Below are 72,089 nucleotides of genomic sequence, written 5' to 3'. Positions count from 1 at the left end.
ATGTTAATCTGAGTGTCATAGAAGTCCAGAACTTGCAATTGGCATTATCTGTCAGAGAAACCTAGAATCTGTCTCCAACAATGGGTTAGAATATAGAAGAAGTAGAAGAAACCATCCTCTTGAAACATGTGTGTATGTGTATATATGCATGTGTGTGTATCTGTGTACATGAGATTATTTCAGAAATTATTGAATTTTTGAATAATTGAGGAGCAAATTACCTTGAAAAACCTAATACTATTAAAATTACCAGGCAATGTTGAGGGTCAGGACAAATTCATGTCACTGATTAACTGTAGTATTTTTCTCCAATCATGTGATGAACTTTAATTACACTCATTAATTAGGACATAGACACACAGAAGAAAAGGAAAGTTTCATCTGTTTTTTCTGATTTTTTTTGGTCAGTGCATGTGTTATGAAGACAGTAGCTAAGAAAGTTGAAAAAGTTTTAAGAAAAGCTTTGAGGTGACATAACATTGCCTATAAACTGAAAAGGGGAAATTGAATTTGGTTGGTTTTAAATTTTAGAAGAGATAAATGTGGTGGAATATCCAAACAACAATGACCAACATAGGTATATAAAGGAAGAATTTTCAGAGAGTAGTATGCCTCAATTAGTGATTTTGGAGGTGACACTGTAAGTTTATTTGTGATGTACCTATGGTATAGGTGAGGTAGAGAAATTATGTAATGAATTATTTAGTGTATTAACATTGTAGAAGGTGGAGTTTCAGAGAAATACCAAGAGCAAAGTGAAAACACCTTATTCAATGAAAACAGACATAACAACAATGAGAAGTGCTTATGAAATAGCTTATACAAATTGTGTAAGCCTCTAAAGCAGAGTTTTTCACCAGAAGGTGAGTGAATAAAAATTTATATATGGCATGAAGGATGATGATTGAGAGTATGGATTGCAGCCAATGATTTACATGCATATGGGTCTGAGAAAATAAGCACCCTGTAGATAAAAAAGGTGTCAGGGAAAGAGTTCACACTAAACCCAAGGAGGTAAGGGAATGCTTATTGAAATGGTTGTGGCCTGTTGAGCAGAGCACTCATGTACCCATGGAGAGGAATATTCATTAAAATAACGAGTCTGGCTACTTCCCCAATTGCAGTTACTCTTTTCTAGGTAGCAGATTGATGTTGTTGTGTGCTGAGTTCAGGAATGAACTGTGCGTGTGAAGCTCAGACAGACCCTCCTGACTCTGGTGTTGGGAATCTTCCTGGGTGCACAGAATATATGCAATGGCCTTCTTTGTTCTTCTGCTTGGTAAGTTTCAGGAGGTAGGTTCTTGGAGAGAAAAGCATGCCAGTTCAACGTGTGACTGGGATATGTGAGGTTAATTCTCAGGGGCAAGCTCTCTTGCATGAAGATGTAAGTCCCATAGTTTCTAACTTTGCTCTCATAAACATTAGAGCTAATAACTTTAACTCATATGTTTGTCTTGCAATTTTTCAAAAATTTGGAGATGAGGAGAATTATACAAATTATAACAAAGAACAAATAAACCAATTAAAAAACTTAAGAAGTATGAGAGAGACTAGATTTGTTTTCAAAGAAATGCAGTGAAGTGTATTGTCAGGACATAGTCATAAGAGATGAGAGTCAGTTAAAGGAGAGAATTTTTTGTTGTTGTTGTTCTAGAAGAGAGTGGCCACTTAGGCTTCATAGAATTCAACCAAGTCTTAGAAGACATAGGCAGCAGTCTAGCTGAGGAGTCAGGTCTTTCTTTTCTTTTAACCTTCACTCATGGTGGCATTTCCCGGTGAACAACCCTCTTGCATACTCTGAGAGTAGACAGCAGAGAGCACTGAGAATACAGCGCCTGCCCCTCCACATGCAGGGAGCTAAGGGGCCAGAAAGTGATCCTCAGTTTCAGCACACTTCATTCTCATGTTCTGTTGGCATTCAGACTTAAATCAGTATTCCTATGGGCCAGCATGACACGTTTAGAACGAAGATCCCTTTAATATAGTTGTTCTAACCTCTCTACTTATGTTTTTACTCACCATTTCTGCTACCCAGCCACAGTTCCTTTTACTGTGTATGAAGAAATAATCTTTATCTGCCAGAGACTTTTCTAGTGTACACTACACAGATTCGACATGTGCAGATGGGGCCATTCATTACTACTATGTTACCTCTCTGTTACTGAAGACTTGCATTTTGGGGGAAGGGGAAAACAAATTGTTTTTTGAAGATTTTCCAGCAAACCTCAAGATTCTTTGCATTCATTTTCTTGGTGTTCCTGTTTTCTCTGCCTAGAAATCAGTTATTTTATCAAGCAGATTGCTCTCATTTGTTTACTCAATGAATGTTATTACACATTTGTAGCTGGGTGCCAGTGGCTCAGGTCTGTAATCCTAGCTACTCAGGAAGCAGAGATTGGAGGATCGCAGTTCAAAGCCCGTCTTGGCAAACAGATCACAAGATCCATTTTGAAAATACCGAACACAAAAGAGGACTGATGGAGTGGATCAAGTGGTAGAACACCTACTTAGCAAGCATGAGGCCCAGTACTGCAAAAAATAATGTTTTTTGTTATGTTCCAAGCATCTTAAAAGATACTGAAGATGTAACAGTACATGAGAAACCCTTCTAGTATAAACACCTCTGTGTGTCTCACTCTGGCTCTTTTAAAATGCATTTCCTCTCTGGGATTTAATCTAGACCCAAGGAATCTATATCCTTGAAATATCTTGAAATAAGTCTGAAATTTGCAGTTAAGCGTTCTATGTGATTCCTCTTATCCTAAAATATAATAATCATAGAGCAAACGTGAAAGACAATTAAAATTAATTGGCATGGAATAAGATAAGGGTGAGTTTTATTCACCGAGGTAGTCTATAGGAGAGACATCTAATCGAGATGAAAAGAGACTTAAAATGATATAACAAGAGTGAACAGAATTTAATAGGACAAAGCTTGTGAGGAAAGGAGAGAATGTTCTAAGTAAAATTGAATGGATATGCAAAGGCTTTGTGAGGTGAAAAGTCATGACCCCTATTAGAAGATCTAAAAATAGTTGATCAAGGGCAAGATGTATATTTACAGGGGGACAGGAGAAGAGCAGGTTGGGAATAGGAAGACCTAAACTAGAGGACAAGAAGTAAACAGCCAGCTCATAAGGGAGCTTTGTAATGCACCATGGGGAGTTCTCCTTATTCCCTGGGAAAAGGAATGTGTACAAGTGTTTTAATTAGGGAAGGCCATACATACATTTACAGTTGAAAAATAGCATTGCATTTGTAAGACTCAAGTCTATTTAACCAGGGAAATGGTTGTTGCAGAAATCTAGACTAGTAGTCTTCCAAGTATAGCACATGCTCCCTAGGGGATAAACAAAGCCTATATCACCTATGTAGAAAGACAGTATTTGAACTCTCTATTTTCAACTTAACCTTTCGTGCTTTGTGTTTTATTGTTTTCTGTTTTTCAAAAATAGAATAGTACAGGTTGCTTGCATAATTTAGAGACTAAATATACACATTTTAGAAGTCACTGCTGAATATTTTTGTTGATACAGATTCATGATCAATGACAGCTTGGTGTACACTGCTCTAGGCAAGAGGTGGTATCTACCTGACCTAGAATAAAAGCAGAAGAACAAGATGTGTATGAAATTGAGTGATGTTTACAAAGTATGTTTGGCAAGATACAGTAATTTTCTGCAAGTATGAACTGCATGATTTATTCTTGAAGAGTCAAGGATAAATCTAGATAGCTAGATAGTTAACACAATTGAGTGAATTATTGGAGGGGCTCATTTATGGCATGGAAAAAGCACAAAGCAGAAGTAGAAAAACTATTGCAGACATGTACCATGTGTCTATACAGGAAATGTAAGAAAATGAAGGTGTGTTGCTGGAATAAGATGGCAAACTCATTGATCTTTGTTTTGTGATATTTTAATGCACTCAGTATAAATGCTTCAAAATTACTTTCTAAGAATCTCCAGGATCTTTGGAGAGTTGTTCCAGATTAACTATTATGGAACCCTACTATGCTTTGATGATTAATTGAATTCTTATTAGAATGGAATAATAACTCCCTACCTCTACCAACACAACATTTCTTTTGCATATAATGAAATTAAATTTTCATTTAAAATGACACATGCCAATTATTTGTAGATATGTGTAAAAAGTGGGAACAAAATTATGACACTTCATTATTTGGAAGCAATAGTAAATCAAATCATAATGAGGGAGTATAAATGCATTTATTGATACAATATGCATATTCATAAAACAATAATTTCTTGACTGCCTATTTTTTTTACTTCAATTAATAGAGATTACACATCTAACATGTGAGAAAATTATTTATTCCAAACCAACGCACCATAAGGTTGTGGATCATCTTTCCAATTTTCTTTACCTGCCTATGGCATGATTTCTCTTAGGCTCTGCACTGTGCTAATTTGCATGCTGAATTAAACCATTTTATCATTTTGATTTTCTGTCTATAGGAGCCGAGCTGCAAAGGTCTGAAAGAGATGGACAGTGCATCCAGGAGCTGGAGGCATTCGTGACTCCTTGCACTGAGGTATGATGGTTTGTAGTGAATCATGAAATTATAGAATGTTAATAGTGGCATCAACTTGAGAAATCATCTAGGCCCAAATTTTTCTTTACACGAAGATAACCTTTGATATACAATGCACCACATTGCCTTTGGATGGCTTACACTATCAGAAGAAGAAGCAAATACATACAAATTACAAGAATTCAAAAGAATATGTGAAATGTGTTATAAGAAAATTGCTTTTTAGGTATTTAAAGGTTTATAGAACACTGTGGGTATTCATTGAAAAGGTAACATTTAAGGGTGCCTTATGTAATGGCTAGGATGTCAAGAGGAATAATAAATGTTATGAATAAAAATTAAAAGGTAGGGAAGAAAATAGCATGTTTTTGGAAAAGTTAGAATGTTTTCTAGGTCATATGGGAATAGTGAATGTAAATCTGAGAAAGCTTGGGCAGGCTTTGGGAAGACTTGACAGCCAGAGTGAGGGAGAAAAGTAGTGTATAAATGATAATAATATATGAAAGTAAGACTCATTTAATTTCAAAGTAGAGAGATTTGAGAGAGGGATACCAACTCTTGTCAGACTATGCAAGAATTAAAATTTGAGAAAAAGAACTCTTGTTTTGGGATATTGGCAAGAAAGACCAAGTGAGGCCAAAAGGGATGACATGATGACCTACGTAGTTGGATGGGACTGATATCTTACATATAAACAGGAAAGCAAAAGAATATTCAGTATTACTCCAAGATTTTGCTCTGGAGACTGTAGAAATAGAAGTACAGATTTATCAGAAGAGGAAGAAGGTCATTGAGTTATTTCTAGATTAGTTAAATTTGAAAAATAGATGAGCATTCGTTTCTTGGGTTCAACAGGTAGATGAAAATGTAAGACTTATGTCTGAGTCTGGAATTACACATGTAAGTTGGAAGTCATAGAGGTGTGCTGACTAGAATAAGAAAAGAAAGAAAGATGCCATACAGAATAGCAATGGATACATTCAGATTTTGGGGCAGTAGAAGAAATGAGAAAGAAAAACAAGGAGACCTAGACAATTTCCTAAAGGAGAGCTGCAGAAAAAGATTAATTACCAAGGGCATTGGTAATTTGAAAGCCATCATTAATCTCTAAATGAGCACTTTCAGCTCTTTGTTTGAGGTAGAATTCATCTCTCTCTCTCTCTCTCTCTCTCTCTCTCTCTCTCTCTCTCTCTCTCTGTCTCTATCTATTTTCTATCTAATCTATCTATGCAAATTTATATACACTTATGTATAAGTACACATTTAACAAGAAATATATATGTATAATATGTATATACATTTACCAGGAAAAAGAACACATAAAATAAGCATTTTTGGAGCATCAGATTCCTCAGATGTATTTTTATCATAAGAGCTACAAACATGCTTATTGTCACATTTGCCAACCAAATGTCAGGGAAAAGGTTTAGAGTTTTGGCAATCATAAACCTCTAAACCTAGCTTCAAATTATCCTTTTAAGGTATATCCATCTCTAATAAGCATTTATTTAGTAACAATTGTATGCTGACTACATACAATGTATAGATACTATTCTAAGTGCTAGGACTGCAGGAATGTATAAGACAGTCTAAATTCCTATGCTTTTCTTTGTTGAGGGGATGAAAAAGATAATCAACAAGAAATACTTTAATGTAAGGTGGTGGACTGTGTTAAAGAGAAAAGTAAAACATTTAGTAAATAGGGAGTCAGAGTATTTCATTTCAGTAGAACTCTGTATTTAAACATACATTCATTTTTCAATGGATTCTGGCCTGAACATTTTTTTTTTTTTGGTGGCACTGGGATTTGACCTCAGGACTTCATACTTGCTAGGCAGGCACTCTTACTGCTTGAGTCACTCAACCAATCCTTTTTGTACTGAGTGTTTTCAAGATAGGGTCTCATGAATTATTTGCCCCAGTTGGCTTCAAACCTCAATCCTCCTGATCTCTGCTTCTTGAGTAGCTAGGATTACAGGCGTGAGCCACCAATGTGTGGCTGAGCATATTAATAATAGTAAATCAATTAATAATGCTAGTGATTATGATATTTTAGTTATGACATTTTAACTGAGAAGTGACAGAGGGTCTGGACATTCCTTACATCCCTGTAATTAAACTATGGGAATGGCATTAATTTTAGCCTTAACTTGCAAAGAATATTTTGATGATTACAAATTCAACTATTCTTGCATCAAACACTGTCATAGACATCATCAATTTATTCATGACTTTTCTTACATACAATGGTCAAGGATTTTGAGGAAGTGACTTATTTTGGTAACATTCTATCAGTGCTATATCTAAAACATCCAATGTATAATTTGTTCTTTCTTTTGCTAATTAGTAATTGCGAATCTATTTCTCTTTAATAAAAATAATACTTTCCCTTTCTAAAGATAAGTATGTATCTAAATAGCACAATGTACACTATTTGGAATAGGTAATGAATGGATTAATGATTTCTTTATTATAATTATTGACAGCACAATCATACTGCTGTCATTTTTATTAGAATGCAATCATCCTTATATACCTTATTTATATTTCTTGAAATGATGTGTTTCTGTTGAAAGATGTGTATCCTATTATCTAGTTGCTTTCTGGGTTTTTGGGGGACGAAGTCTCACTATGTAGCCTAGATTGGCCTCAAATTGGTTATCTTGCAGACTCAGCCTCCTGGGATCTGGGATTACAGAAACATATCACCATGCCTATCTAACAAAAGACATTTAATAGAAAGACAAGCTGGTTAGAATATAGGGTATTTGTCTTTGGTAATTAGATATGAAGCAGGTCTCTATAATGATAGAATCTAATATTTGAGCTTCATTACCAATGACTAACACTGATGTTTACACAAAAGGCTACTCATAATAATGCCAGCTTTGGTGTATTCTTCCTGCTATTTAATGTACAGCAGATTTGATGTATTCCTACTGTTATTTAAGATCCCTATTGGTTATTTTGCAATATTCTGTTTTAGGATTAAGTAGACTTTAAGCAAGTTATTTCACTGTTGACCTATTGGTTAGTATGATACACAGACATATATAACATTATATATGTATTATAAATATGTATATATACACATATATGTATGTATACATACAAATGTATATATGTATAAATTTTCCTAGGGGAGTATTCTTTCAATGACCATGTAAAATAACCTGCAAACTTTATTGATTGGTTTGGCCTTTTCTCCATGGATAGGAATGAGTATTGTGCCCAACAATATATAGGTTATATAAACTGACGATTCTAAAATATTAGTTTGATGGAGACAATTATATATATCATATTGAATGTTGAGCATAAGTTTATTGGGAAAGACTTCTTTCACATACCTTTTAAAATTGAAAACCTGTGAGAAACAATATCTTTGGTCTCATAAATAGGAAAATAGTGCACTTTCTATACAACTAGTTTCTTGTTTTTTTTAATGTGCATTTTTTTTTTTGCAATACTAGTGTTCGATCTCAGTGCCTACACCTTGGGCCACTCCACCAGACCATTTTTGTGATGGGGTTTTTCAAGATAGGGTTTCACCAACTATTGTCCAGGCTGGCTTCGAACTTTGGTACTCCAGATCTCTGCTTCTTGAGTTATTCAGATTACAGGCATGAGCAACCAGCACCCAGACTTTATGTGAATTCTTAACTACATATTATTGTTTCTCTGCAGGTAGGGCATGAAGTACACATGAGATAAACAAAACCACACATGATGCAATGATAATTTTAGCTTATTCGTCCAATGGAGAATTTGAATTATGTAAAACATTAAAACATAATTACATATATCATGAATTAGAAAACAAAATTTCTAAAAATTTAAGAGAAACTGATACTTGAAATGACTTTTTTCTTGATTCTGTTTCTTGGTATCACTGAAGTGGTGTAATTACTATACAGTGGAGAATTATAAGAATCAGTGATACAACTACATTGCTTCTTTCTTTAATTTGATAATTTTAAAGCCCAGAAGAAATGATATGCAATGGATTTTGATTACTAAATTTTACCCAAGCTTAGTCTTATATTTTCTTTCACTTTTAGCTTTCATATGATTCTCAGTTTATCTTGTAATAATGTATCTCTCTCTCTCTCTATACACACACACACACACACACACTTCAAATACACTTTTAAGATGATTCTATACATTGAATGTTTGTATCCTCTAAAATTTATAGGTAGAAAACCATTCCCCCATGTGATGATACTTGGGAGTGAGGCCTTGAGGAGGTGACTATGTCATAATGATGAATGGGATTAATGCCCATATAAGAGAGGTGCTAGGGAATCTCCATACTGCTTCCATCATGTGAAGGTACAACCAGAAAGTAGCCATCATGAACCAGAAAGCAGACTTCCAACAGACACTGAATATACTGATGCATCTGTCTTGGATCTCCCAGCTTCTAGAACTATGAAAAGCAGATTTCTGTTTTTTATAAGCTAACAATTCTAGGTTACTGTGTTACAGTAGCCCAAATAGATTAACACAGATGAGATACAAAGAAAAAAGTGAGACATTTAGTTTAGCAAAATATAGTCAAAAATAATATGCACAGTCAGAAAAAGTTACAAGATTAGTTCCTAGCCATTTTAACTGATGTCCACAATGTATAAGAGAAGGTGAAGATGGCTTGCAAACATATTTTCTTTACTAATGCAATTACCACAGCTGTTAAATGTAATGCTATGCTCTAGGGATTGCAGTTATATGGGTGTTGGCCAAAAGAATGTAGTTACCCTTTCACCCTTATGTTGTTAAACTCAATAAAATAAAATTAAAATTGAGGGAGTATAGTAGAATTGTTGTAGCATCATTGCTTCTTGCAGCCTTTTACAAACCTGACCTTTGCTGCACTTTATTATTACAAAATTGATAGATCATGTTCATAGAATCAAATAATCTTGACTATCTAAGGGGTACATTGTTGACTAAACAAATAATGGTATGTGTCCTGTTTTTAAAATGTTTTCATCCTTCTGTGACAATATCGTATGAAATTTTGTCCTTGACGTTAATTCTGTTTTGTGTAGTTGGGAAAATAAACTCTACAGAAGAGATTTAAGTGAACAAATTCTGTGCTTTAATCTGTTTTGTATGGGAATTTTCAGTGGGGTTTCAGAGTCACATTGGTATAAAGTATCATGATTAGTAATGACGGGGGTTATGAATATACCTCATTCCAGATGGGAAAATAAAAATAGCACCGTGCCATGAACAGCATAATTTATATTTTGCTTTTCTTATTTTTAAACTCTGTGAGAAAACTCATTTAGTATGGAAACATTTTTATCATAAGTGCTATCAAAGCTCAACCTATTGCTCAGGGAAAAGTCATTGCTATTGATATGGCTGAATAAATTTGGATTTTAGTTTGATTTCCTGTGTGAGAACCAAGGTGTCAGTGTAATCAAAACTGATGCTAGATTTATCATGGAAATGGTGGGAGCTAATAAAAATTAACCCACAGGACAGTTAACTAATATTTTCATTAATATCTTATTACAGAAGATACTTCAAATCAACTTTCCTCTTTTCATCTATGAAAATGGACTTCTACCACCATCTATAAACTTAAGCTTGAGCAGTGACATCCTACAGTTTGGTTCTTAATGCCAATCTAACTTTTTCTGGATTCACGTGACCCTTTTCTATCCCTCCTTCTTTGGCAAGTTAAATCCAATTCTTAACACACATTGTCATAAGCTTACTTATTGCACCCAAATGATTGTGGCCACTTTTGGTTCAGGTGAGCTTTGCAAGTTAGTAGATACTGGCAGGTTTGGAATGAATTTGGCTTTCCTTATTATTTTAGTTTTCATTATAAACTACTGGCTTAGTTGAGGTCTTTTGTTCCCTAGAAAGTTATTCTTGAACATACCAACCTTTGTTTATTCTCTCTGGAATTCTCTTCCTTATCCTTGTCCCAACCACAAAGTAGAAGAGGAGACTATCCAAGAAGGGAAAACCTTACTCCCTGACTAAAGTCTAAAGCAAACGAAAATAAAAGCCAATGTCTGAAATGCCAAGTACAATTGAATAGTGTCATCACTCTTTAGAGGAATAATATTTTCTAATAGTGTACATTTTCCTCCAGCTGTCAAATATGACTGATGCTGTAATTTGAAAATGAAAGGTGGACATTTTTGCATGTTTGTGTCTTGGTGATGAAATCCCTTAACTTTAATAAATATTGTTTATCATGCTTCCTTAATCTCTACCCCTCACACTACCAGGCTGTTCTTACCATTAAGTCCATAAAAATTTTAAAAATATTTATTTCTAGCCCTGGAATTTAAGGATGGAGTAGTAAAAACACAATCCTTGTCTTCAAGGAGCTACAATATTTTTATCATATATTTGTGGTCATAAAAATGATAGTGAATATATAGGTGAGAATACATAGAGTCTTGTAAGAGAGAAGAAAAATGTAAATATATCATTTAAATCCATGAACCAGTCCTCATTCATGATTAGGCCTTCATTTTGATTAAATGGAGTTTGTGAAACTTTGTCAGTCATCAGCAGAGGGTGTCCTCCATGAACCACCTTATAGGAATTTCTCAAAATTAGGTAGGTAATATAGTATAACCGCAATATAAACTTTTAATTAGATGGATAACATAAAAGTCTTTAGGCAGACAGAAAAACTACTTAAACAAAATGGTCACTCAGCTAATTCTAATTCTCATGTAGTTGAGGGGGCTTGTTTTTGTATGAATCAGAACCCAACAGTGGTTTTGAAACTCAGAAAATTAGCACCTCTATGAAGCAGATATCATTAAAAAAGTGTCCACACAGGAGCTTTTTAGAACTCTAAACAGAGTTCTCTCTGTTTAAATCTACCTCTCACCCAAAAAATCATGATCCCTTAATATGCTTCTTCACTTTCTAACTGTGAGTATACTGAATGAAGTGACTGACCTGACCTGCCCTCAAAAATGTTTATAGTTGTGTTATATATTGTAGTTTTATCTATGCAACATATGGAATTTTTCTAATAATATAAGTCTAACACTTTCTGTTTTTTTAAAGAAAAAAATTATTTTAAAGTGGATTATTTTTTGGTGCTATAGGGGTTTGAACTCAGGGACTTGTGGTTGTTAGGCAGGTGCTCTACCACTTGAGCCACTCCTCTAGCCCCATTTAAATGGATCCTTGACATGCTTTTGATCCAAGTTGTGGTACAGCTGCATTCTGTAATAGTTTGTTGGTTCTTTCCTAACTTTTTGGTAGTTAAGACCTTTGAGTTGTAAGTATTCTTTATTCATCTATAGAGTTGATTTTGTTTGTTTTTAATGCAACAGCCTGGTAGAGTGAGGGGAAGATATTAGGTAAGAATGATGGGACAATATTTGCTCAAAGTAAGGGATTTTTATCCCTGTGACATAAATATGGAACAGCATTAATGGAAAAACGCACATCTTCTGTCCCTAAATTATATCATTGGTAACATTTCACAGTTATTAAGTGTCTTCTATGGGCCAAACATGGTCCCACATACTGCAAATATAAAAGTGAATAAACATATGCTCTGTATCAATTAGTCTAGTAGTAAACTAGAAATCACATTAGGTTTTCAACAAAAGGAAAATTTCCTTTAGGGAGCAGGGAAATTAGAGTTTGGTGGATGAAAAAACAAAATGAGAAACCTCAGAAACACGTCAGAAACAGAAATAACAGAGAGGAGCAGTTTTAAATCATGTCGCTAAAGAAACAAAAGGGAAAAGTAGAGCCCTTTGGGAATGAGGCCCTGTGCTGCTGAAGTTCATCACTTTTTTTTTTTCACATTTCAGTTTTTTTTAAATTATTCATTTATTACATGTACATACATTGTTTGGGTCATTTCGTCCTCCTGTCCCCCCTCCCATCCTCTTCCCTGCTAAGTTCCAGGCAGGTCCTGTTTTGCCCTTATCACTAATTTTGTTGAAGAAAAGACACTAGCCTAATAAGGAAGAAAAAGCATTTTTGCTGGTTGAGTTAAGGAGAACTATACAGAAATATTCCTAGCATTGCTTTGGTGTACACATGTGTTACGACCCATGTTGATTCAACTCTAACTGATCTTTACACTGGTTCCCGATCTTTTTCTCATGTTAACCTCTGTCACTTTAAGGTTTTTGTATTAGTTCTTCTGGAGTGGGGACATCAAATGCTTTCATGTTTTGGGTTTTCTACCTATTCCTATATCTCCCGTATGTGCTCTCCCCTGTCATGTGACCCAAGTCCAACCACATTGCTGTATTTGCCTAGGTCTAAAGTCCACATATGAGGGAGAACATGTGATTTTTGGTTTTCTGAGCTAGGCTGACCTCACTCAGAATGATGTTCTCCAGTTCTATCCATTTACCTACAAATAATAAGGTTTCATTCTTTTTCATGGCTGAGTAAAATTCCACTGTGTACAAGTAACACTTTCTTGATCCATTCATCAGTAGTGGGGCATCTTGGTTGTTTCCATGACTTGGTATTGTGAATAGTGCTGCAATAAACATGGGTATACAGGTGCCTCTGGAGTAACCTGTGTTGCTTTCCTTTGGGTATATCCCCAGGAGTGGGATTGCTGGATCACATGGCAGGTCTATGTTTAGATTTTTAAGAGTCTCCAAATTTTTTCCAGAGTGGTTGCATTAGCTTGCATTCCCGCCAGCAGTGTATGAGGGTTCCTTTATCCCCACATCCTCACCAACACCTGTTGTTAGTGGTGTTGCTAATGATGGCTATTCTAACAGGGGTGAGTTGGAATCTTAGTGTGGTTTTGATTTGCATTTCCTTTATGGCTAGAGATGGTGAGAATTTTTTCATGTGCTTTTTTGCTATTTGAATTTATTCTTTTGAGAAAGTTCTGTTTAGTTCAGTTGCCCATTTTTTAATTGGTTCATTGATTTTAGGAGAGTTTAGTTTCTAAGTTCACTGTATATTCTGATTATTAGTCCCTTGTCTGATATATAGCTGGCAAATATTATCTTCCATTCTGTGGTTGGTCTCTTCAGTTTATAGAACATTTCTTTTGTTGTAAAGAAGCTTTATAATTTTATGAAGTCTCATTTGTCCATCCTATCTCTTAGTTGCTGGGCTGCTGGGGTTCTATTGAGGAAGTCCTTGTCTATACCTATTAGTTCCAGAGTGTTTCCTGCTCCTTCCTGTAGCAACTTCAGAGTTTCAGGTCTGATATTTAGGTCCTTGATCTATTTTGAGTTGATACTAGTACAGGGTAATGGACATGGATTTAGTTTCAGTTTCTTGCAGATGGATAGCCACTATTCCAAGCAACATTTGTTGAAGAGGCTCTTTTCTCCATCGTATGTTTTTGGCACCTTTGTCAAAAATGAGTTAGGTATAGTTGTGTGGGTTCATATCCGGGTCCTCTATTCTGTTCCACTGGCCTTCGTGTCTGTTTTTGTGCCAGTACCATGCTGTTTTTATTGCTATTGCTTTGTAATATAGTTTGAAATCAGTTATTGTGATACCTCCAGCATTGCTCTTTTTGCTGAGTAAATGAACTTTAAGGTAGATTTTTCAGTCTCTGTGATGAATGTCATTGGGATTTTGATGGGACTTGCATTAAACATATAGATTGCTTTTGGTAGTATAGCCATTTTTACTATGTTGATTCTACCGATCCATGAGCACGGGAGATGGTTCCATCTTCTGTAGTCTTCCTCAATCTCTTTCTTCAGAGGTTTGTAATTCTCCTTGTAGAGGTCATTCACATCCTTTGTTAAATTTACTCCTAGGTATTTGATTTTTTGGGGGGCTATTGTGAATGGAATTATTCCCATATATCCCTTCTTGTTTTGTTTGTTGTTGATGTATAGAAAAGCTAATGATTTCTGTAGGTTGATTTTGTATCCTGCCACCTTGCTGTAGCTTTTTATGGTGTCTAAGAGTTTTTGGGTAGAGTATTTTGGATCTTTAAGGTATAGGATTATATCATCTGCAAATAAGGATATTTTGATAGTTTCTTTACCTATTTGTATTCCTTTTATTGCTTCTTCTTGGCTAATTGCTTTGACTAGGAATTTCCTACTGTGTTGAATAGCAGTGGGGATAGTGGGAACCCTGTCTCGTTCCTGATTTTAGAGGGAATGGTTTCAGTTTTTCACCATTAAGTATGATGTTGGCTGTAGATTTGTCATAAATAGCCTTTACAATGTTGAGGTATATTCCTTCTATTCCTAGTTTTCTTAAAGCTTTTATCATGAAGTGGTGTTGGATCTTGTTGAAGGCTTTTCTGCATCTACTGAGATGATCAAGTGGTTTTTGTCTTTGCTTCTATTAATGTGCTGTATTACATTTATAGTTTTGCATATGTTGAACCACCCCTACATCCCTGGGATGAAGCCAACTGGGTCATGGTGTATGATCTCTCTGATGTGTTGTTGAATTCAGTTTGCCGTTATTTTATTAAGGATTTTTGCATCGATATTCATTGAGGAAATTGGCCTGTAGTTCTCCTTTTTGGAGGTGTCTTTGTCTGGTTTTGGGATGAGAGTTATATTGGCTTCATAAAACGAGTTAGGCAGTATATCTTCCTTTTCTATTTCATGGAACAGTTTAAGGAGAGTTGGTATTAGTTCTTCTTTAAGTGTCGATAGAATTCAGCAGTGAATCCATCATGTCCTGGACTTTTCTTTTTTGGGAGACTCTTGAGCAATGTGTTGTTCAGCTTCCAATTGTTTGCACATTTTTTACTGCTGTTTTTGTTGTTGAGTTCTAGTTTTAATGCATTGTGATCAGATAGAATGCATGGGATTATTTCTATTTTCTTATATTTGCTGAGGCTTGCTTTGTGTCCTAAGATATGATCAGTTTTGGAGAAGGTTCCATGGGCTGCTAAGAAGAATGTGTATTGTGCAGAAGTTGGATGAAATATTCTGTAGACATCAGCTAGGTCCACTTGATCTATGGAGTGATTTAGTTCTTGCATTTCTTTATTGATTTTTTTGTTTGGATGACCTATCTATTGGTTATAAGGGAGTATTAAGGACTCCCACTATCACTGTGTTGGAGTTTATATATGTTTTTAGGTCCTTCAGAGTATGTTTGATGAAATAGGGTGTATTGACATTGGGTACATATAGGTTGATAATTGTTATTTCCTTTTGTTGTATTTCCCCTTTTATTAGTATGGAGTGTCCTTCTTTATCTCATTTGATCAATGTAGGTTTGAAGTCTACTTTGTCTGAGTTAAGTATTGTTACCCCTGCCTGTTTTTGGGGACCATTGGCTTGGTATACCTTCCAGCCTTTCACTTTCAGCCAGTGCTTATTTCTGTTGATGAGGTGGGTCTCGTGTTGGACCTTACTTTTTATCCAGTTTGCCATTCTGTATCTTTTGATGGGGGAATTTAGTTCATTAACATTCAGTGTTAGTATTGATAAGTACATGGTGATCCCTGTCATGTTGTTTTCTTTGTGATTAGAGATTTGATTATGTGTAGCTGAATCAATGTTACTGTCTACTTTCTTGCCTTTTCTTCTCCTGTGGTTTGGTATTGCCTGCACTTCCATGGTTTTGTTTGCTTTCATTTTCTGTGTACAGAATTCCTTGGAGAATCTTTTGTATGGTGGCTTGGTGGTCATATATTGTTTTAGTTTCTGCTTATCATGGAAGACTTTTATTGTTCCATCTATTTTGAATGATAGTTTTGCTGGGTACAGTATCCTAGGGTTGAAGTTATTTTCATTCAGTGCTTGGAAGACCTCACTCCATGCCCTTCTTGCTTTTAATGTTTCTGTTGAGAAGTCTGCTGTGATTTTGATGGGTTTACCTTTGTATGGTGTTTTTTTTTTCTCTTACAGCCTTCAGTATTCTTTCTTTGGTCTCTATACTTCTTGTTGTAATGCTAATATGTCATAGGATAGTTCTATATTGGTCAGGTCTATTCAGTGTTCTGGAGGCTTCCTGTACCTGAATGGGCATAGTTTTCTCTAGATTTGGGAAATTTTCTGTTATTATTTTGTTGAATATATTATGCATTCCTTTTGGTTGCACCTCTTTTCCTTCTTCAATGCCTATGATTCTCAGGTTTGGTCTTTTGATGGAGTCAGTGAGTTCTTGAATTTTCTTTTCACAGGTCTTGAGTTGTTTAACAGTTCTTCAGTTTTTCCTAATTGCCATTTCACCTTCAGTTTCTGAGGTTCTGTCTTCTGTTTGTTCTATTCTGCTGGAATGGTCTTCCATTTTGTTTTGTATTTCTGTTTCATTCTTTTTTCTGAGGTTTTCCATATTGTGGGTCACTTCCTCTTTAATATTATCAATTTTTGTCCTTAATTTGTTTATCTCTCTGTTTGTGGTGGTCTCAGTTTCAGTTTGGTGTTTATTTAAGGCTTCTATTATTTATTTGTTTCTGGGTTTTCTCATATTCTTTGTTTTTGTTGTCTTGCAATTTCTTGAGTGCCTCCTGTACATTTTGTTTGACTATGTCTAGTAACATCTCTATGAAATTCTCATAAATTACTTGTAGAACTTCTTCTTTCAGGGTTTTCTTGTGGACTTTGTAGGGTTCCTTGGTATAGTTTATCTTTGTTTTGTTGGAGTCTGGATCTGGGTATCCATTTTCTTCATTTCACTCTAAATCCTGTACTACTTCATTTTTGGGGGGAGAATGGATTCCCTACCTTTTTCTTCTTCTTCTATTTCCACTAGGTACTGTTTATCCTCCTGGACTATGTGTAATTTAGTACTAGCTGTTGTGCAATATTAATACTAACAAAACCAAGAGAGAAGGATAAAAAAGAGAAAGAGAAGGAAAAGTAAAAGGAAGAGAGAAGAGAGGAAAAAGAAAGAAAGAAAAATGGGAGAGATGGTGGGTGATCAAACAGCAAACCAGGCAGCCAAACCCTTAAAGAAGGGAGGAAGAAAAAGAAAAAAATAATAATCACCAGTTCTGGAACAGAATTGCAGGCAGTCTTAGTTGTTTTGTTATTCCTTTAGCATTCAGTTCTGTCTGTGTGTCTCTTAGGCATGTTTGCAGCCTTCTAGTGGTGGCCGGAGCAGGTGCCTGGTGGAGCGGTTATCTGGAAGGCCTGTAGACCTGGGGCCTGGCTTCCCCTGAGGGGTGGGGATCCTGGTGGGCTGGGGGATGTGGTTTTCTCACACCAAGTTGGTGCCCGGCCCCTAGGGTGGGGATCAGGTGGGGCATGGCTCTGGTCATCCCACATGGAGCTGGGGTCCAGCAGAGTCTGAGGGGCAGGGGATCAAGGGGGGATCTCAGTGGGGTGTGGATCTGGCACAGACCAAGAGGCAGGGGCTCCAGCTGGACATGGATCTGGCCTGGGACTAGGGCCTGGCATGGCCTGAGGGGTGGGGATCCTGGTGATGGTGGTGCATGGATCTGGCACAGAGCTGTGGCCCAGTGCAGTCCCAGGGGCAGAAAGCCTGGTGGAGCAAAGCAGTGACTCTGCAGGTCTGCGGGGTGGGGACTTGGCAGGCTGGCTGTTCTTTTATATGATCATGGTGTGGAGAAGCCTTCCATGATCTAAGGGTTTAGAGTGCCATATTTTTGGCTCTCTCTGGTGTTTTACCTCTGCCAGGTGTGCCTCCAGCGTTTCCACAGGGTCCCTGGTTCAGGAGCTCACAAGGTCTAGGACTCTGTCTCAGTCGCCATCTTGAAGGCCCTGAAGTTCATCTTTTAATCAGGGGATGTAGCCATTTCTGCTACCTTTAAGGAGTGACCTTAGAGAGATGGCACTCACACTTCTGAAGAGAGGAGACTGATTGGCAGCTACTGACAACTCTGAAGAATGCAAAGAGACTTGTCCTTGTCGTGCCAAAATAAGATGGAAGCTGGAACAAGAAGGAAAGTCTATTTCTTTGGATGATCTAGCAAGAAGTGAGTCTTTCCTTTTACCCTCTTTCTTCCAACTTTTCTCAAGCATTATCTGCTGATACATTGTGTCAAGAAAGTAACCTAGAAAGCAGAACTAAATTTGAAGGGTACCAGTCAGAGCATCATTATGGTTTGGATGTGAAGTATTTCCCTTAAAACTTCATGTATTGGGTTTTAAGGCTTGGTCTGTGGTGCAAGCAGTATTCAGAGATGGGACTTTTGAGAAGTGATAGATCAGGAGGCCTTTGCCCTCACAATGGATTAATGTATGGATAAATTCACAATTTGATAGCAATACTGAAAGACAGAGGAAACTTTCAGAGGTGAGGCCTAGTTGGAGGAAGTGGGTCATGGGCTTTTTCCTTTGTTGCTCTCTGTTTCATGGGCACCATGAAGCAAGCAACTTTGGTTTGTATACTCTTGCTTCCAAGATGTTCTTCCTCACAATAGATCCACAGCAATGAAACAAGCTAACCAAATAGTGGATCCTCTAAAACAGGAAATTGAAATAAATTTTTCCTCCTTTAAAGTTGTCTTCTCAGGTATTTGTCACGGTGACAAATAAACAAACAAACAAAACAAAACAAGAAAACCTGACCAATGCAGTCATTAATGCATAAAAACATAGATCTCTAGTTATTAGACAATGGTTTCTTAATTGACACCAACTGACCTCAAGGTTTTCCCTATCTGTAGAAAAAATATAATCACTGTTATCAGGCTTTTCAAGATATTGAGTTATCCAGTACTATAAGAAAGGCAATTGAATATTTGACTTAAATAACTTACTCATGGTGCAAAGTTTTACTGCAGCTAATAAAAAATGATAATTTTTGTAATTTTATATGTAAATAAACCTCTCTGCCCTCCTGTTCTTTGGTTTTGTAGAATAAAAGACACAAAAGATAAAACAAGAAACATGATGCTTTTGCTAGTTTGAGATAAAGATAGCTACACACAGTTTCCTTGTATGGTTCCCATGCATATGTGCATTACAGCCCCAATTGATTCACCTCTCCAGTCCTCTTCACTCCTCCCTAGTCTACTTTCCATGGTGGCCCTGGCCAGTTTAAAATTTCTACATTCATTCCTGCATAGTGAGCACATCAACCTCATTCAAGTTTTTGGTTTCCTTCCATTGTCCTATCCCTCCCTTGCACAGTCTCCCCCTAGTATGACCTATGTCCCATAATATTGTTGCATTTGTTTTAAGTCTACCATCCATATATAAGGAAGAACATGTGGCTTTTGGGCTTCTGAGTCTGGTTAACTTCACCTAAGATGATATTCTCCAGTTCCATACATTTACCTGAGAATGACAAAATTTCATTCTTTCTTGTGGCTCAGTAAAATTCCATTGTGTATAAATACCACATTTTCTAAATCCATTCATCAGTAGTGGGGCATCTTGGCTGTTTCCATAGCTTAGCTATTCAAAACATCTTACTTTTTAAAATATTAATCAACCTACAATCAATCTCTTTATATTGATTGTCCACAAACCACTATTGTTTACTGTTTCTGGAAGTTGTTAAGAGTAAACTGAAAATCCAAGATGGATGCATTTTTGTTACAGTAACAATATAAAATATCCATCTAAAAATCTGACTTGCCTCTTGACTTTATGTATGTTGACTCAGCTTTCAAATTACAGTATTTTGACAAATATCACTTTAATATTTAAAGTATATTACATAGATTCTATAGCAAAAATGAAAAAACAAGTCTCAACTTATGTGTGTTATTTATTAATAAGAATAAAAATTACATAAGGTTGACACATTTTTAAAACTAGTAAAGTTGTACATTAATTTTAGTATATACTATCAGATTTAATTAGGCTATACATCCTCATTTTATTGTATCTGATTATGTTTTATATGAGAAGTAAGCATACCTAAGACTATGCAGCTTTCTTGGTGACTTATTTCTTATAACATTTCACAATTCATTCTTTGAATACTGAATGCAAAATGTAAATGAGCCACTGGCTAGATGAAAGAAAAAAGAATTAAATTTGACAATAAGCTATGTAACTCAATTTCTTTTGGCATATCTTCCCACAAACCTGCCTTTTTGACAGATTCTAATGACCAACACAAATTGCTGAATGATCACAACAGTGACAACTCATATCCAGAGAAAGAAAAATTCTTTGTGAGGAAAGCCATAAATGATCTTGGTTGTTGATAGTCCAGCCTCAATTTTCTGTGACATTACTTAGGTTTCTTTATATATTAAGTATATTACTTACTTTGAGTTGATGTGACAAAATACCTGAGTAAAACAGTCTTAAAGAGGAAAGACGTATTTTGGCTGATCTTTAAAGAGGTTTTAGTTCACAGTCACTAGGAGTCACTTGGATCCTGGTCTTTGCTTCTGGACATGGGTGTGGTAAGGCAAACATCATGGGGTCAGAGCAAAGTGGCTCACTTCATGGCAGACACAGTCAATCAGAGAGAGAGAGAGAGAGAGAAAGAGAGAGAGAGAGAGAGAGAGAGAGAGAGAGAGAGATAGAAGATGCTAGGGAAAGATAAATATTTCAAGGCTGTGTCCCCTATCACCTACTTTTTCCAAGTAGGACCTGACTCTGAAAGCCCTCATGATTCAAGACCTTGCAAAAATCAGATCCACAAGGTGAGGATCAAGCCTTCAAAACATGAGCCCTTTGGAGAATACCTCATTTCCAAATCATAACAATAAGGATAGAGAAAATTATGTAATAATTCAAGCTCTAATGATAACACTGTAGAAACAACTAGGTATTTACTCAAGTACAGTATTATTTTTAGTTAATTTTGACTTTTGTTTAAAAAATTTCTACTTGTCTATGTCAACAATGTGCATCAAGATCAACTTCAATAAAAGGCAATTTGTCCTTGTAGCACTGTTCAAAATTTAGAACAGAACAATAAATGAACTTCCTGAGTGGTCAATCTGATCTGGTTAAGTGTTAAGTTGGCCTTTTCCCATACGATTGTTATGATTCTCTTTGGAAGTTTATTGGCCAGGAAAGACATTTACTACTGTGATCAATCATTTACCCTTCAAACGGGAAACAGTAAAGTAAGTTAAGAGCCAAGATATAGCTTTAGGAAGGCTTAAGTCACTGCTAATTCCTATATGGCAAGTAGGAAAACTCTCCTGAGACCAGATCAATTATATAATGGCAAGTCATGATATCTACTTTAAAATGTCTCAGTGTTAGTTTATTACACATCACTGAGAAAACCTCTAATGGATATCCTTATTAGCTAAAAAATATCATTTATGATGACATAGAATGCTTTAGTTAATTTAAAAAAATTTTTCTATTAATTTGTTCACATGTGCCCCTCTCCCCCTCACTTCCAGGCAGAATCTGTCCTGCCCTTTTGTCCAATTTTGTTGAAGAGAAAACATAAGCAAAGCATTTTTGCTAGTTGAGATAAAGATAGCTATACAGAGAGATTCTTAGCATTGCTTCCATGTACAAATTTGTTATAACCAAAGTTTATTCATCTTTACCTGACCTTTTCACTAGTTCCTGATCCCCTTCCCATATTAATCTCTGTCATTTTAAGGTTTCTGTATTAGTTCTTCTGCAGTGTGAACATCAAACACTTTCATGTTTTGGGTTTCCTACCTATCCCCATACCTCTTGTATGTGCTCTCCCCTTGGCATGTGACCCAAGTCCAACAACACTGCTGTATTTGCCCTAGATCTAAAGTCTGCATATGAGGGAGAATATATGATTTTTGGTCTTCTGAACCTGGCTAACCTTGCTCAGAATGATGTTCTCCAGTTCCATCCATTTACTTGAGAATAATAAGATTTCACTCTTCTTCATGGTTGAGTAAAACTCCTTTGTGTATAAGTACCACATTTACTTAATCCATTCATCAGTGTTGGAGCATCTTGGCTGTTTCCATAACTTGGCTATTGTGAATAGCACTGCAATAAACATGGCTATGCAGGTGCTTCTGGAGTAACCTGTAGCATTCCTTTGAGTATATCTCCAGGAGTGGGATTGCTGGATCATATGGCCGATCTATGTTTAGATTTTTAAGAAGCCTCCATATTTTTTTCCAGGGCAGTTGCATTAGCTTTCATTCCCATGAGCAGTGTATGAAGGTTCCTTTTTCCCACATCCTCGCCAACACATGTTGCTGGTGGTGTTTTTGATGATGGCTATTCTAACAGGCGTGAGGTAGAATCTTTGTGTGGTTTTGATTTGCATTTTCTTTATGGCTAGAGATGATGAGCATTTTTTCATGTGCTTTTTGGCCATTTGAATTTCTACTTTGAGAAAGTTCTGTTTAGTTCAGTTGCCTATTTCTTTATTGGTTCATTGATTTTGAAAAAATTTAGTTTTTTAAGTTCCATGTGTATTTTGGTTATCAGTCCTTTGACTGATGTATAGCTGGCAAATATTTTCTTCTACTCTGTGGGTGGTGTCTTCAGTTTGGAGACCATTGCTTTTGTTGTGCAGAAGCTTCGTAATTTTATGAAGTCCCATTTGCCCATCCTTTCTCTTAGTTTCTGAGCTACTAGGGTTCTACTGAGGAAGTCCTTGCCTATACCTATTACTCCCATAGTATTCTTTGCTCTTTCATCTACTAAAGTCAGAGTTTCAAGTCTGATATTAAGGTCCTTGATCCATTTTGAGTTGATACTAGTACAGGGTGATAAACATGGATCTAGTTTCAGTTTTTTGCTTACAAATAACCACTTTTCCCAGCAACATTTGTTGGAGAGGCTGTCTTTTCTCCATCATATATTTTGGCACCTTTGTCAAAAATAAGGTGGGTATAGCTGTGTGGATTCATATCCGGGTCCTCTATTCTGTTCCACAGGTCTTCATGTCTGTTTATGTGCCAGTACCATGCTGTTTTTACTGTTGTTGCTTTGTAATATAGTTTGAAGTCTGGTATTGTGATACCTCCAGCATTGCTCTTATTGCTGAGTATTGCCTTGGCTATTTGAGGTCTGTTGTCTTTCCAAATGAACTTTAAGTTAGATTTTTCAATCTCTGTGATGAATGTCATTGGGATTTTGATGAGAATTGCATTAAACATGTAGATTGCTTTTGGTAGTATAGCCATTTTTACCATGTTGATTCTACCAATCCGTGAGCATGGGAGATCTCTCCACCTTCTGTGGTCTTCCTTGGTCTCTTTCTTCAGGAGTTTGTAGTTCTCCTTGTAAAGGGCATTCACATCCTTTGTTAAGCTTACTCCTAGGTATTTGATTTTTTTGAGGCTATTGTAAATGGAATTGTTTCCATATTTTCTTTCTCATTTTGTTTTTTATTGGTGTATAGAAAAACTAATGATTTTTAAAAGGTGATTTTGTATCCTGCCACCTTGCTGTAGCTGTTTATGGTGTCTAGTAGTTTTTGGGTAGAGTTTTTTGGGTCTTTGAGGTATAGGATCATATCATCTCAAATAGGGATATTTTGACAGTTTCTTTAGAAGATTTACTAAGCCAGTGGCCCCCGAAAATGGGCAGGAGTAGCAACATTTATCTTGTACAAAGTAGACTTCAAACTTACATTGATCAAATAAGATAAAGATGGACACTCCATACTAATAAAAGTGGAAATACACTAAAAGGAAATAACAATTATCGATCTATATGCACCCAACATTGATGCACCCAATTTCTTCAAACCTACTCTGAAGGACCAAAACACATATATAGACTCCAACACAGTGATACTGAGAGAATTTAATACCCCCCATCACCAATAGATAGGTCATCCAAACAAAAAATCAATAAAGAAATTCTAGAACTAAATCAGACCATAGATCAAATGGACTTAGCTGATGTCTACAGAATATTTCATCCAACTTCTGCTCAACATACATTCTTCTCAGCAGCCCATGGAATGTTCTCCAAACTCAATCATATCTTAGGGCACAAAGCAAGCCTCAGCAAATATAAGAAAATAGAAATAATCCCATGCATTCTATCTGATCACAATGCATTAAAACTAGAACTCAACAACAAAAAAATGTGGGAACAATTAGAAGCTGAACAACACATTGCTCAATGATCAATGGGTCATTGATGAAATAAAAGAGGAAAATGAAAACATGACCTACCAGAACCCATGGGACACAGCAAAGGCAGTCCTAAGAGGACAGTTTATAGCCATGAGTGCATATATTAAAAGGACAGAAAAATATCATATCAATGACCTAATGCTACATCTCAAACTCTTAGAATAATGAGAACAATCTAATCCCAAAACAAGCAGAAGGAGCAAAATAATAAAAATAAGGATAGAAATCAATGAAATAGAAACAAACAAACAAAAAAGCATATAAAGAATCAATGAAACAAAAATCTGGTTCTTTGAAAAAATTAATAAGATTGACAGACCCCTGGCAAACCTGACTAAAATGAGGAGAGAAAAAAACCCAAAATCAGTAAAATCAGAAATGCAAAAGGGGAGATAACAACAAACACCATGGAAATCCAGGAAATCATCAGAAGACTACTTTGAGAACCTATATTCCAATAAATTTGAAAATCTTAAAGAAATGAACAGATTTCTTCATACTTATGACCATCCAAAATTGAACCAAGAGGATATTAATCACCTGAATGGACCTATAACACGAAAAGAAATTGAAGCAGCAATAAAGAGTATCCCATAGAAGAAAAGTCCAAGACCTGATGGATCCTCTGCTGAACTCTATCACACCTTTAAAGAAGAACTAATGCCAACATTCCTTAAACTGTTCCACAAAATAGAAAGAGAAGGAACACTGCCAAACTCATTTTATTAAGCCACTATTACACTCATCCCATAACCAAATAAAGACACCTCCAAAAAAGGAGAACTATAGGCCAATCTCCTTAATGAACATCAATGCAAAAATCCTCAATGAAAAAATGGCAAACCAAATCTAACAATGCATCAGAAAGATCATTCACCATGACTAAGTTGGCTTCATCCTAGGGATGCAGGGATGGTTCAACATACGCAAATCAATAAATGTAATACAACACATTAATAGAAGCAAAGACAAAAGCCACTTGATCATCTCAATAGATCCTGAAAAAGCCTTTGATAAGATCCAACACCACTTCTTGATAAAAGTTGTAAGAAAACTTGGAATAGAAGGAAAGTACCTCAACATTGTGAAGGCTATGTATGACAAACCTTTAGCCAACATCATACTCAATGGTGAAAAACTGAATCCATTTCCCCTAAAATCAGGAATGAGACAAAGGTGCCCAGTATCCCCACTCCTATTCAACATAGTACCTGGAATTCTTAGTCAGAGCAATTAGGCAAGAAGAAGAAATAAAAGTATTACAAATAGCTTTAGTGTATTTTGAAGAGAGATTTATGCTTATTTAAAATTAGAGACAAATTTCCAAAAAATTATAATTAATATTATATTAATAATACCATTCATGTATATAATAATTTTTAGATAAATACCATAATAATTATATAAAGTTATATAAAAGCCTGAATTTTGCTAATTTTATGATATAGTGAAACAAAAGCAATAAGAGTTTGTGGAACTGTTTTATTTATACACTTTTTTCTGAGTTATCCACTAAATTTCTCTATTCATAAGCTATCTTACCTTCAATTTTATAGACTGAAATGGTAGGATTTTAGTGTAACAAAAACCTCCTTCTAAATTTTACAACAGCTATTTACTATTTATTTAATCATACCAAATTCTTTTTACCTTAGCTAAGCCTCATATGTGATGTAGGAAATGTAAAACTACCTCATAGATTTGTCTTTTAGGTAAGTTGAAATAAATCATGCATATTACTTAGAGTAATGCCAATAATCAGCACAGAAAAAGAGAGTATTTTGTCTTAATGATTTATCACTAACACTAAATCTTGTTGCTATTTCTATAATATTTTACACATATTTTATCACATTATTTTTCTTCTATTACATGTCTCACATGTGAATTATGCTTTAAAAAATCAACAAATACTTTAACATATATTATCTTATTTTACTGTTTTAAAGCATATGAATTATATTGAATAGATACTCTTGGATCTCTTTCATAAATAATTTGTAATCCTAACAAATCAAAATTTGAGTTATGGTTAGGGTTAGAACCTTGCAGAAATTAAGTGACTGTAATTTTGTCAAGATCTTTCACTTGAAAAAAAATGTGGATTTAGATAAAAACTAAAGTTTTGTAAACATTGTATGTCATTTGTGATTGTCATTTCATGTTTAGTATGTAAAGTAATTCCAATTTTTGGATTATTGTAATTCTTCATGCATTTCAATTGGACATAATAGTATTTTCTCAGCTGTATGCTTTTGAGGAACCATTTCAAATTCTTGTCCATTGTCAGCCACAATATACTATTCCTTTCCATGTTTTACCAACTAAGAAATGGGCATCTGCACCAGTACTTGGGTATGATCTCCTCTGGCATTTAAGAGATACCCTTACTTTTGTATGCTTGGATTTCAAAAAGAGAAAAAATGCTGGACTTCAATTCTACAATCAATTACTAATGTGTTTATAATATATAATGATATACACTGTACCATTCTATCCATACCATACTATCCTATAATCTACCGAGCTGAATGTTATGGATGAGACTGTGAGATATCTATTGTAGATCAGAGAGATGAAGAGGCCAAGGAGCAGTGTTTGGTACAGCCAGAGTGCCTGAGTTTTCCATGGTTTAAGTAGAGTGTCTTTCTAGTATTAATTACCCAATCTAGATGAGGACTTCTCTATTATTATCAGCTGCTGTGATAATACTTTTTAATTTCAAAGAAGCTGTGAAAATTCATAATAATATGTATTTGACTTCTTTACTTATTTACTGTAAGCTCAATAATATCAGAAACTCTATATTTTCTGTATTTCTACCTGTCAATTTTGTGTCTGGAAAGCAGATAAAACAAATACTTTTGAATAAATAGATGTTTTAGTTTCTTAAGGCAGTGATAACAAAGATTCAAATACTGGGTGGGCTTAAACCAATAGAAATTTGTTGCCTCATGCTTCTGGAGTCAAGGAGTCTAAGATTAACAGGAGATTCTAGGAACAGGGATGTGCTTGCATGAACCCTGTAGGAAAGGATCTTTCCTCAGCTTTTCATAGCTCATGAGGCTTAAGGGCAATCCTTGACACTCTGGCTTATAGATACTTCACTCCAGTCTTTGTCTCTGTCTTCAAATTGCTGCCTTCCCCTTCGGTTTACATCATTTTTATTTACTAACTAGTTATTTATTTACCGGCATGGGAATGATTGAACCCAGGGCCTTGGGCATGGTAAGCATGAAAATACTCTACCACCTGAACCACACGCCCAGCCCTTTGTTTTTTATTTTTATTTTGTTTTTGAGACGGGGTCTTGCTGTCTTTTCTGAGCTGGCCTGAACTGGTGATCCTCCTGTCTCTGCTTCTGAAGTGTCTCAGAGAATATGTATTTTTCACCATGCCCACATATATCATTTCTTTTAAGGACCTGGTCATTTGAAATTGAGGGCCTGCCCTATTTCAGTGTGACCTCATTTTACTTTAACTAATTATGTTAACCATGACTATATTTCCAAATAAGAGCACATTTTGAAGGAGAGGGAATTAGAAGCTCAGCATATCTTTGGGGGGCATGCTTCGGTTACTAACAATGGATATAGCTGAAATATGTACAACCATACTACAAGTACTATATTGACAACTGTCGGGATCTGTCTCTGGAGTGTATTTATTAAACAAGAAAGCTGAAATCAATGAAGAGTACAAAAGGAGACAAATAAGAGGCACAACTTTCATTGCAAATTTGTGAGAGAGTGAAGAGTAAAAATGTTGGCAAATACCATGGATTTTATATTCTTCTAAGATAAAATATTTTTAAAATTAAGATTTTTAAACCTGATGCTATATATAGAAGTGTATACTATAGTATTATGTATATTTTTTTCCTGCCTGATATGCTCTATAATAAATTAAAAGCTGAAAAAAGATAGCTATGCTAAACTCACATAAGTGACAATGGTTTAGAGTTTATTGGGCACAAGGCAGCAAGGAGAAGGTATTCAATTCAAAACTGGAGATGAATCAAGAAAATATGTCAAGTTTGTGATGTTGTTTAACTCTATTAATTGAAATGTATATAATTGCAAATGCATATATATTCCAATCTGTTAAGAGTAAGAATAGTAGGATGAAGGTAAATACTATTTTCTAATAAGTCTTTTCTAAAAGTAAAAGACTTGATCCACCTCACTCATTATGCCAAATTTACCTAGCTGATACAACTCTGTGAAGCCTTGGAGGGAGCAGACATTTTTCTGGTAGCACCTTTGACCTACCACTTGTCTCTTAAATTTTGAATACACAGTTCTTGAACAAAGATTATGTATTTACTACTTTAGTTTTCAATGCTGCCTAAAAGCTGGATACACATTAAAAATTGCTTTCATCAGGATTATTACCATTGTCATGGTCAATGTAGGTGATTTAATTTTACATGTCTTCTTTGGACACTTAACGTTATGCCTCTATATTTCTTATAAAGTACACATCTTTGGATTACATGATAGTCTTTTCTAGAATAAAAAAGAATGTTTCTTACCACTTTTCTTCACTGGACTTCTTTTATTTCTCAGAGCTAAAGATGCCTGGTTTCTAGTGTTCTGGCCAAAACATTCTTATCTTCATTTCCAAGATATTGGTGGGAAAAAGATGATGGTTTAAATCCTGTCCACATTCTGATTCCTAAATTTTTTTTCTTTTCTTTTTTGTCTTTTCTCTTCTTTATCATTCTGCTGAGTGGGGGTATATTTTTAAAGTTCTTAGAACATACCAAATTTATCATACTTGAATTCATCCCCTCCACTGCTCTCCTTTATCTTCACCTCTACCCATTCCTGGAAAAGTTTCAACAGATATCATTTTTCATTACATAAATGTGTACACATTTTTTGTACCATATTCACCCTCCTACTCCTGTGTCATGATCTCTGGGCCCTATATAACCTGAGTTTCATAGTGTTCTTACAATTCATCATTTCTTTGTAAATTTGATATCTAATACTCTATTCCAATTCAAAGAAATGTACACTAATCAAATGACTAAATGTGGACTTGTCTCTTACATCCCATTTTGAATCTAATTATTCATTTTTTCAGTTTTTCATATTAAATATCTTTGGTTAGTGCTCTTCTCTATTTTCTTTGGCCTCTGTCCTGGTTATGATTCCTGTTATGTTGAATTTTCTCAAAAGTTTTTTAAGTTTTTCCTATACCTCCAGGTGGACTATGGTCAACCTGTCTATCCATCCTGATACAATAGTTTTTAGAGACACAAATATGACAGGTCTTCAGTTAAATATGCTTTTCCATGCCCCATACTTTGCTAGTATAATCTGAAGATTTTTCTTATGCCTCACCAAGTACCTCATCAATTAACCTTTTTTTAGGCATTATTTTTTTACTGTTGTTATTATATAGTATTTTTAATTAACATATTAACTGTACAAAGTAATGGATTTCGTGATGACATTTACATGCATACATATAATGCTCTTTGATCATATTCACACCCACTCCTACCTTTTCTGATCCCCCCCTATAACTTTTTCCCTTTCATATCTGTAACAGGCCACCTTTTACTTTCATGTCCTTATGCTTCCCCCTAAATTCCAAACATGTGATATTTCTCTCTCTACATCTGGCTTATTTTACTTACCATGGTGATCTTCCTGCCACTAACATAATTTTGTTCTTCTTCATGGCTAAAGAAAAACCCAGTGTTTAGGTACACTGTACTTTATGGCACATAGGCTGATGCCATAAATTGGCTACTGTGAATAGTTCCACAATAAACATGGGCATGGAGTTGTATTTATAGTAAGTTGACTTTGATTCATATACCCACAAATGGTAATATTGGATCATATGGTAGTTCCATCATTAATTTTTTCAGGAACCTCCATACAGATTTCCACAGTGACTAGACTAATTTGCATTTCTACCAACCCCATGTGTCAGAGTTCCTTTTGCCCACATACTAACCAATATATATATAGTTTGTTTTCTTGATTGGAGCCATTCTGACTGGGTTGAAAGGGAATCTCAATGTAACTTTAACTTGTATGTTCCTGATGACTTAGGATCATGAATACATTTTTATGTACTAACTGTTTTTACTTCTCTATTTGAAAATTGTCTGTTCAATTCATTTTCCCAGTTATTGATGACATTATTTGCTCTTTTGGTGTTTAATTTTTGAGTACTCTATAATGTCTGCATATTCATCCCCGATCAATGAATAGTTTCTGCAGGGTGTCATTTCTCTGTAGTGTTGCTTCTTTTGTGTTCAGAAGCAATTCTATGTATCAATTCTTGCTGTTATTTTCTGAGCTACTGGAATTCTACTTGGACACCCTTTTCCTATAAGCATTATTTCTTGATGCTATGAAAATAATATTTCTAGACAAATTACTTGGAGCTTCTTTCAACATTTTCTTTTTTGTCTACAACATATATTTCCATATCTTTGCATGATGTATTTCTTTTTTCCTTAAACAACTTTAATTCCCACATCTTTTTTTATGGGTAAATTAACTGGTGTTGTATTTTTTTATTTTTAATTTTTTCTCTTCTTATTTTACTTTATTATTTTGTGTTTTATTCATTTATTCATATGTAAAAACATTTTTTGGGTCATTTCTCCCCACTGCCTCTCAATCCCCTCCCTCCCCTACCCACCCTTTCGCTTCCAGGCAGAACCTGTTCTGCCCTCTTCTCCAATTTTGTTGAAGAGAAGACATAAGCAATAATAAAAAAGCCATAGCATTTTGATACTTTGAGATAAGGATAGATATACAGAGAGATTCTTAGCATTGCTTCCTTGCACATGTGTATTACAACCCGAATGGATTTATCTCTACCAGACCTCTTTGCTACTTCATAGTCACCTTCCCATAGTGACCTCTGTTGTTTTAAGGTTACTATATTAGCTCTTCTACAGTGGGCACATCAAATACTTTCAAGTTTTGGGTTTCCACCTTTCCCTATTCCTCATGTATGTGTTCTCCCCTTAGCGTGTGACCCATGTTCAATAATATTACTGCATTTGTTTTAGGTCTAAAGTCCTCATATGATGGAGAGCATACACTTTTTGGCCTTCTGAGCCTGGCTAACTTCACTTAAAATGATGTTCTCCAGTTTCATCCATTTACTTGCGAATTACAAGATTTCATTCTTCTTCATGGCTGAGTAAAATTCCATTGTGTATAAATACCACATTTTCTTTAACCATTCATCAGTAGTGGGGCATTTTGGCTGTTTCCACAGCTTCTATTGTGAAAAGCACTACAATAAACATGGTGTGCAAGTACCTATGGAGTAACTTGAGTCACATTCCTTTGGGTATATCACTAAGAGTGGGACTGCTGGATCATATGACAGATCTATGTTTAGATTTTTTTAATCATTTGTTCATATGTGCATACATTGTTTGGGCCATTTCTCCTCCCTATACTCCACCCCCTCTACCTTTCCCCCATACCACCTCACTTCCAGGAAGAACCTGTTCTGCCCTTTTGTCCAATTTGTTGAAGAGAAGACATAAGCAATAATAAGAAAGAAAAGCATTTTTGTTTGTTGAGATAAGGATAGCTATACAGAGAGATTCCTAACATTGCTTCCATGCACAAGTGTGTTATATCCCAAATTGATTCATCTCTACCTGACCTTTTCACTAGTTCCTGATCACCTTCCCATTATGACCTCTGTCACTTTAAGGTTTCTGTATTAGCTCTTCTGCAGTGGGGACATCAAACACTTCACGTTTTGGGTTTCCTACCTATCCCCGTACTTCCTGCCATATTTGCTCTCCCCTTTGCATGTGACCCAAGTCCAACAACATTGCTGCATTTGCCCTAGATCTAAAGTCCACATAGGAGAGAGAACATATGATTTTTGGTCTTCTGAGCCTTGCTAACCTTGCTCAGAATGATGTTCTCCAGTTCCATCCATTTACTTGAGAATAATAAGATTTCACTCTTCTTCATGGCTGAGTAAAACTCCATTGTGCATAAATACCACATTTTCTTAATCAATTCGTCAGTAGCGGGGCATCTTGACTGTTCCCATAACTTGCTATTGTGAATAGCACTGCAATAAACATGGGTGTGTAGCAGTCTCTGGAGTAACCTGTAGCATTCCTTTGGGTATATCTCCAGGAGTGGGATTGCTGGATCATATGGCCGATCTATGTTTAGATTTTTAAGAAGCCTCCATATTTTTTTTCAGAGTGGTTGCACCAGCTTTCATTCCCATGAGTAGTGTATGAGGGTTCCTTTGTTCCCACATCCTCGTCAACACCTGTTGTCGGTGGTGTTTTTGATGATGGCTGTTCTAATACGGGTGAGGTGGAATCTTAGTGTGGATTTGATTTGCATTTGCTTTATGACTAGAGATGGTGAGCATTTTTTCATGTGCTTTTTGGCCATTTGAATTTCTACTTTTGAGAAAGTTCTGTTTAGTTCAGTTGCCTGTTTCTTTATTGGTTCATTGATTTTGGGAGAGTTTAGTTTTTTAATTTCCTTGTGTATTCTAATTATCAGTCCTTTGCTGTATAGCTTCCAAATATTTTCTCCCACTCTGTTGGTGATCTCTTCAGTTTAGAGACCATTTCTTTTGTTGTGCAGAAACTTTGTAATTTTATGAAGTCCCATTTGTCCATCCTTTCTCTTAGTTGCTGAGCTACTTGGGTTCTATTGAGGAAGTCCTTGCCTATATCTATTATTTCCAGAGTATTCCCTGCTCTTTCCTGTATTAACTTCAGAGTTTTGGGTCTGATATTAAGGTCCTTAATCCATTTTGAGTTGATACTGGTACAGGGTGATAGACATGGATCTAATTTCAGTTTTCTGCTGGCAGATTACCACTTTTCCCAGCAACATTTGTTGAAGAGGCTGTCTTTTCTCCATCATATATTTTGGCACCTTTGTCAAAAATAAGGTGGGCAAAGCTGTGTGGATTCATATCCAGGCCCTCTATTCAGTTCCATTGGTCTTCTAGACACCATAAACAGCTTCAGTAATGTGGCAGGAAGGATACAAAATCAACTTATAAAAATCATTAGCATTCTACGCACCAACAATGGACAAAATGAGAAAGAATATATGGAAACAATTCCATTTACAACAGCCTTAAAAAAAATCAAATACCTAAGAGTCAGCTTAACAAAAAATGTGAATGACCAGTATAAGGAGAACTACAAACCTCTGAAGAAACAACTGAGGAAGACTACAGAAGGTGGAGAGATCTTCCATGCTCATGGATTGATAGAATCAACATAGTAATAATGGCTATACTACCAAAAGCAATCTACATGTTTAATGCAATTCCCTTCAAAATCCCAATGATATTCATCACAGAGATTGAAAAATCTACCCTAAAGTTCATTTGGACACACAAGATACCACGAATAGCCAAGGCAATACTCAGCAAAAAGAGCAATTCTGGAGGTATCACAATACCTGACTTCAAACTATAATTCAGAGCAATAGCAATAAAAGCAGCATGTTACTGGCACAAAAACTGATAATTCCCACATCTGTTCTATTCACCTACAAATTTTATATTAATGATTCAAGAACTGTGATATATTGCTTTCCATTTTTCTCCACAGGCTGGTTTGGATTTCCTTCATTTTGTCTCTAAATCAGCTTGAACTATTTCCTTCATAGTCTCTAACATTTCTCATAAATTATCTTTTCATTACACTATTAGTTTGTGAGTAGTAATACCTTTGGATTTCTTTTCTTAATTCTAAGCATTTATCCTCAGTGTTATTTTTGCTGAACTGAAAATGTAATTTTCCATTATGTTGATTTTACTGTTCACAAAAAGGAACTAGCATCAGTGGATGAAGGTAACATTCCTTTACTTCAATTGAGGATATAACTTTCTGAAAACTGACATTATGTAACAAGAGGATCAGTAACATAATAGAGAAGATGGACTATGAAAATACAATTTTGAAAACTGTATGTCAGGGATTTGTGTAGAACATATTTCTACTAAAAGGTATAATTTGGAATGAATGATCACTAAATATTGTCATATCCTTCTATTTTATGACATAACTCAGAGGGTTAAGTCCTAAGGTATAGTAATGTCTTTTAATGTTGAATCATATATAGAACAGAACAGTGTTAAAATCCTGCTTAACTTTAACATAGTTCTCCAAAATATAATGAAATATTGTCCAGACATTGATAGGATACACACACACCACACATACACACACATAAATATAGAATTCTGGGAGAAATGATGGCAAATGAAAAAAAAAGAAAATTTTCTTTTTATTTCCTTTCTTTTATCATTTTTACATTTGCTCACATGTGTATACATTGTTTGGGCCATCCTCTTCTCCCCCTTTCAGGCAGAACATGTTCTGCCCTCTTGGTCTCTGATTTTGTTGAAGAGAAAACATAAGAAATAATATGCAAGACATAGTGTTTTTGTTAATTTGAGATAAAGATAGCTGTACAGACAGATTCCTAGTATTGCTTCCAAGCACTTGTGTATTGCAATCCACATTGGTTCATCTCTACCAGACCTCTTTGCTACTTCCTGGTCCCCTTCCTATAGTGGCCTCTGCCAGTTTAAGATTACTTTATTTGCTCCTCTTCAGTGAGCACATCAACCACATTCAAATTTTAGGTTTCCTTCCCTCTCCCTATTCTTCCCATGTGAATTCTCCCCATAGTGTGTGACCCATGTCCAATAATATTACTACATTTGTTTTAGGTCTGTAATCCACATATGAGGGAAAACATGCTATTTTTGGCCTTCTTAGTCTGGCTAACTTTTCTTAAAATTGTGTTCTCCAGTTTCATCTATTTACTTGCAAATGACAAAATTTTATTCTTCTTTGTAGCTGAGTAAAATTCCATGGTGTATAAATACCACATTTTCTTAATCCATTCATCAGTAGTGGGACATCTTTGCTGTTTCCATAGCTTGGCTATTGTGAATAGTGCTGCAATAAACATGGGTGTACAGGTGCTTTTGTAGTAACCTGATCACATTCCTTTGGGTATAACCCTAGGAGTGGGATTGCTGGGTCATATGGCAGATCTATGTTCCATTTTTAAAGAAGCTTCCATATTGTTTTCCAAAGTGGTTGTATTACCTTACATTCACACCAGCAGTGTATGAGGGTTCCTTTTTCCCTGAATTCTTGCCAACATTTGTTGGTGGTGGTGTTCTTGATGGTAGCTATTCTTAACAGGAGTGAGGTGACTCTTAGTGTGGTTTTGATTTGCATTTCTTTTATGGCCAGGGATGGTGAATATTTTTTCATGTGTTTTTTGGCCATTTGGACTTCTTCCTTTGAAAAAGTTCTGTTTAGTTCAGTTGCCCAGTTCTTTATTGGTTCATTAAATTTTGGGGAGTTTAAATGATAGAGATATCTCTTTGTCATATGTCATAATAGAAAAAGCATATGTTTTGATTCAGGAAACATATTAGACTTTTGGCTTTAGGGACTCCTCAGCTATAAGACAGTGAGTATTTAGAAAAATAGCCAGAAAGTAGGGAAGAGAGTAAGTTTTAGATGTGTTAATGGAGTTTACTATTGAGATATTCATGTTGGTTCAGTCAGACAAAAAAAGAATGTGCCTTTATAGGCAGTAATCATCAAGTTACAAAAGACTGCAAAAAGTAAATGAGGAATAAAAGGAAAAAGACTGGATTTCTTAAATGTGATGAAAATAATGTAATTGCTGCTGTTTTACTCATGTTTCTGAGGTTCTGTTAAAAATCAAAATTTGAAGACTTCCATAAATTTAAAGATAAAAGAAATGTTATTTTGCATTTGACTGTCCACATGTTTTCTTTTCCTTTATTTGTACTTTGGCAAGCCTTATATTGAAAATCAATAGTAGCTTTACATTTTAATATGTCAGTCTTCCATAAAGTAATAATTTAGAAAGTGAATTTCTTCCCTCTAAATATAGAAATGCCATGAGTTATGATCTCATTGAGCACAAGGGTTATTCAGTGTGTGTATATGTGTATATATTTTCTATATCACCAAGTTAAAATGTTTCATAGAAAAGAGATATTATTATTAATAATGTATCCTCTCTGGAGTTTAATTATGATGGTTATCTTCAGATATTGATTGTTTGATAATCTTATTAATTGTTTCACTATTTCATTATTCTTTTCTCTTTGTAGAGAATCCTTTATAACTTGTAAGTTTTGATTTGTCTGCTTTTTGGGACATAGATAATGACTTGATTCTGCAGTGAACACTCTCATCTAATTATGAGTAATACATTTCCCAGGGAGCTTAAATTAACATCCTTCTAAGTATATTCTTACCAGTTGATCACTGGTTATTTCCTCTACAGTGTAGTTTTGTCCTGTGTATGTATAATTTTTAATTTATAAGCTGTAGTTGTAGCCTTGGTTTTGCCAACTATTTTCTGGAGAATACTTTTTAAAAAAATATTACAGTTGTCTTTAAATTTTTTCTCTTTTAGAATATTTTTGATTGATGCTTACTATCTATAGAAGTTTTTGAGTCACAAACTATATTATTAGCTGTACATTATAAATGTTTTTGATAATATATGTTTTGAAATGATACCATAGGCTATTTCAGCACAATTTCTTTCTTTCCTGTTTATATCCCTTTCTTGTTTTTATTGTCATGTCACTATTGTACTGTGGGGTGGTGCATTGGGACATTTACAAAAGTTCTTACAATATATCATATTTTAATTCATCCCCTCCACCATTCTCCTTTATCACCCTCCTGCTATTCCTGGGATAGTTTCAATAGGTCACGTTTTTCCATTTTCATACATGAATACATAATATTTCTACTACATTCATCCTCTTACATCCTCTCTTTATATCCTACCCCTTCCCACTGGTACCTACTCCTAGAAAGGACCTATTATACTTTTCTGTTCTCCATTTTTGAAAAAAGATATTTTTGTTTGCTTAAGATAGCTATACAGGGAGTTTCACTGTGACATTTCCATGTATGTATGTATTATAATCCATATTGGTTCATTATCTCTGTTTTTCTTTTTTACGACTTTTCTTTACTTAAAGCTCTTTAATCTGTAATTAAATGTATATGAAAATATTTTCCAACAAATATTTTATTTTAATATTTGAAACTTTATAGAATTTGTCTTAATAATAGAACCATGTCTCAATGCAAAATATTTTATTAAACAATATAACCAATTGTTCAAAGTTCCTATATTTCTACAGGCATTTAAATAACTAGTCTCTATTTGAAGCTGATGCTTATTATTTTCAATTGCCCTTATATTCTTTGATAAACTTGGTCTTGACATAAAACAGGATTAAGTACTTACATAGAACACACACAGTAATTAAATCTAATATTAAAGGCATAAGTAAGATGTGGTTTTTTAAAAATACTATCTTAAATAGAACTTTAGTCAAAACAGAATTTAGCCCCCAGGCTGTTACATATCAAGTGCAAATATATGAACAAATCCATTGGCATTAATTTGTTGATTCACATTCTTGCAACTGGGATGATTTCCTTTATCAACAACATAGGCTGCCCCAAGATCTGTCTCCTAAGCGGTTTGCTACTGTTTATTTTCTGATCTTTCTCTTAGAAATGGTCATCAGACAAATTTATCTCATGTTATCTATGCAGATTTTGTGATCTATATTCAGAGATTGTTTAGCTTTATTGGGTTGTAAAATTTTAATATCCAGAGAACCATGTTACAGTTTTTAGCTAACCAGAGTCTCTGTTCCTCATTCATTAATTTTAGTAGATGATGAGGTAGATGGAAGTCTCTGCTTTGTATAAGGTAATGGCAGCATTGATTTATTAGGCTTTTCTATCCATTCCTGCCTCTGCCTCACTGAACAGGGGATTTATGTTGAAGAATGATTCCAGCATCTTCCTCATCTAACTACTCCAAATAGTCCCTCATTTCAAGGTTTAGGTAGGGAAAAAAAGCTGTTTCTCTGATAATTACATGATTTCTAGGAAGAAGCCTATTCTGTAGTTGTTAAAAGAGAAGACTCCAGAACAAGATTTTGCCATTTACAAGTTAAGACAACTGACTTAGTGTCTGTGACAAAAGAAAATAAAAGGAGTACGTACTTCCTAGTATTGTTTACAGCAGTCACTTATACATGAATAGTGTCATTATTTTAAATGTTGACCTTGGTTTTTGAGGTGTGATCTGATCATTATATTTGAGCACACCAAGTTGTAACATAACACCGGTACCATATAAACATCATGAATTGGGCAGCCTTTGCTATACTAATGTGGGACAGATGCCAACTACTGTCAGAGAGAAGATTTTCCACAAAGAAAAATGTATATGGCCACACAATGATCTCCAAAATTGAATAGATAGATTAGATAGACAGACCAACTGATACATAGATGATTTGCTTGGCTTCATTTTATTTCCTTATTAAAACTTTTAGAGATATTTTCAGAAAACCCATACAGTCTAAATAAATTGCCTAACCCAAAACTGAAAAAATCGATAAGTATTATACCTGAAACAACAAAATTGTACCTTTAGTAATAGATCATCTATGTTCTGACTCCACTATTTAAGTTCATGGTAAAGGAAACTGTGCCTTAGAATATGTTGCACAGCTCATTTCTTAAGTAGCACATTTAGGGTTCTGCTGAAATACAACATTAAGTGAGAATCTTCTTCACTTCTTCTTTTGTAGGTAATAATTTTGGCATTGGCTTCATAGCTAACTCTACTCTCTTTCTGCTTTGTTCTCTGACATGCATATTGAGACTAAGAAACAAAATGTGGAAGGAAGAGAAAAGAACATTTTAGTTAGAAAGAACTTTAAAAATATGTGCCTCACAAGCAAATATTTTAAATTATAAAATTCTCCAAAATACTTAAGGCAATGATAGTCATTATATCCTATCAATTTATGTAACAAAAGCAAGGCAAAATGCAAAGAAAATAATGTATTTTGGATTATAAAAGTAGAAACTCTCTTAACTTTAAAAAGTGGGGTTTGATTTTATTTTAGATATAACATATAGAATAAAAGGTCATGCATTCAGCTAACATATTCTATTTGAGACAAGAATAATTGCACTTTAATTATAGCATTTAAAACAAGATCACATTTTAGACATTCAGGTTCTTCAAGAAAAGATTTTATAATTATCTCAGTTTAGAATTGAGTAAATGGAGGTTATTTTAGGCAGAAAGGAGGTCCCAGATGGATGGCTTTCAAAATAAATACAAAATAATATGTGAATAAAACTTTAAACATCTTCTTTGGTTCAAATTTTATGTAGCTGTAAATTTGAGGTTAAATCCCATAAACATATGAAATTATACATAAAGTACAAAATTTTTTTCAAATTATGATACTTTAAAAGCAATAAGCATGAAAATGGTCCTATCTTGTTAGAGATTATGTATTTGTGTACACAAGGAGAAAAAGTCCTGGAAAGTCTAAGACTAGGACGGACTCCACGGAATCTGAACCTGAGGAACCTGAGAGAATAAGGAAAATGAATGCAATACTGACTACTAAATCATGTAGAGTGTTTTGATGTGCCAGACCATATTCTAAGTTCACTATAGCTAATCTTCACAACAACATTAGAAGGTGAGAATTATTAGTACTGTTTAAATTTTATACTTGAGGAAAATATAGCATAAAAGCTTATTTGTACAGACTTAACTGTGGATGCAGAGCAGAAGCAGAATTTGAATACAGGCATTCTTAATAACCCCGAAACCATAATTTTAGCAACTATGTTTTGTAGTCTTCTGAGAGAAGCAATTTCAAAGCATGACTTGGATTTGAGTTGGAAGAACATGCATCTGATTTGCAGAAGAGCAAGAAACTTCTGAAAGCAGTCAACTATAGCAATAGCCAGTTATCAAAACTCTAAAGTTACTGAAATACAGACAGTGAAGTTGCAACCACAATTTTGTTCTTACACTCTTAATGCAGGACTCACCATTTGGTTTACAACATTGTATTCACCGAAAAAGCAACAGGTCTGCTATGAAAAGAAAGAATGCAAAAGGAAGAGAAAGAGGTAAAAATGAAATAGCTACGCATTCTAAGTTACACATGATATTCTTTCTTAAAAACACACCAAATTCAATTCAATTTGTTTTCTGTTTGCAAACCACATGATAGCTGTATTGGATTGCATCAAATTTAGTACATATATTTGACAAGGCATGACATAAATATTGCATATTATGCAGATATTCAATTCTGGAGCCCCCAAAGGGCACCTCAAAGCCTTAAGCAATTATTGACAAGAGCAAGATTTCTCAGTCTTGGTACCATTGATATTTGAACAGGACAACTGTTTCTTTGTTGTAGGGCTGCCCTGTGAATTGTAGGAGTTTTAACAGCATCCCTAGAAGCCAGTAGTGTGTCCCACTGGGTGTAATAAATTTTATCCAGAAGATGCCAATGTCTCCTCTGGGACAAATTTCATCCCTAAACAAGAAATATCATTGTGATGTAGCATCCATGAGCACAGAGCTTGATTTAAATCAAACTGCTTCTCAAATAGGTAACCCTACCTTGGCATAATCTAAGGTGAATAGCACTGATTATTTACTTATATAATGAAGTTTAATAAAAATTTATCAGAAAAAATATGTAAGTGCTTCTAAAATTACCTGTATTTCGTGAGAAAGAAAATAAATTAGTGAAGAATTTAAAGTTTACAGGCTCACAGGAGGAATGAACTCTCCAGAAAATACCAATTCTTATCCAACTAAATGTGAACTGAAAAATATATGATCATTGTGTAGTAACGTATCATTTTAAAATCATTCAACAGTTACAGAAAAAGCTTCACATCACCATAGTACAATACTGACACAGGAAAATCACATTGGTTCAATACTATTAACTAATCTACATACACTATTGGAATTGACCACTAACACTTTTTTCAAGTCCCAGAATTCAATCCGAGATCACATATTTCATTTACATGGCATTCTTTCTTACTTTTTAGTTTGTGACAATTTCTCAGTCTACTATTGGAGAATACTAAGCAGTTATTTTGTAGTATGCCCCTCAGTTTTGTTTTGTTTGATGTGTTCTCATGACAAAATTTATGTATTTGAAGGGGAAAGCATACCCTAGAAGTGATGGATGCCTCTTTTAGTAACAAAATGCTAATATGTCTTGTATTAGTGATGTTGACATTGATGACATTATGGGTTTACATTATGAGATTGCTATTTTTTTTCTTTTTGGAATGACTATCTGTCTTGTCAAAATATTTTTAAGCTATGCATCTATACTGTTTCTTATACTTTTACTGACTAGTTTACTGCATCTTGATTGATTCTTGCTGTGACAATTACTCTTGTGTTTTTTTGCCTAATGGTCATTTGGAAATTCTACTGTAAGGAAGAACTATTCCTTTCCCCATTTTTATTCTTTCATATCCTTAGTTCCTTCTGCCATTTATATCCATAGATATTTATTTTATTCTATATTTCAAAATCTATTATTGTCATTATTTATTTTCCCATTTCAGTAAATGAATAACATAAATCTTGAAAACTGAAAAAATTCACTTATGAATCAAATGTTTTGTGTGCTCGGATCATGGAGAAAGCAGAGGGTTTTAGGAAAGAATACAAATGCAGAATTTAAAAAGGTTTTTAAATGTTACAATGAAAATATTTGTTTATTTCAAATGTCAAGGCTATCAGATAGATTTAAAGGACTATATGACTCTTCTTTTTTATTATTGTTGTACTGAGAGTACATTGTGGCACTTATAAAAGTTCTTACAATATATCAAATATATCATACTTAAATTCACCCCCTCCATCATTCTCCTTTATCCCCTGCCCTATTCCTGGAATAGTTTCAACAGATCTCATTTTTCCATTCACATACATGTGTACACAATATTTGCACCATAGTCATTCTCCTACACACTTTCCAATGTTCTCCCACTGTTACCAATTCCCCAGACAGAAACTGTTCTGCCCTCCTGTTCTTCACTTTGGTAAAAAGAAATGACATTTTTGTTTGGTTGAGATATTTATACCTATATAGGTGTTTCGTTGTGACATTACCATGTATATCTGTATTTTAACCTCGATTGGTTCATCCCCTCTATTTTTCTCCTTTCTACCTTAGGCCCCTTATGGTGATTTCAACAGGTTTAAAAATTTTATATTCATTCTTGAATAGGAGGCACATCAACCATATTCACCTTCTTAAGTTAAGAGGGCTGTCTGACTCTTTGGAACATATGCTGGAGCCTCACAAAAGATTCAGATAGTTGATAAGAAACACATACTAAAATCACAGTGTTTTGGGGAATCTGTCTGTATCCTAAAGATAATCAATGTAAGTTTTTTTTTTTCAGAATGGAAATTTTGATTAGGAAGTTTTACTTCTTTGTTGTTGTTTTCTTCTTAATCATTTTGACAGAGCATTTAAATCAGAAGTTTTTAAAAAATGTGTAGTAGGGGACAATTGTAAAGAACATGGGCTGGAGCCAGGTAACCAGAGTTGGAATCTAGATTTCACTCATGAATCTGAGATTCCACAAGGCATTGTTCCCTCTTAAATTGTAAAGGGGGACAAAAATAATACCAATCATACATGGGTGTTACTGGGATTGGAAGAGAAAAATAAGAATAAGGTGCTTGGAGAATTGCCTGTCAAGATGTTTAGAAATGATAGATCTTATCATCTTAATAACACATTTTATAGAAACATGAAGTCAACAAAAATTATAAGCGTGTTAAAGCATTTTGCTTTTCCTTGAATCTAATTTGAGTGATTTTAAGAAAATAATATGATTTTTTCTTTTTTTATGATTTATTTTCTTATAGAAATCACCACTATCATTTTATAGAGATTAAAGTTTAAGAATTTGATCACTAAAAATATATCTTCACCCTCCTTTTAATTCTTCTCTTCTATTAGCATTTTTCTTATTTCTTACATGTTTAAGTTATCATTTATATATTCACTATATTGTCTATGTAAGCTCAATTTGTGTTTATACTACATTAATTCTATATACATCTATTGCTAGTCAGCATTCAAAACTGTACATTGAGGCTTTGTTTTGTGCTAAATTTCAATAACTATAACTTTTATTTATGTAATTTCCAGTTGGTTCATTTTTACAAATCTGCTGCATTTTTCTTTATATTTGAACATAATAGCCTGCGTTATTTAGAAGCATTCTTAAGTTGTTTTTCTAATGTCTAACTTTTGAGAGTCATTGATACACATTTTTTTTAATCCTTTACTCTCTGTGGTAGTTCGTTTCTTTGCCATGTTTTAAAGTCTTGAATCTGAGTTTAATCCTCAGCAGGCATCAGTTTCATGAGAGCCCTGTGTTCTCTGGACCTTGCATTTAACTCCGGAGGATAGATTAGTGTTCACTGTGCCAGAGCTCTATGCATCTGGATCAGTGTTTATTCCAATTTCTTATCTCTGACTCCTTACCACTTTGGTAGTGTGAATTTAGAACCTACTGCAAGGAGTCAGCATGAGGTTCCAGTTTTTCAAAGATGACAGTTTTCACCTAAAGTCATAAACATTCTTTACCACTTTTATTTTTATATTTATCATCATCACTATTAGTTTTGAGATAGGGTCTCACTATACAGGCCAGGCTGGCCTTAAACTTGTAATCCTCCTGCCTCAGCCTCTTGAGTGCTGAATTTATAGGCATGTATCACTATGTCTGGCTCACTTTTGTCTTTATGTAGGTGGTTAAGCTCCAGATCATCCAAGTGCTTCTAACCTAATGTTCTCATTCTTATCTCTGTCTACTGAACTTTTGTGACACTGTAAGATGATGACATACATATGAATTATTACCCTCCTCTTCATTATTAACACAAGGATTTTCACGCTCTTGGTATCAAATTCAAACTTATCTATAGCATTTAAAAATTTTTTAGCTCTTTTTTAATTAGTCATTTCTTCACATGTGCATACATTGTTCGGGTCATTTTTTATTTTATACAACACTTCTATACTTTAAGCAAAGGGATGGATTTTCCCACATTAGCTCATTCTAATATATTGACTGGACTTTCAGTTTCTAAGATTAGTTGCAATAGGATAAAATTATTTAATAGTTATAGAAATTGCGTTTATTATGATAAGTACTCATTTAACCTGTTTTAAGTGTACAGGAAGACCCTTTGCATAGGACTCTGGAGTTAACCCTAATATCAATGCCTTATGCAAAGACCACTCTTTCTCCTTTGAAATTTATAGAATGTGATACAGTTTTTAAAAATTTTGAGATAAGGTCTCACTATGTAGCCCAGACTAGCCTTAAACTCCTGGTCCTCCTGCCTCAGCCTCCCAAGTAAACGATTTCAGTCCTGCTCCACCATGGCTGGTAAATCCTTTTAATAATCACAATTCTAATTTTAAGAGTCACTACATCACTACAGATCTTATAAAAGTTATAATAGTGTTTCTCTTTCTCTCTCTCTCTTTCCCTCTGTCTTTCATACACATTATACATATTATACATGTGTGTATGTGTGTGTGTGTTTTCTACCACATAAAACATATGCAATGAGATAGAAGAATTTATCAAGTTTTTTAACAATAACTTTACTTCTTTTTGCCTTTTGTGAGAGAATAATATCATTAGTGGATTTACTTGTGTTCCATTTTGTTTAAGAAAAGTTTAAAATAAAAGATTTTAAAAGCTGTTGAATTCATGTATGATATATTTGATAGAATTATAAGGACCTGTATAAATGCCACAATGTACTCCCACCCATCAAAACAATAAAGGAAAAAAAATTAAAATGTAGAAAAAAAATTTAAAAAGGAGAAAAAGAAGCTGTTAAGTGGATTCCTTAATACCTAAGACAAAATTACATAAAACTGAGTTAAACTTCATGGGAGAGATGTCTCAGTAAGGTATTGATAACTGTGAAGGTTAACGTTGATTGTCAACTTGATTGAATTAAGAGATGCCTATGGGATCAGAAAAACACACTGCTGGGTGTTTCTGTGAGGGTATATCCACACAAGATTAACTAAGGAGAAAGGACCTGCCCTATATGTGACTGGTGCTATCCAATTGTCAGAGTGCTAGGAAAGAATAAAGGGGGAAGAAGGAGATAACCCACTAGCACAAGCCTGCTTTGTTTCCTGTTTTGCTGCTCCATGAGTTGAGCAGCCTCTGCCATTGCCCTGGCTGCCATGTTTCTGTCTAGACTAAGGTCCAAAGAAAGGCAGCCCACCAACTATAGAGTGAAACTTCTGGAAACTGTGAGCCATGAGCCAAAGCAAATCTTTCCTCCTTTAAGTTGATGTCACAGTGAAGAAAAGTCTGACTAACACAATACAACATTTATATTTTTAAATCTGTTAATGTGTATTATTCAGTTTTCATAGCTTTTGAGTTGTTTGTATTACTCACTGCTATGACTTAATAAAACTCAATTCAAATCACGTATGTTTGATGTGCTTAAAATGATGCTTTCTCTGTGCCATTCAAATTGCAGTGTTAGAATGTTCAGTGTTCCATAATCTGTCATTCTCCACATAATGGAAATGCATACCAAATTCTTTCTTCTGCATGTTATATAATTTTCAATTGCCAATAAAAACTGAAAAATTTTTAGCAGTCCTAAGAAGAATATCTAACGAGAGAAAAAACATTTCATTTATAGGATGTATTTCTTTTATTTCCTATTGTGGTCCCAATCAGTGTAGGGATGACATCATTTCTGAATCATATTATCATTAGGAACCCTGTCTAAAGACTTTTCTGACTTACATAGTTACACAGAGTGTTTTGAAAAATTAGTTTCAGTCACCAAATTTCATTACATTTTGAATCTGTGAGCCTTATATCCATCCTAAGTTTTTAGACTTCGAAAAATAATGAAAATATGTCTATTATTTAGTCTGGCATCATCTTAGCTTATTACTGTACATTGTATATTACTTTGTTCTTATTGAAGTTTACAACTTTTTTTTTTCCTTTTGGCAGTACTGGAGTTTCCACTCAGGGCCTCACCCTTGCTAGGTTCACTAGGTAGGGACTCTACCACTTGGACCACTCCAGTAGTCTGTAGCTTTCTTTCTTTTCTTTTTTTTTTCAATCAGAATTGGTCAAGAAAACTGTGCCTTCCCTACTGTAGTACTATAAGCTTGTTTGATAGATATTTAAGGAAATAGTTCCTTCTAGTGCTAAGAAGAAACACCTTTTAAAGGTAAAATACTGCCCACTGTGAATAGACTAACCAGAATCCTTTACAGCTACAAAATTCTATGATATCCAGACTATGTGTGTCATAGCACAGATGTTTTTAAACAAAGATACAATATCTACCTACATCCTACATTCTTTTCTCTATAAATTCCATTTAATTTTCTTAATACAGTAATTAGAATAGTATGGGAAAATATAATTTAAATTAATTACAATGAAGACAGTAATGAAATCGCATTTTATTATTCTATTTATCATGCAGGATATGTTGGTCAGCCCATGTAGGAGATGAGTAATTGCTTGTCTCTTTTAGAGTATCTATTATTTTATATACTAAAAATTCTGAGAACAGAAGCTGTATGTTGACCATAATCTCTTAACTTGACTTAGTGCCTTGTAAGATTTCTGTAATGAAGGAAATATTATTGGAATACTGATAATGTTATCATTACCAACTTTTATTGACTATATCATAGGTTTGAAGAGAATTTGAGATTCCAGATTTCAATATAATCCTTAGCTAGCCTTTTTCATCAAACTCCTGTCCATCAAATACATAAATGCATGAATAAACAAAGCAATTAAATAAGTAATTAACTAACTTTTGATCTCCTTTTCTGTGGAATTAAAAACATTTGACACATATATACCCCTTCAATAATTGCAATGCTGTATGATTAAATATAACTTTGATAGTTATAACATCTAAAAGTCCTATACTTATGAATCAGCTGTAAATCTCAAATACACTTCAAGGCACACAAGAGCACAGCCAAGAGACTACAGGGGATTTGTGAAATTCCAACCAAGGTAGCATTATATTTCATTTGCGAAGATGGGGAATTTTCCTCAAAGTGGAAGGCTTATAGCAATTTGTTTCATAGCTTTTTTAATTATTAATTTTTCTAATCAGCCTTTTCCCATGAAATTTTAATACCATAAGTATACTGTGGGTATATGTGCATATCCATATATATGTACATATGTGTGTATATTTCTTCATGTTCAGTGATTCATTCTTCCTTATTTATACCTACTTGAGAATAGATGGCATATGCTAATATCTGAAGTGTTAACTTTTATTAGTGACAAAATATTGCATGTATCATACTAATGATGGAAATTAATATTTAATTTTTATCTTTGTGTTATAGGAGAGATACAGAAAGTTACATGAAATTTGAATTTCACTGGAAAAGACGAGGCTTTCATGCATGAACAATATAGGATGTGAGCAAGAGTGGCACTGTCACTAATTATGTGTTTGAATACACAAATGTGTACACACAAGTATTTCTGTTTCTGAAGCCTTAATAGTTCATAGTGAAACTATCTCTTAGTATGGTAGAAAGGCTTGTGAAAGCTTGAGGAGAGAATCTTGATCAAAGTTTGGAGAAGGATTTTTCTATGCTGTATTAGCTAGATCTTTGTTTGTGGCCATATCTTCTCTTGAGAAAATTTTCCATCAGAGTTGAGAGATGCAAATCTTAGTTTGCAACTTGCTCCTGTTCAGAAATTCTAAGAAAGATGGGAGCAAGACAGGATTACTCATTAAATAAATAAGTCATTGGCAGAGAAAGATGATATGTTTTGATAGACCAGATGGAATAACAGCCTCTGTGAAGTATGACCATGAATAGAACTTTGTGTGACATGAACTATCTAGTTCTCATATGTATATAGTTGATGAGAAAGTAAAATTTAAATCAATGTTGAATAATGATTTCATTTTGATTATAAGTAGAAAAATTGCTCACTTATGAAGGAAAGATAAAAAGATAAAAAGAAATCAACCATACAGAAAGCCAGTCAAGGTTTCCTAGGAGCTACAAATTTTGGCTAAATCAAGGAAAAAAATTGGTAGAAATAATAAAAAATTGTGTGTGTAAATTTTTATTTTTAAAAACTAAACTAACTTAAAGCAAGCCAGACTGAAGATGAGAGAAAAACTATATTTAAAAAGATTTTTCCTCCCTTTCTTCATTCTTTCCTTTTATCTTTATCTCCTTCCATCATATTAACTCAGCCAAAACTCTATTAGGTGGGACTGAGAAAGATAGGCATCCACCTGAAAGGTGAGAGGTAAAGGGTGAAAAGTGGGTCAAGAGCTAACATGGGATATCAGAGTTCAGGCAGGGAGTGGCAGTGTTAACAGGTAAAGGGCATGGGGAAAGAGGTGGTTATGTCAACTACAGGTTTCTTATATTCTCTGAGGACTGTTTAAGTAAGTAATTATATGGAGAACAATGGGAACCAATTTTATATTGTGAAATAAAAGAATGAAAATAAAAGTAAGACAATTAGGATGAACCCTAAGGTGTTTGGTGGGAATTTGAAGCATTACATTAACTCTGTTTTCAATATTTAAATATGAAGCAATATATATATAATGTATATATGTAAAAATATTAGTATGCTTCTGTTAAGTACTTATAAATAAGCATAAAAATGATTGCTTATTGGTAGCATACAAATTCAGAATCAAGAATGGTGTTGATGCTTAATAACCAGAGATTACCTATGTGGGCAGCTGAGATAGTGACACATTTTCTGTCTGAATGGTCAATGCCCATAAACTTTGTTTCATGCACAAAAGAATCAAAATATTGTGTCTATAAGGCTTATATGAAACATAACCAAATTTCATTATATATAGATTTGGGTTCCATCTCTAAAAGATCTCATTGTGGACTTATATAAACACTCCAAAAACCTGAAAAAAGTATGAAATATGAAGCACTTCTGATCCCAAGCATTTAAGATAAAGTGTACCCAGCTGGTATATGTTCTTTATAAATCCACATAAATTAAGTAAAACTTTTTATTGCAGGGATTTTTTTGGGAATTCAGGTCCCATTATATTTGTCACTTATTGTTATCTCTTATACATGCTGGACCTCACATTTGAACACTCTTTATTCATGGTAAATCTATTCTGAAGCCATGCCTATTGCTATTTCAAGTTCTTCCTAGTTCTAAAGTCAGTATGAAATATTCATAACAACTGAAGAACATTTTGGAATCAGCATAGTCACTGCTCTTAATTGAGTTGGAGCTTCTTTTCTGACCACTGAATTTTATTTCACTTCTCCCAAACCCTTCCCATTCTTAGAGAACTATTTAGATTCTAGTCCTTTTACACCTTAGATCGTGTCATTATCTTTCCAATTTACTTGCCTAGCATACTATGTAGTCTCTTAACTTCATACTCCATTCAAATTAGATTTCTGCTTCTGGACAACATGCTAGTTGATGGATATTAGATTGTTAAACATCATCCAAAGCTTGTTAGGCTTGTTACTTTTTAACCAAATCTTCTAACCTTTGAGGGATACTAGTCGAGCCTTGGACTTTTCTTAATGCTTTACTCACTATGCTAATATATCTATTTTTATATGAGAGTCATCTGGCATACCAGCTATGTTACAATGCTCTTAAGAGACTGTTTTCTTCTGTCTTGGATTTTCTCTTAGCAACTGTGGGTGGGACTTTGAAATCTTACCCAAAGAGACAAATCTAGATGAAACCATGGTCCACCAGTTCCTTCTTCTGCATAATCAAAGCTTATTATATACAGAAAGATTGTGAAAATTCATAAAATAATATTGACTCACAATATTTTAATTTTTCTGTTGTTATTGTTGGGGATTGAAGCCAGGTTCAATGCTAACCATGCTAAACATATGTTTTACCATTGAGTTATACTACCTGCTTCCCACTGTATTTTGATTAAAAAAAAAAAGAATAGGTCACTAGATAAAGAACCATATTGTAGTCACTTTTCATAGAAGAATAGCAAATGATATATAAAAGAAATTATGACAAATATTTATGGGATCAACATGAAGATAATACATTGCCCTTTTTGAAAAAAATTATTTAAATGAATAAGGCTAAAATGATATAAAAATAAATGTACTGCTTTCCTTTGACTTGGTAATTAGTTGAAGAAAGTTGTAGATAATTTTCAAAAAAAACTGAATGATTTTTACCTTGTTCATTATAAGGATGTACTTTATGCCTTTAGGTATGGCTCAAGTGCTTTGTTCATATTTCAGCTATTTATTGACCACATGTTTATTTCAATATTATTCACTCATTAATTCATTAAATAGATGCTGATTGCTAGTCTCCCAAGCCTCCTGCCAGGTGTTGAGCACATAGAGATAAGTAAAATAACTTCCCGAATTCGCAGAACTCATAATTTGACAGAGACAAGATCCACATATATTTTTAAAGACAAACGATCTCTTAATAGTATAGAAAAAGGCATTAACATCATCTAGGTTCTTTGGGCTCGATCTTATGCATAGCTCATTTCATTTTTTTCTTAGAAGATCCTTTAAAAGAAATATTTATTTGTTTAATACAAATATGATTGCTTACCATGCATTGAGTAATATTCTAGAACTGGAGATACATTATTTTCATAAATCAGTCAGAAACACCTATCCCTATATAGCTTATTTCTCTTTTGGGAGTGGAAATAAAATATGAACAAAATACATTTTCTACAATATCTAAAAGAGCCCAAACTCCCAGATTAAACCCAAACTTCCTGTTCTTGTGACTCCCTGTTCCCAATACAGTTTACAAACTCCCAAGTGTCTATTCTTGCTTCTGCACTAATTTTATATACTTTCTTTTTCAAAACATATTTTTCTTCTCTTTTAAAATATCTTTTCATCAGCTTGATTCTGAAGGGGAATAAGTTACTGAATTAGCTTTCCTTTCAGCAGTGAAGAATCTGGAGATCTCAGATAGCCCTGAGCAAGAGCTCATACACTTTCTGAAGCATGTCACTCAATTCGGTGAGTGATGCTTGGGTGGCTTTTGGAAGTGTGAGTGCAGCACTGTGTGTCTGACATTTTGTGCACTGCCTGTCTTTTTAAAGGACAGCATAATACTTTGTAAGGCATTTTTAACATCCCACCTCTCTGTGATCCAAAACACATCTGGCAGCAAGACCAATAAATTTGGCAGCCAGCCAACAGTCAGACAGCAAATCCCTTTTGAAAAACAGCCTTGTAGAGCATGAATAAGGAAGTTCACCATTATGCCTATTTACCTGGCAACCCGAGTCACCTCTATGAACACTCCTTCCGTCCTCCTTATCGTTTCTTTATAAATAAAGCAATCATTTCAAGTAGCTCAAGGTCTTTCTAACAGCTCTTATCCAACCCTAGAGGATTAGCTTTTCACTCTGACCAAAGCCTGCTGCCAGGCCACCACTTAAGCCCTCAAAAACTTCCCAGCAATCACTACTGTAGTTTTCTTTATATTAAAGTATTTGTGCTTTCTTTTTGGCCATGAATCTATCCAGTGAATAAGATATGTTGGTCAAAGATTGTTCCTGTGAATTTTTCAAGCACCACACATTGTCACATTGTCTTGAGTCAGTTAATCCTATAAAAAGATTTTCAGAAACCATTTGAAGAACAGTTATGTGGAACACCATGCAGAAAGAAAGTACACATTGTCTTGTTTCCAGAGGACTTGCTTAAGACCACCTCTGGTATTTCAAATCAAGTTGGAAGCAGTCTAAATGAGATTATAAAGGAGAAGGAAACGCTAGTTCCATCCTCAGTTTACTCTCTTCCCTGGGGAGCAGCGCTCTCTGGAATTCGCTAAAGGACTCTGTTTTTTGGCACAACAGTTAAACCTTTTCTTGAGAAATTTGTTGTATCTATATTTTATGTATTCTTGCATCTTTATAATATTAATATACAACTATAAGTATCCTCTAAGTCAGCTTTTATAAATCATTTTATTAGCCTGGAAATACAATTTTATAATATAACAGATCACACAGCAATATAAACTCATCATTTTAGATAAGAGGTCATTAAAAACACTTCAACTTTTAGAATTTTAGTCAGTTTTACTGCCTGCTCTGTCAAACCTCTCAAATTGCTAAATTTCCATAATGATTATATTTCAAGGAATACTTTAATGTCCCATGTTGTTCTTTGAATCCTATAGTGGTTGAATGAGGAGGGATAGGCAATTAATATACACCCTGAATTCATGTAAAAGCTTACTTTTGATGTTTTTATTTACTTGCTTTCCCTCAACGTCTAGATTCCAATGTAAATTTCTGGAATGATTGCCAGATAGTCAATTATTATTACTACTAATAATTTTAGGTTCTCTCCCCTTCAAAGAATTTTAGAATGCCAAACTAGAAATTTCCAAGAGGGATTAGTTAGTATAATTACCTAAATTTATAGAAGGAAAGACAGAGAGAAAAGAAATAAATTGATGAAGAAAGGACTGTGACATAAATAAAATATAATGGATCTTAGACTAAATAGGAAGTAGAACTTTCAGATAGTATCCCAGATTCCTATTTCATATGTATATGCTTTAGATCAGCTGCTGCTTTGTATATAGGTGAGTGAAATAATGGGATATCTCTCCCATGACTTGGACACAATGTATGACAAAGGGAAAGATACAGAGAATGCCTAGTTAAATTCAAATTACAAATGAATAAGTATTCTTTGATGAATACTTAAACTAAAAACTATGTGTTATTTATCTGAAATTCAAAATTAATTGAGTGCAGTGTAGTTTAAGGTAAATTCTAAGCCCAAAGAAGTGCAGACCATGTCCCTTAGCTGAGAATTGTGCAGTATCATACTTCAACAATCTCACACTTGTGAAATTTGACTTTGAGAAGCTGAAGAAGTTTCCACAATGCCAGAGAAAATCCCAAATCAGAAAAGGGGAAATGCAGACACAAATACTGTAGTAGAAAGCCCTGAATAGTATCAGAACTGTTCACAGCTGCAGGTGAACTCAGGTGGAGCCAATGAGTAAAGAGTGGGACACAAATTGTTTCTGTTGCTGAGATACTATGATTTTTCTTAAAGTCAAAGAACTTAATAAGTAAGGGAACAGATACACTTTCTTAAGTTATACAGAGAGTAAATAGACTCCAGAAGCCAAATCAGGACTATCTGATTCTGTAGCTGCTACAGCCAATAACCACACAGCTTCCAGCTAAACAGAAAGCCACCCAATGACATGTTCCTTACCTTTCATTGCTTGGCCCATATTACATAACACCTAGGATACACTTTTAAAATATCTTCTAACTGTAAGGTCAAGGACAATGATGAAGTATATTCTTAAAATAAAATTTAAAATAAAAGGCTAGGAAGCTTAAAAGTACTAAGTAATATCAAATACATAATTCCATAATTTTGAGTAGGTTTATATAATTCAATTAATAAGAAAGAATTTTATTCTATAAAATTATATTAGCACCTACTGTACACTGAGAATCATCTAAAGATTCATGAATGTAAAGCTGAAATGAGCTGACAATTTGAAAGTTCACAGCCTTGAATTTCAGAAAAAATATGTTTAATTATTACCTATAGATAATATTTTGGCATTAAGAAGCAGTACATCACTTCTTTGACAATAAGTCTCATGAAACTGTAGTTGACATCCATATATAATTAAACACAATAATAGGAATTAATGTTTGAATGATATTTACTGAAATAATCATGAATATATCACTCTATCTTGGATAATAATATACTTTAGGATGTTTTTTCAAAAGGACACAGTTGAATTTCTGATGATTTATTTGTAATGTTGGTAATCATCAAATAATCTTCTATTTAATGAATAGCCTTCTTTTGACAATCTTGATTTGGGTTGAAATTTCTCATTCTTTTTGCCCTACTCATAAACAAAGTCTAAAGTGGCTCACTTGGAAGTGGACAAATATAGGCACAGGTTAGAAATTAAATTTTCGTGTCAATGAGAAAATAGATTTCCTCCAACTTTCTTTTGGGAGAAGGCCATTTTCTTTTAAGTGCTTGGAAATAATAATTTTTAAAAGGTAACTTCTGAAGAACAGAATTTTAATTTTCTCAATTTAAATTTTTTTCAGGTTTTTAAAATAACCTTTTTTTTTTTAAGTTAACATGGCTCACACTTATAATCCTAGCCACTCAGGAGGCAGAAATCAAGAGGATCGCTGTTCAAAGTCAGCCTGGGCAAATAGTGCATGAGACCCTATCTCAAAAAACTCATCACAAAATAAAGAGCTGGTTGAATAACTCAAGGTGTAGGACCTATGTTCAAATTCCAATATCACAAAAAACCCCTGCAAATCCCTAAGTCAATTTAAATTTTTTAAATTCTTTTTTGTAGATTGTATGTAGTTGAATCTTATTTTTAAATCTAATTTTAAAATATCCTTTCAATGGAATGTTATTCAGAGCATCTAAATCTAACATAGTAATTAATAAATTTACATTAAAGTCTACCATCTTGATATTTGATTCTTCTTTCTGCTCTCTGTTCATTTTTTCTTCTTTTCTTCTGGATTATTTCATTAATTTTATTATTTCATTTCATTTTAGCTACACTTGTTTTTAGTGTTGATATTAGTGATTATAAAATGTACGTTTGTCTTATTATCAAATGACAATGTATCACTTCATGAAATGTAGGTTCCTTCATTTCCTACCTTTTGTACAAATACTGTTATACATTTTAAATCCATGTATTTACAAATCTTCCCATGTACCTTTTTTTGATTGAAAGGTGTATTAGTTTTTATAAGAACATTTTTAAATGACAGCATGAAAGTCCCTTTGAGTTTCCATATATTTATTATTTTATTATTCTTTAGTCTGATTCTCCCATTTGGAGTTATTATCTTCTATTGTGAATAAGTTTCCTTTAGTGTTTGTGCTTCTGTAGTACATGTGGTAATGTATTCTCTTTGTTTTTGTTTTCTGCTTATGGTTTTACAATTTTGATGTTTTAATATAAAACTAAATTATTTTTATCAGATCATCATAAATACCTTTAATGATATTTATTGTTCCATTGTTTTCTAACTTACACTGTGCATGACAAAACGTACGTTCTTATCTCATACTTATTCCTCAGTAATAATCTTTTTAAAAATATTTTTTGTTTTTAGCCACAATTTTTTCTTTTCACCACAATTTTTTCCACAATTTTATTATTGTGTTCCTTTTTAGCCATCCTGCTTTTCATTTATTGAAATTATTATATCCTTAAATTTGGTTTTATTAAGTTTTGAAAAGTTGGAAAGAAATTGGATACTGTTTTCCCCCAAACATTTTCATAGCTACCCATACTCCCTTTGTGAATGCAAATTATGTATGTTTTATTTATTAATATGGTTCTATAATTCACTAAGACTTAATTAATTTTTTCTTTTTCCTTTCCAAGATTTGTTTTAGGTTTTTATTGATACATCTTAAACTTCAGTAAGCTATCTTATGAAATGACTAATCTAAAGGTTAAGCCTATCCAGCAAAGTTTTTTAAGTTTTAGATATTTTATCTTTATAAGTTCTTTGTTCTTCAACAGGTTCTTCATGTTTTCTGTTTTCTGTTGGTTCCCTCTCTCAAGTTGCATTTTGCAATGGGCATTTTGGAGGAAAGCTAGGACAGTAGTGTCTACCTTGCTTGTTTCCCTTCCCTCAGCAACCATAATTCTAGCTTCTGGTGGCTCAGTGCCTAAATGAACTTTTAGTCATATTTTTTATAATTTGTTCATTTTCCTACTTTTTATAGTGAAAGATAGCCAGTGGCTCTGACTAGACAATAGCATTTTAATTTTTAAAAATACGAGAAATTTCCTTGTCTGCCTTCTTGTGTTAGTTGAAATATTGTTTTAGTGTTCAGGAACTGCAACATAGAATGGAACCATCAATCAACATAAATTTATTGATTGCCATTTATGTACCTCAGTCTCTTCTAAATGCACTAGATATGTCACTTAGTGAAACAGGCAAAAAATTCCTGATTTCACTAGACTTTCTATCAGGAGTTAGAAAAATATAAATAATGACTAAAATAAGGAAATTAATTCATTGTAATTTGAAATAAATGCCATGGGGATGCCAAAGTGAAGTCAATATAGTCAATTCAGAATTGTGCAGACATGGGGTGATAGGGGCAAGTTTTAACATGGAGCAGGGTGAGTCATAGAAACCTCATTGAGAAAATGAAATTTGAACAATGTTGAAAGAAGATACAACTACACTGAACAGATATCTGCAAGTAGGGGAGGGAAGAAAACATATTAGAGGTGACAGCTTTTAAAAGCCTCTCCAGAAAGAATGTATCTTGCATATTGGAGTTGAAGAGGTAAGCATGACTAGAGTGGATTTTATAGAAACAAGAAACAGAGTAAATATAAATTACTCTTTTAAGGAATATTACTGCAAGGGAAGTGAAGAAACAAGTGGCGTCAAGAGGTAATTTTTAAAATATGATGGGTGATAGCATGATAGTTGTAAATTGATACAAAAGATATTGCAGAGAATGAAAATAGAGTTCCTTGACTGAAAAGGGAAATCTATTGGAGCAGTGCCTTGAATACAAACTGCACAGGTGGTAAGAGTTGCCTTCAAAAAGAGGATGGTTCCTTAGTATGTGGTTTCTGGTACAAGGATAGAATATGTGAATGAAGATACTCTGAAGTGAGAAGATCTGTAGGTAAACCTGGTGACATCTTTGCTTTCTAATTGATTTGGAGTTACTAGAGAAGAACAAAGTCTGTAATGGAAAGTCAAGATGGGAGTTCAAGTAAGAAGAAATTATGAAGAGGTCTAATGACATAGAAGACTAAATGGGCAAATGAAATATGTTTGACTAAAAGCACCATGTGTCAAGAGATTAAAGGGAGTCTAGTCAGTATGGGTAAGTGTTTCTCCAGCCACATTTGGCTGGGTAGGTACAGGAATGAAAGAAGCAGAGTTTGACTTAGCATGATTATTTTCTCAAGTAAGTAAGAGTCATGGAAGTGATAGTAATAATTAATTATGAAATATAAAGTAGATAAGGAAAAGGAAGATATCAAGAAAAAAATTGGTAAGACATATGGATGTTCTAATGTGATTGAAAGAGGCTTGGAACAAGGGTACTTGATGTATAAGCTATGAAAGGAATAATCAGTGCATTGAATCATATTGAGATTATAAATAAGGCAGTCATTTTTGTAATCAGAGTTTAAAAGTCTCTCATTGGAGGAATAGAAAAAGTAGGCTGGCAAACAAATTATTTGGAGAATATTTTATGAATTACAAAACAAAAAAAATTCATATTTTATGAATTACAAACAAAAACGAAAATGTCTTTAGTGCATACTGTAATTACAAAAGTTGTGCCTTTTTTTAGTGTTGAAGAAGCAGCAGTGATCCAGAAGACATGTAGACCTATCCCTTCAAAGATGGGGATTTTTAGAAAACAGTGGGGGAGAAAGGTATGGAATCTGTCTGTAGTGAAGAGCAAGAAGGACACCTGTCTCCAGGCCCAGAAGTACACAGGGTGTGGGAGGGAATGCAACCCCACTTGAAAGGACTGCAGAGGAAGACGTGTCTTCAGTGAGAACTAGGTTAGAACAAGATAATAAAATGTGATTCCAGGATGAGATTAATGATACAAGGGATTTTTTAGATAATAGACAATGAATTAAAGTTTCTGAATTAGGATTTTCAGATTTGGATAGGAGTGGAGGAAATAAACAACATGGGGATAGACAGTGTTAAAGTATTAAAATGTACAACATGAAGGAATACATTAAATTTTGCTTTTCTCATTTGAATTTTATTTTATTCAGACTAAATTAAAGAGAATGTAAAAGTTAACTGTGTGATGTAGAAGACTGAAACTAGACCCCTATCTTTCATCCTATACCAAAATCAATTCAAAGTGGATCAAAGACTTTAATATAAGACCTGAAACTTTGTTTTTTGAATTTTATTTTATAATTTTTTCATTTACTTACATGTGTATACATACATTGTTTGGACTACTCCCCTCTTCCCACCCCCCTCAACCTCCCCCTGCTTCTGGGCAGAACCTGTTCTGCCCTCTTCTCCCATTTTGTTGAAGAGAAAACATAGGAGATAGTAAGAAAGGCATAATGTTTTTGCTAATTTGAGATACAGTCAGCTATACAGAAAGAGTACTAGCATTGCCTCCATGCACTTGTGTATTACAACCCACATTGGTTCATCTCTGTCACACCTCTTCACTACTTCCTGGTCCCCTTCCCTAGTGGCCTCTGCCAGTTTAAGATCACTTTATTCACTCCTCTGCAGTGAACATATCAACCACATTCAAGTTTTAGGTTTCCTTCCCTTTCCTTATTCCTCTTGTGTACATTCTCCCTTTAGTGTGTGACTCATGTCCAACATTATTGCATTTGTTTTAGGTCTATAATCCAAATATGAGGGAGAACATGTGATTTTTGGCCTTCTGAGTCTGGCTATCTTCACTTAAGATGATGTTCTCCAGTTCCATCCATTTACTTGCAAATGACAAAATTTCATTCTTCTTTGTGGCTGAGTAAAATTCCATTGTGTATAAATACCACATTTTCTTAATCCATTCATCAGTAGTGGGACATTTTGGCTATTTACATAGCTTCACTATTGTGAATAGTGCTGCAATATACATGGGTGTGCAAGTGCCTTTCTAATAACTTGAGTAGCATTCCTTCTGATATATCCCTAGGAGTGGTATTGCTAGATCATATGGCAGATCTATGTTAAGTTTTTAAAGAAGTATCCATATTGTTTTCCAAAGTGGTTGTTCTAGCTTACTTTCCCACCAGCAGTGTATGAGGATTCATGCTTCCCATCCCTGGCTATACAGGAAATGCAAATCAAAGCCACACTAAGATTCACCTCACTTTTTAGAATAGCTAGCATCAAGAACACCACCACCAACAAATGTTGGTGAGCTTGCAGGAAAAAGTCCTGAAACTGTGAAACAACTCCAGGAAGCAGTAGGAAATACACTGGAACAGATAGGTATAGGGAATAACTTCCTAATCAGAACTCAAAAGACTCAGCTAAGAATGAACACATGGGACTGCGTCAAATTAAAGAGCTTCTGCACAGCAAAGGATACAGTCACCAGACTCTAGAGACAGCCTACAGAATGGGAGAAAATCTTTGCCAGCTACTCATCCAATAGGGTCTAATATCCAGAATCTATAGGGACCTCAATAAACTCAGCCTCCAAAGAGTCAGCACCCCCTAGAAGAAATGAGCACATAAATTAAACAGGGAATTCTCAAAGGATGAGGTACAAATGGCCAATAAATACATAAAGAAGTATTCAACTTCCCTGGTTATAAAAGAGATGCAAACCAAAACAATGGTTAGATTTCATCTCACCCCAGTTAGAATGGCCATATTCAAGTGCAATAACAATAACAAATGCAGGTGAGGATGTTGTGAAACAGGAACCCTTATATACTGTTGGTAGGAATGCAAACTAGTACAACCATTGTGGAAAACATTACGGAGATTCCACAAAAAGCTAAAAATGGAACTGATATATGATCCACTGATACCACTGTGGGCATCTACCCAAAGGAATGTTAGACAGGGTACAGTAGAGACACCTGTACACTGATGTTCATTGCAACACTGTTCACAATAGGCAACCTTTGGAAATAACCCAGGTGCCCTACAACTGATGAATGGATCAAAAAATTGTGGTATATGTACACAATGGTATTAGTCAGCCATAAGGAATAATGACCTGTGGTTTGAATGTAAATGGATGCAATTGGAGGACATCATGTTAAGTGAAGTAAGCCAGGCTCAGAAATAAGAAGGCTACATGTTTTCCCTCATACATTGAAGATATCCAAAAGATAAACATATATAAAAAGCAAGCATGATCATATACAAACTTGGATGTAGAACATGTTTGTAATAGTGGAACTATTCTATGGAACTTGAGAAAAGAGGGAAAAGAAAGAGAATGATAGAGCATCAGTAATATCACATAAGATGTGAAGATAAAGGATATAAGAATATGTATTGAAAGCTGTTGAGAAATGTGGGGGGGATGGGAGGTAAAGGGGTAAGGGAGAGTAATGGATAGGGTTAAACAGACCAGAATAAAGTATATACACAGTTTCCATACATTGAGACACCTTTTGAACATCAACTTAAATATTAATAATGACTATCAGGACTGTAAAATAGGTACAGTGTTTGGGGGCATTCTACTGGGATGGGGGAGGGTGAATGAAGGAGATTAAGGTGATGGTAAATGGTAGATTGACTTTATATACCTACATGAAGCAGAACTAAGAAACCTCTTGCAATTGCTTTAAGGGGAGCAGGGAAGGGGTTGTGGGGGAGAAATGATGGGGCAATGTAACTAATGTACAATATAAGTCTATTTAGAACTGTCACTATGAATCCCCCACTGTATAATGAATATACCCTGATAAAAAATTATTTTAAAAAGTTAATTGGCCAGGTGCCAGTGAGTCATGCCTATATTCCTAGCTACTCAGGAGGCAGAGATCAGGAGGACTGAGGTTCAAAGCCAGCTTAGGCAAATAGTTCTGTGAGACCCTATCTTGACAAAATCCTTCACAAAAAAGGGCTGGTGGAGTGACCTAAGGTGTGGGCCCTGAGTTCAAGACCCAGTACCAAAAAAAAAATTGTGTGGACTTAGGAAAGAAACTCTTAGCGAGTTTGTGAGTGGTGGGAGTTTTCTTTCTTACCAGTGATAATAAAGGCCAAAAATTTGGAAGAGAAGAGGTTCTGAGAAATCCTGTCTTGATCTTTTCTTGACCACTATAAGGGGGTTGAAAAGTCTGGGGGCACTGTAGTTTAAACCCATTGCATTCACTGACTTTAGATCTTTGTTGTGAGAAAAGTCATTTCATGTTCAATATTTTTTCACTACTGATCTTTTCTGGTAGACCATCTGGCAAAACCTGAGTGAATCACTTACACTGTATTTTGTATGTTAGTTCTGTCACTTACTAGGCATATATGTTAGTAGATTACTTGCTGTCTTTGAAATATCTTTCTTATCTACTAAAAATGCAAGTAAGAATTGTTATGAAGTATTAGTCAACATAACAGCTAGCACATGTTAAGTGTTAATTACCTTTTCTTTTTATTCAATATTATAGAGTTGCCTACTCAATGTTCACTTATACTGACCCTTATAATACTTAATTTTGAACATCACTTCATCACACAGAATCAAGGTAAACATTCTCAAGATGAAATGCCAATAATTAAATATGTGAACTTGTTAAATAAGATGCAAAGTATTGCTATGAATATGACATTTTGTACTTTATGAATATTATGAATATTATATTTTGGACTGATGTTCATTCCTTCTAACTTAAATGAATTAAAATTATTCAGTAAAATTTACTAGCTATGTATTATGTATTAGACTCTATTAGACTCTTAGAGTATAAAAATATAAATGCCATATACTCTTGCCCTTGGAGAATTAACAATTTAATTGTATTCCTGAATGAAATTGAACATCAGGTTCAGATGTTTCAGGAGGCTGTTTCTCGAATATGATCAAAAGGCCATGCAAAAAGAAAAAAAAGGTTTGTGCTTATCTCCTGCTTTGCTGAAGTCAAAAGATTTTCATTTGAATTGTTAATATATGAGGGCAAAGAAAATAGGGTGGCTTAGTCTATACCTTCCTCTGTTCTACAAATGATAATTCTGTTAATGTAGTAAAGAGTTATATTAGCTGTTATGGGATAATATAGCACAATGTCTAATCACTGAGTTTACAGGTGCCTAAAATCCCAAAGGTGTTTTTTTTTTTCTTACACATGCTGCTGCTAAGCAACTTTTCCTCATTTTCTCCCCTTGCAATTAGATTTTTGGTAAAATGAGCTCTACCAGTTTTATTCTTAGTGTGATAAGAAAATAGATCACAGGACAAATGATTGCAAAATATGCTTTTGATGAGCTATACAAATAAATTAATATTCACAGAAAAGAACGGCAATGTTATTGCTACCCAAAGTGAGGGCAACTGTATGTACATATGCACATCCACTGAAAAGAAGAGCATATGATCTTGAAGACAGATGCATAGTAGTGTGGGCTTTTTTTCCAGGATTTTGTGAACGGGGCTGTTTTTATTACTTTTAAATAAGCTTTATATTTATCCATGCTATATTTTTGGTGAAAGAGCAGTTTTTCCGAGACATGGGCAAGTAATACATTTTTCTTGTTCCTGGATATTCTGATGTACTTGTTAAATGAAAGATACAGAAAACAAATGTATAATTTGCATTAGGCAATTTAATAGGTCTTTAATATTTTTCCTTGCAATGTCTGTGATTAACTTGGTGCACTGAATTATGTGCTTTTGTAAAGCAAAACATTGGGTATAGGTTAAAAAAATAAAACTTCAAAGGACTTTCTACAAGAAAAGTACAGATGTACTTCTTTTTAATCGTTTCACAAATTGGTTTTAATATGAAATTATATCTATAGGATGTAAATAGAAAGATTTAACTTGAAACAAAAAGTAGAAAATAATTTTACTTTTAATTTTGGTTTGATGCAACAAGAAAATCTACTATATTCAACACATCTATTAAAATAAGTAAATGACTTGGTTTATACTTTTAATTCCCTATAACTTTTCCTACTTGTGTATGCATGTATGTATTTCAGTATATTATAAAAACATATTTGCTTATTTTGTTTGCTGCACATTTTATTCTATGCTGCATTGCTGTTTAATTTCTCATAGAGAGTGTGCACTCAGAGGGTGTCACTATATGTAATAAAAATCTTCAGAAATGATTCAAAATTTTAAGACACATTAAAATAACATTTTCATCCACTGATTAAATGTTTATATGAAAAAATGACATATTTTTCTTTTTACAATATTGGGGAACAGGAGGGCAGAACAGGTCCTGTCTAGGGGGTTGGTACTAGTAGAAGTAGGGGAGGATGTGGGAAAGGGTGTAGGATGGTGAATATGGTACAAATACTGTGTACACATGTATGTAAATGGAAAAATGAGACCTGTTGAAACTCTTCCAGAAATGGGGAGAAAAAGAAGAAGGTTGCAGAGGGTGAATTCAACAGTGACATATTTGATTTTTTTTCCAGTGCTGGGGTTTGAACTCAGAGCCTACCCCTTGAGCCACTCCACCAGCCCTTTTTTGTGATGGGTTTTCAAAATACGGTGTCACAATTTATTTGCCCTGTCTGGTTTTGAACCATGGTCCTCCTGATCTCTTCCTCCTGAGTAGCTAGGATTATAGGCATGAGCCACCAGTTCCTGGCTATATTTAATATATTGTGAGAACTTTTGCAAATATCACAATGTACCCCGAGCACAATACTAAAAATATGTTTTACATGATAGGTAAACTGCCTATTAAATGTGTAAACATGTTTTGTTGACAAGTAAATATTCATTTTCTGAGTTTCTAGCTGTTTGAATTCTGATCCCATCTATCTGCCCTTTCCTGTTGTCAGAAAAGTCTTTACTTCCTTGTTCTGGATATGCACTGGTGAGAGTTGCCTTCCACATTTACCTCCAATCCTACATTAGTGTGCAGGATAGAGGGTCCTGCAAGGCTCTAACTTTCCCTCTGATCTTTACTACATCAATAGAGGCATGCAAAAACCCTTTTCTCTAATTTCAGAAATAAGATTGATCTGCTACTCATCTGGTCTCAGAGTGTTCTGTGTCAGTAATCCAAGCTGCAGTAGAAGTTTTCGTCTTCTGTTATTCACCACATAGTTGACATCAGAATGTACCATTTCAAACAAATTAAATGAAAGATCATACTTTATTAATTTCCTGTTAGTTCCATTAGCTTAGCTTCATTTTTATTTATATTTAGCTTTTATTTGAATATTTGATGTAATGTAATTGTTTTTATTTTTATTTTTTCATTACCATTATGGGAGTCAATGAAATTGTGGAAGTGTGGATGATGAATTTTAATCATCTCCTTTGAATCAAAAGCTTTTAGGGTCTAGTCCTTTATCCTGCAATGTTAGAGAAGTCCATGTACAATCCATCTTTCTTTTGGGTTCTTATCTCCTGTGAGAAATAACTCAAACACAAACACCTATCTCCATAAGAACAAACAATAATTTCCAGTCTCAGAAAAATCCAAGTTGATTTTCATAAAACAAACATTTTTCTGAAGAACACATGCCAGACAAAGCTGCTTTTCTGCCTTCCAAGTCATGGAAGGAACACATAAATTCACAATCTAGCATTAAAATCCCCACCCATTGTTTAGCAAAGATGAAGGAGCATGTTTGGTTGTGCTGATAATTGTGTAGGTCAGTATTTTTAGAGTTACTGACATGTTATGTCCAAGTGGGGGCAGAGGGTACTTAAAACTTCGCACAATATTTGAATGGCCTCATACAATGAAGAAAATCCCTCGGTGTCCCCACTGGAATACACTGTAGAACACAAACACTTCACAATTTTATCATAACCGTGTTATTTGCTTGCTTGTTTGTTCATTTTTGTGGTAAGTTTCACACTCTCCCAGAGATACCAGATTTTCAAAAACTAAGAATGATGATTCTGTGAAGGTGTTAGTTACACAATTAATTCCTTCCTCTCTGACCCAATTAGAAGTTCTGATTAAGACACAAGAAAATTATATTTTAAAAAATCCTCTAATTCAAAATAATTTTGATTCTGAAATCAAATTCTAGCATCAATCAAAAATATAACTTTAGTCATTTTGGGTTTTTAAACTTGTCTCTTCAAAGTAGCTCAAATCTCTTTGAATTCTAATATACTACCTTGGGTTTGGTAGAGCCATGCTAGTTCGGATTTCCAGACTAAATTGTGACTTCAGATGTGCCTGGGCAGCACAGTTAGTTCATTATAGCTATGTGATTCTGATTTGATGAGATCTATGTGAGGAAAAAGAATCTGTGACACTGGGCACTCAGAAATATTCCACTTGCATACCCTGAAATAATAGGTGTTTGCTTATTTGTGTGTTTTCTTTTAATTTTTTCCTTGTTTTCTTCATCCTAACTACTTAATGTATTTTTCCACAAGTATTATTTATTTGACTTGTTATAATGACACATAACACTTCAAACCTATGAGATCATACACTTAAGAATAATGACTTAATGCATTTTAAGTGTTTTTTAGCCTTTTATTTTAAAAAAAGAAATTAAGTCAAAACTAATTCCACAACACATTTCAGGATAATATATCTTCTCCAAACAGTACTTGGTTGTTGAAAATAAAGCATAGTAGCTGAGAGAGTACCCTTTGGTAAGGTAAATATTTACTGTAAGGTAAATTATTGTTTTTTCCTCAAACTAATTTAGTGGAAAGAATGGGCTGGCCTTTGGCCATCAAATTACTATATAGGGTGTTTTGTGCAATAGTCTTCTGTTTGAACAATGGAAGGTGAACTACTACTTTTGCATTTAAAAAATGCTGGATGAATCTGAAATAGCTTAGTGAGAGCTTTCCAAGTATGATTTTTGCCTTTCTGTGATTTGAAGATATTTTCTGTTACTTTGGACTTTTATGTTGAATTTTAATTTATTCTGCTTCATAAGATATATACTGTAATGCATCCTGTTTCTCTTTGAAGCTACTGTTTTTTGGTTTTTTTTACAATTGCAATGATAGCATTTATTGGGCCTGTAAATACTATATTCCAGACATTAATATAAATTCTTCAAACATGTTCAATTCTCATTCGGTTTTCTATACCATGCTGTGAAGTAAATGTTAGTGCTTTCTCCATTGTCTATTAAGAGGAGTTGCAGGTAGGTAGATCCATAACTACATATATGAAAAAAAGTTGTGTTTTTCCATTTTTTTCTCCCTAGACTTTTAACTTTGGTTTTATTCATGTTTATTTATTTCATGGCCATGAGATCCAGGGATCTCATGGTCTTTCTATGCACACCTCCCATTCCCACTTCCATCCTTGTCTTTTTAAAATTGTATTTTGATTTTGATTTGGTAAACGCAGTATAATTTAAAACATGAAAGGAATATGGAAACAAATGGAAATAGATTAACTAAGTTTTGGAAAGGAAGGAACTTTTATAAGTGAGATCACCAGATATTTAATTTTTTTGATCAACACAATAATTTTACATGTTTATGGGGTATGGTGAATGTTCCATTAGACATATACAATGTATATAGAACATACCAAGGTAATTAATGTTTCTATTTCCTTATCATTACTTTGTGTTTGGAGACTTCAAGCTCCTCTTTTCTAGTCATTCATAAAAAATATTATAGGTTACTAGAAATATTTCTATCTCACTATCTTGTACTCATTGTCCAACCTCCTCTGTCCTTATATTTCTCAATTTCATGGATTTTGACTTTTTACTCTGGCTAGCTGAGGTACTTTGGGGATATTCATAGGTTATAACAATCTTGATTTCTTTCTGAGGCAAATTTAAACTGCAATAAACATTTTGACACTTCTCACGTTTTGAGATTCCACAGTAAATCTTGTTAAATATTCAGTATTCTTATGTCTCTGTTAGGTTTGTCTATCACAATGCATGAGTACCTGAAAAAAGACATAAACTGACATATCACAATAGTCCCTATATTATTAACTAGCCTGATGTATTAGAAATACTTTTCATGTAACTATAACTTTTTCAGGTAAAAACCTTTTAGAAGCCAACACTAAGGAAAATAAATTTGCATTTTTATTAATGCTCTGTTCTTCTGCCTGCCATTTAATTATATGAATTTGTCTATTGATTTAGTCTTCCTTTTTATTACAATTCTTAGTAAGTAGGAGTTTATAATAGTTTAAGCTGAAATTTTTATGTTAACTATTTTATATTATTGTTCATGGCAAGGTAGCACTGGTGAATTTGTTACATAATGATTTGTAAATAAGACAAAATTTCTTAGGTAAAACATGGTGCTTGCCCTACACAAGAATATCATCAACATTAACAAAAGCATGTTCATAGTTTTATGAGGTTTTAGCCCTGTTTCAGACATGGATCTATTCTGTTGCTAAAACTGGTCTCAATGTCTTTTTAGTTAGAAACAACTACAAAATGTAATCCTACATAAAGGGTGACTAGTAATGAATAGATTAAACATAAGGATATTAGATGCAATAAGAAATCAACCAATAATGAATTCTTTGTCTGAATTTTTCTTTTTTCTTTTTTTTTTTTTTTTGGCAGTATTGGTGTTTGAACTCAGGGCCTTGTGCTTGCTAGACAGCTAGTCAGATACTCTACTGTTTGAGCCTTAACCCCAACCCTTTTTGCTTTAGTTATTTTTGGTAGGGTCTGATATGTTTTTGCTTAGGGCTGGCCTTGGTCTGCAATCCTCCTACCTAGGCCTCCCAAGTAGTTGGAATTACAGGCATGAACCATCATGCCCTGACAAAATATCACATTTTGTAAGAAAATTTGACTCAAATATTTCTATTTCTTTGAGTAAAATAATTGCACACCATGCTCTCAAGTAGAAATCTAAAAGCATAAACAGACAGATAAGCTATAAGGAAATTAACAATTGTCCATTAAAGAATGGCTTTTGTTAAAAAAAATTCAACTCACTACCATCTAAATTTAGAGCATTTTCATCACTCCAATAAATTATGCTAAACTCACTAGTACTCACTCTCCCTTCCTTCACTTTTGGCCCTATGCAATCAGTAATCTTTCTACCTGTATAAGTTTGCCTGCTGTAGATATTTCACACAAATGTATCAACACAATTTTGGTACTTTATGATTAGATTTTTTTACTATTTAGAACATTTTCAAAAATCATCAACATTATAGCATGTATCAACACTTTGATCCTTTTATTGCTGAACAATATTCAATGATATCAACATGTTACATTTTGTTTATCCTCCTGAACTTCTACTCTATTAGAGCTCTGGCAGGGGGATAACCTGGATTTAGTATTATCGGTTGGTGGGACTGGTGTGGGATTTTTGTCCTATGAATTGAGGATGTTAGGAAGAAAGGGAGTCCTATCCTGTTGGCTAGGCCTATCCTGAATAGAGTTTCCCACTGGACAGTGGAAAATTAGAAATAGCAATGTTTTTCTCTTCCTGGTCTGTTATTATAGCCCTATACTGAGTGTTGAGGGGAGAGGGAGCCCAGTCTTATTAGCTACACCTGCTGAGAGAATAACTCCCTGAGAAGTTTATACAGATAGATGTGGGATGTGGAGAATTCACAGATTCTAATTGCTTTTACTGAAATTTAGTAGGTTTTTGTTGAGCAAATGCAAGTGTTTCTCCATTTGTTCCACACCCTTAATTCAATTTACCAAGATTTTAAAATAATTTTTGAAAAATAATTTCATCAGTTACAGGGTTGATTGTTGGAGAGAGACTTCACTATGCTCCTCACTCTACTACTCCAGAGGTTGACCTGTCCTCCACTGTCTTTTTCCTATCTGATTTTGTGACAAAAAAAATCAATGCCAGTTTTTTTCTAAAGGCCTTGTGCATTTGTTATTATTATTATTTATATCTACTCTCTTTGCATTGTGCATATAATACCTTGAAGTCAATTTTAAGTTGCCATAGAAGGGAGTAGTAGAGTCTTGCTCCCAAACATGATGGTCCCTTTGAGAGCAGGATATACAAATTAAATTCACTATTTGTAGGGCATTCCTAGAAACATGAGATTCACCTGAGCTATGCTGATAAACACCCCTCTTCCACCCACAATTGTCCCTGATATTTTGCTATATGTCCTTCTAATTCTTCTAGGCTTCATAGTTGAAAATGTTTTCCTTATGTCCTAACTCTTTTTGTCCCTTTCTCCTATCCTGTTCACATTATAGAAGACACTTACAATTCCTCCTTGGCACAGATTTCCCTACATTGTGGTTTCTTATCTTTGACATTCAGACGCAAAATTTATTTTTCATAAAAAGGTGATTATTTTATCTATGGTATTAAAAAACACTAATGAGCCAGACCTGTGTGTTAATATTTTAATAGAGGCTGAAGAAATGAAGAAAATAATTTCCTTTCTATATTAAGTCTGGTTTTGATATAAAAGGTTTGTTTCGGGTCTCTTCTACTACTACTAAACTTATTTTAAAAATCCATTCTTCATAACAACTATTTCCTTATTAGCTTTCTACTCACCTGGAATGCAAGATACATAGGACAGGACAGTTGTCTTTCTTTATTAATGTGTTCCATGCACTTAACAGTTCCTGGAACACAGCAGTACACAATAAGTATATACTGAATAAATGAATGACATATTTTTTATTCTCACAACTGAGTCCTTCTTATATTCATTTAAGTTGCTCCTAAATTATTTAGAAAAAGTGTATGATTTTGAGGGGATCCAAGATGGTGGATAGGGTAGGGAATAAGAATTCCTAGGCTCTGTGACTCCAGAAGTCACTTCAAGATGTGGGAGCTACACTTCGGTAATTCTGATTGTTTCTATCCAAAATAATAACTGCCAACACATTAGGTACACATAAAATTCAAGGAGTCACCCTTAAAACAGCTTTTAATTGTACCTACTGGAAAAATTGTACACAGCTGGAAAAATCCCTGGGTGATACAGCAAATAGGGCATGTCTGCCCTTGGAAAAAAGCCCCCTGGCTGTTTCTTCCCTTTCTTCCTTCCTTCCTTTCTTCCTTCCTTCCTTCCTTCCTTCGTTCCTTCCTTTCTTCCCTCCCTCCCTCCCTCCTTCCTTCCTTCCTTCCTTTCTTTTTCTTCAAAAAACAGAAGATAGAGAAACAAACAATCAAATTCTGCCACATTCTGGACCCCTAACTTACAGAAAGACTACCTGTGTCCTGCCATGCTAAACCCAGTCCCAGAAAATACCTGCCTTGAGAAAAGTGACACCATTTGTCTCCACCATCTTGTTTCAAAGCTGCCTGCATAAATCTGCAGACCCAACAGGTGAGCAACATGCACCACATGTGACTCTCCTACCCCATAAGCCAGCACAGCCACTGGGCAGATTGAACCCTCCCTGAACAAAACTGAAAAGCATAACCAGTGAATTGTAACCCACCACCTGCAGTGGGGGTTTGATGGAACACTGAACCAGCCTCAGAGAATGGGTGTGGGGCAAGGAATAGTCAGCAAATGAACTCTTAGCAAATGAAAGCAGGACAAGGAACAAAGGCTGAGAGCAAGGGTGGGGCAACAAGCCACCTCTCAGAAGAGCTGAATTATCAGCTAGCAGAGGTGGAGCAAGGCACAAAGGCTGAGAGCAGGTGTGGAGTGACAAGTCAACCTCCCAAAGCAGGAGCATGGTGAATTGCTGAGCTAGTGTCCTGGGACTGAGGGCAGTATTCAAAACTGAATTGCCCTACCTAGCTGAGGGAGAAAATGACCAGAGAGAGTTGCAATGGTAAAGTAACACAGCTGCAACTTGGCGACAACTACAATAAATCGGACCATCTTGCACAAATTGGTAGTGGGTTACCTTAAATCTCAATTGCAACATGCCCTATGGACAGAAGGAACCAAATATTGTCCACAAACCGGCCATCTGGTGAGACCATGTCAAAGCTCCCACTTGTAATAGATAGCCCACACAAGAAAGAAAGAAACCCTCTAGCTATCTCTTGTCGGTGCTGTCCAACAAGAGGGGCAGCACCATTCTCCACAAATTCCAAAATACTAAGCACCAATACTAGGATTGGATGCCAAAGGAATAAGACCAGTATGTTTGTGAAGCAGACTGTACTTTTTGTTGTACCTGTTTTTTTTTTTGGGGGGGCGGCTTATATTATTAACTTTCCATTACTATTTCCTTATCCTTATTTTTACCCTCTTCATTTTCTTTCTTTTTCTTGTGTTACAATCCATTCTTCTCCCTCCAACTATTCTTTCTGCCCTTTCTCATCTACTCTCTCCCCCTGTCTTCACCTCCCCTCCTATCCTTCCCCAACCCGTCAGCACATTACCCCACCCTCCAACACATTCACCACCCACTGACCAGCATACTACACCGACTATATATCTCCAGCCCACTGCAATCCCTGACAAAAGAACCCTCCACTACAACAGCTGAAATACACCCAAACACACACAAGGACCAGCAGTCCCCATACCACTTCTCCCACTCACCCAACTTCCCTTATTCCACCCCCCCTTTTAGCACCACCTTTACCAGTTACCCAAGTTTCTACTTCTAGCTAAACAGCCATTACCCCCTCAATTCCCAGTGTTTATAGATATTATCACCAAGGGTTTTTCTATATAATATGTAAACAACTGGTCTGGCATTGAACTTGTGAATTTGTTATGGCTATTTTATACCTCAAGTTCAGGGACAGAAATAGCACCTCAACCAGGTTAACAAATAAGCCAGTCACAACACAAAAATTAAACCAAAGGAAAGAAAACAGGCAATTAAAACTAACAACTAGCCACTCTATAGCATGGTTGCACAGCACCAATTAGAACAATTAGGTGAAGAAGAAGGCAAGGAAACTACACTCCTCAAAAAAAAACAATTCAATAGGGGATTTAGTGGGAAATGAAGAAAATGAATACCCAGTTCCTGACTTCAACAAAACAATGATTATTGTCATTAATGAGCTCAGTGACACCCACAAAAATATCTTTCA

This window comes from Castor canadensis, chromosome 8 (genome assembly GCF_047511655.1).
Source record: "Castor canadensis chromosome 8, mCasCan1.hap1v2, whole genome shotgun sequence".
Classification (NCBI taxonomy): domain Eukaryota; kingdom Metazoa; phylum Chordata; class Mammalia; order Rodentia; family Castoridae; genus Castor; species Castor canadensis.
Note: the sequence above shows the minus strand (reverse complement) of the source record.